The sequence below is a fragment of the Meriones unguiculatus genome, chromosome 2 (assembly GCF_030254825.1).
Source record: "Meriones unguiculatus strain TT.TT164.6M chromosome 2, Bangor_MerUng_6.1, whole genome shotgun sequence".
Classification (NCBI taxonomy): domain Eukaryota; kingdom Metazoa; phylum Chordata; class Mammalia; order Rodentia; family Muridae; genus Meriones; species Meriones unguiculatus.
The window spans coordinates 49,166,105-49,228,526 of NC_083350.1; the positions used below are offsets into that span (position 1 = coordinate 49,166,105).

General features: G+C 45.8%; 1 long non-coding RNA gene and 1 pseudogene across 1 annotated transcript; both read left to right on the forward strand.

The window, feature by feature from the left end:
- Positions 1 to 2,848: 2,848 nt before the first annotated feature.
- On the forward strand, positions 2,849 to 11,545 carry LOC132652323 (uncharacterized). The gene is made up of 3 exons (XR_009589829.1): positions 2,849 to 3,424; positions 3,731 to 4,011; positions 11,178 to 11,545. It is a non-coding gene; the product is annotated as an uncharacterized LOC132652323 (long non-coding RNA).
- A 25,380-nt stretch (positions 11,546 to 36,925) lies between these two features.
- LOC110559290 (small ribosomal subunit protein uS17-like) lies at positions 36,926 to 38,055 on the forward strand (annotated as a pseudogene).
- Positions 38,056 to 62,422: the final 24,367 nt, after the last annotated feature.

Consider the following 62,422-nt stretch of genomic DNA (forward strand, 5'->3'; position numbering starts at 1 on the left):
ATGAGCAGAAAGTGTGTACTGACCATGGCGGTCAAATAGTGCTCACCTTCTTCAAATCTCCTCAAAATGGAATAAAGCACAGATGCCACTGATTGCATGTAAACTGGCTGAAATTTTATGTAAAAACTCATGACTCGGGGGCTGGGTTTGTAGAGCAATGGTGGGTCACATGCCTGGCACACATGAGGCCCTGGGCTTGCTCTCCAGTACCACCAAAAAGGAAAAGCTTTGAAACCAAGCTTATGTAATGGGGCCTGATATTTAACAATGCCACAGTATTCAATGTAATTGGCCTGAAGAGGTCTGATCACTGAAGCAAAAAATTACTTCCAATACCAAGGACTCTCTGATATGGCTACAGAGGAGTCTTAAAGGTATGGACAGCATAAAATAATTAACTAAACCAGCAGAATTTTTCTATGTTCCAAGAACTACCAAGAAGGTACACTGCATCAAAAATCCAGTCTCTGAAACTGGGTAGAGGGGCCTGTCTTACAGCGTGAGGACCTGGGTTCAGATCTCTAGAACCTACATTTAAAAAAAAAAATTAGGTATAATGGTGTATGGTTGTAAGCCAAGCTGGGGTCAGGAGTTGCAGCTCGCTGAACGACAAGCCCAGCTGAAAAACTGGTAACCCCCAGGTTCAGCCACAACCTTGTCTTACTGGAGGCCAGGAAGACATCTGATATCAACATCTGGCCTCCACACACATGTACATGCACATCTGTACACATATATATACACCCATATAAAAGCGTGGGCACACACACATTCCACAAGTATGATGTTGTCTGATGGTTCCTAAAAAGCTAGACTTCGAGTCTCACAGGGGTTAAGAGTCCCTTTTCAAATCTAACATTTTCTTTTCTTTTTCTTGGCCAGGCTATCTCATTGGAAGCTTCTATAAGCTGAGTGAGGTTCTCAGATGACAGAGAGCAAGAAATGGTTATGGACTTTAGTCCTATAACCACTTGGGCCCAGATTCTGCCAGCAACCTGAACGGGACTGGGAGAGGTTCCTTCTCCTGAGTCTCAAAAAAAGGAGTCTTGGCCCACCTGGGGTGGGTCTGTGAAGACAGATCAGGCCAGCTGCCCATCCACTTTCAAACAAGAGGGCTTCGTACTTGCCAAAGTGGAAAAAAGAGATCCATCTTAGTCATTTAAAGATGTTGGCATTTTATTCACTCTGCAACCTCACTTGATAGAGATCTGTCATGTGGAAGGGCAGGAGAGCTTTGTTGTTAGACTTGCATGGAGCGTTTCTGTTTGCAAGCCAAGGGCTCCAAAGAGTTAGTGTTCTTCTTTGCCTGTTTGCCTCTTCCCAGACAGGACCTTAGACCGTGAACAGACAGCAGTATAAAGAACTCTGAAAAAATAAAAATGGAGCTGTGAACGAGTGTGGCCTCCCAGCAGACATTTACTCCAATATTCTTCAACCCAAGGGGAGACCAACGGGGAACCACGATTTTAGAAAGAAGCTGCCCATCCAAAGAGTAAAAAGGAGATATGTTTTCATATGTTTTCTTTGGAACATTTCTGTTGGCAGCTGTATTCATTTGGTTAATGGAATATTCTTGACTCATTAAACAGGCTCATTTAGGGGAAGGAACCACGGCAAGTGGGGAAGGAAGTAGAGCCAGCAGCTCCCCCTTGGCATAGACTCCAAAAGTGGTGCCTTCTCATCAGCCCTCACAGATAACATGTTGACAGGATGGATGGTTGAATCATGATGAAAGACACCAGAGAGAGCAGAATGAGGGGAAGGCTGCCAGCCTCCAGGGAAGGAAGTTGAAAGGTGGGGCCTCTGTTCAGTGCCTCCTTGGCACCTTGGGCTGAGGGGTGAGGGATACCGGTCAATGCCAAGCCCTACCCCCAGGCCGATCATGTTTGCACTAGGCCCTGGCATTAGCACTGTATCTCATCTGCCAAGTCTGCTGGTTCCAAGAACCAGCCCAGTCCATCTCCCAGGACACGTGTCTGCATGGCTTTACAAGAGAGCTCTCGATCTCCGACCTCCACCTCAGAAATGTGTGCTGGGCAATTTCTATTATTCCCCCAAATCACTCTAAGCATGAGTTCAAATCTTCGACACATGTGCATGGCAGTGGAAGCAACTGACATCCCAGTGTGCACTAGGGTCAGGCTACAGACCCCAAAGCCTGACCCTAGCAACCATTTCTTCCAGCAACCTCTCCAGACAGCGCCTCCAGCTGGAGAACAAGTGTTTAAATATATGCGCCTTCGGGGGATATTTTATCATACATCCAAACTGCTTCCTACCACCATGCACGAAAAGAAAAAGAAACAGCTTTGGAGTCTTCAGCATCCCTGATCCAAAGGTCTTCCCAAGAAGGTAATAAAATCGGTTTCTCAACTTGGAGTGGAAAGAATAAAGTTTACTGCAAAATGCTAAGGTGGAAGTTAGTTTTTCCAAAACTAAATCAACTTTCAGAAATACAAACACAAACAGTTCTGTTAAAGAAAGCTATCCTTTTTCCCTCCTCACACATGTGAATTTCACCCAACAAAATTATAAACAATGGAGAGACATCCCTGAGAAGGCAGGGAAGAGGCTAGAGGCTTTGCCATTTCCTTGTTTTGTTTATCCTACTCCAGAAAGCGGGGCATGAAGTCCCATAAACCCCTGCAATCTAGAGGCTAAACCGTATTTTATAAATTGCACTTTATGTTAAATAAACAAACTTTCCAAAGTACTGTGATTTGTCAAGGAAGAATGTGAGTCTGGATTTAATGAGCCTCAGATGTCCCTTGCTTTGAGGCGGTCTGAACTTGACCATGAATGGAAAAGTCTAAAGCCCTGGAAGGTATTCATATGTGTGGCTGTACATCTGTCTTACTGGAGACTTTCTTCTTCGTTTACAGATGGATTCTCTAGCCCGGCGATTGTAGGGCTACCCAACAGTGACCAAGAGGCTCATCCAAGTGAAGGTTCATGGGGAGAGCTTGCAATAGCCTCTAGACATAAGAAGCAAAAGTCACTTTGCCCGGGGATTACTCTGAACAAGTTTCCCCCAGGAACGCCCCTTCCCTGTTCATATTCCTGTTCTTTCCTCCACTGACAGATTTCATCTGCAAACAGGTTCATGTGAAAGGCTCTTCCTCCCTCAGAGGCGGAGGTGCCTCCCCCTCACAGTCTCAAGCTATCGCTTATGACATAAGCATGCAGCTGACACACATGCCACAGAGCTGCAGAGAAGGTTGAACATTAAGCTCTGGACTATGGGACCAGCACGAATTCTCTACATCCTGTGGGGATTCCAGAACTCACCAAGCTAAGCTCATGAAAACCAAGAGAAGACCGACCAGAGCGGAGCAGTCAGAGAGACCTGAAAGATAAGCTGGTTCCCTGGACTAGATTCTTGAACCTGCTTCTTAAGTTTCTTAGATCTGATGAATGTGCCATGGTAATAAAAGATGTTAAGGATAGAGTTTAGATGAACAGGATACAAAGTCCCTCTGTGAGGGATGGAGATGTGGTTCAGCTAGTACAGCCCATGCTTAGCATGTATGAACCCTAGATTACATCCCTAGTGCCACCTAAACTGGATGCATGCCTGCTATCCCTGCACTCAGAAGGCGGAAGCAAAAAGATCAGAAGTTCTAGATTACCCTCAGCTAAATAATGAGTTCAAGGCCAGGTGGGATAGGTGGAATCCTGTCTCAAAAGTGACAACCACGAAATCCCCATTAACTTTTTTTTTTTTTTGCAGCTTTTCTTTAATCCTAAAACTACACAAGTATGAAAAGCTTTAGAAACATGATTCTGAAAGGATTGGCATCCAGGGTGGCACCCAGAAGACGGAAACCCAGTGACAGCAGAAGACACAGAGCACCCTGGCATTTCTGACGTGCTATGCTCAGAGCCAAGCATTGGCCCTCCATGAGTACTGAAGTCTCACGACAAATGTGTGCCGTGACAACCAATTTCTGCAGCTTCTCTCGGAGAACGGAAGCGTAGAGGCGACACAACTGGCCCAAGGTCACACAGCTGGTAAGGGCAGAAGGATTCAGGCTTGAAAAGAATAACTCCAAACAGTACTTTTTCTTATCAGCTGTGCAGTAGCAGCTGGCCCCTTCCCCAGCCCCCTCTTTAAAACCATTTTTCCCCTTCGAAAGACGGGAAATGTTTCCTTGAAAGGTAGCCTAAGGGGCTAGGACAGCATCCGATGAAGGAGTGAAGCCATTATAGGGCTCTCATTTAGGAGGCTGAGGGATGGGTGTCGTTCCTGTATCCTTCCATGGTTTTAGATGAGAAAAGTAACCCCTGAACATGATGAAACAATAGAGAAAATCAAGCCCTGTCAGTACATCTGAGATATATGCTAGGTATACCTTGGTACCCGCTAGTTCACTTCGAGGGAAAAAATACAGTTTCACTCATCAGATCTTCTACGGTGGGAACTGTGGCTGCCTTTGGGACTTTGTGGAATGACTGAAAGTTGAAAGCCGAGCTCCACACAAGGGCAGCTTCCCCAGAGAAGGTTAAAGGGACTCGGGAGGATTGGAGATGGGGTCTGGACTCACGATCCTTAGCTGGCTGTAGAGGCTGGACAGGTTCTGGCAGCATCCCAGTGTCTTTGGATGTGTGGGTGTGTAGCTGTGGAGGCCAGAGGCGTGGGATCATCCCAGGGCAAGAACTACAGGCGCTGTGGGAAACCCCAGGTGGGTGCTGGGAACCAGAACAGGTCCTCTCTGGGAGTCGTCTATGCGCGTTAGTACTGTGCCTACCTCACCCAGACCGCCCTGAAATTCACAAGAGTCAGGCTGAGTTAGGAGCACACTAGCATGTCACTGTCCTAGCTTTCCTCTCCAGCACCACCTAAACCAGGCAGTGAGGCTCGTGCCCGCAACCCCAGCACTCAGGAGGTATAATCCATGCCTAACAAAAAAAAAATACTAACAGGAGGCAGACCAACCAGACTGTCTCTGAGCGTCAGTAGAGATCAGTGAAGAAATAACAAAGTCCGAGGGTGGCTAGGAAACTCTCAACTACAAGTAACAGCAGCAATAACAAGTCACTATAAACACTGTCCTAACCACTACGAAAAGTGGCGTCAAAAATATAAAGACATAAGCCGGCGACTGTGGCACACGCCTGTCATCCCAACACCCTGGGAAGCAAAAGCAGGTGATCTCTGTGAGTTCGAGGTGGTCTACAAAGTGAGTCCAGGGCAGCCAAGGCTACACCGAGAAACCCTGTCTTGAAAAACAAAACAAAACAAAGACATGCATTCCCAGCATTCCAGGTCTGTGTATACATGTGTGTGTTACAGGCTGTCCAACCCAAGTTCTCACACACGTGTGGCAAGTTACCCCCGAGCTACAGCCTCACCCCAAAACATGTACCTTTTAGAATCCTTTAAAATATATGTGTCTATGTGTGTGCACACACGCACGTATGTGTCCCATGGCATACGTGTATAACGTTAAACATGTATGGAAGTCAGACACATGGAGCCTCCTTTCACCACGTGGGTCCAGAGATTGAACTCAGGTCAACTTTATCATTAAGCCATCTTGCCAGTTCAAGATTACTTGTATTTATTTATTTGTTTGTTTGTTTGTTTGATGTGCATGAGTATTTTGCCTGCATGTAATGTCTATATACCGCATATGTGCCTGATATCCCAGGAGGCCAGAGGAGGGCATTGGATCTCCTGGAAGTGGAGTCACAGACAGCTGTAGACAGCCATGTGGGTACTTTGATTTGAACTCAGGTCCTCCAGAACAGCAGTCAGTGCTCTTAACTTCTGAGCTGTCTCTCCAGCCCCAACACAGTATTCTCTATAAGACATCTGAAATCAGAGAGTTTCAGGATTCATTCTACAACTCGTTGTTTTGTTTTATTTTTTGTTTTTGAAGGCTGTGGGTACATATTTGGCATAAAGCCTTCTTATACTGATAGACATTTACTTCAGATCACAAGATAACGAGGGCAGCCTGAGCACGGGCATTCCTGGAGGCCGAAATGCAGCCACAAAGACAAAAGCTCCTTCTTTATATGTCCCGCTGATCTGGAATGGATGTCCAGCTCAGGCCTCAGGGACTAAACTAGGCTGGGTCTCTGCTCTGGGCTAGTTTCCCCACAAACTGTTCAAGGCTCTAACTCTAAAGCGGGAGAGTATCTGACAATATTTGGTCATAAAGAGGTTCCTCTGAGGTTGTGAGGACGGACCTGTCCTAGCTGGTTTCTTTGTGATAAAACACTGATCAAAAACCAACCTGGGAAGGAATGGTTTATTTAATCTTCTGGGTTCCAGTCCATCCTCCAGGGAAGCTAAGGTAGAAGGAGCAGAAGCCATGGAGTGGGGCTGCTCTCTGGGTTGCTCAGCCTGCTTTCTTATACATTCCAGGACCACCCACCCATGCCTGGGCACAGCGAGCTCCACCCTCCCACACTGATCATTTTCATCTAGGAAATGCCCCCCAGACATTCCTACAGCTTACTGATGCTGAGAGTTCCTTGACAGAGGGTCCCTCTTCCCAGGTAACTCCAGTCTGTGTCATGTTGAAACTAACCAGGTCAGGCCCTAACCTGCTGCATCTGCTGTCTTTTTAAGGAGAAAAAGTCTAAAAGCACATGAACATAGAACAGGCTCTTGAAGAAGGCAAGAGGGTGGCTGTCTAGACAGCAGAGTGAGGTCTCATGAGAAACTGACAAAGATGTCTTAATCTTGGAGAAAATTCATTCCTGCCACATTCCCCACCAGCTCAGAGTCAGTTACCACCACCCCAACAATCTAACCAACACAGGCTCCTGGCTGCAAAGGACAGTGTGACAGGAGGACTTAAGGTGGGGCCAGGAGTGGTGTGGCCCTGGCTGGCCTGGCGTTTACCATGTGACCATGAACTCACAGACATATTTCACTATGAAAACCTAATCTTCCAGAGGGAAAAATTAGAGGTAGGTATTTCTGTGGCCCCAGAGGCTCCAACATGTGGGATTATGAGCTTGATGAATGATTGAATCAACCAATGAATGAATCAATCAATGAGGGAGTGGATGAAAAGCATGGTCTTTGGGCTCTTATGGATCCTTCGTTTTACAAATAGTCCAAAACCAGCAACCAAATAGCTCTTCCTAGATGGTGAAGTCTCAGCATCTTTAAGTCAGTTAAGGACTAAAATCTTTTCTAAAGGGCTTCACACAGTAGGATAGCTACATTTATGAACTTAAAAAAAAATTCTATTAAGATATCTTATTTCTAGAAGTGCTTAACATGACTGATAGTTAATGAATACTACACGGGCAAGTGAACAGAAACACACGGCATAAAGTTCCACTTCCAATGTGTCATTTATTTTTCCTTGAAAAAGTTTTATTTATTTCCAGGAGTGGTGGCGAATGCCTTTAATCTCAGCACTCAGGAAATGGAGGCAAGTAGATCTCTGTGAGTGCAAGGCTACTCTGGTCCACATAGCAGGTTCCAGCTAAGTCAGAACTACACAGAAACCTTGGCTCACCAAATAGTAATACTAACAGTAATTAAAATTAAATACTTATCTAGAACGTTTGAGAGATTGTCTCACTGTGCACTCTGGCCTGGAGCTCACTAGGCAGGACAGACTGGCTTCAAGCTCACAGTCCCCTTGCTTGTCCCTCCTTGAAGATGCTGAAATTACAGATGTGGGCCACCATGGCCAGACAGATTCAGGATTTAAATGTAAAAAAAAAAAAAAAAAAAAAAAAATTAACGAATGATTAAAAGAAAAACTCAGCTTATAGAAGAGAATGTAGGCAAACCCGAAAGTGTGGGCGCGAATGCATTGCAGGGTACATACAGCGCTTGACTAGCATTCCTGGGGCCCCGAGTTTGATCTTCCAAGCATCAGAAAAACGAATTAAATTACTCAAATACAAAAATTCACATTATTACACATTGTTAGGAAGGTGCACTACGACTAATGCTATATGCCTAGCCACAATTTTTAAATTATTAACAGGACAAGAAATTCATAAAAAACAATGATAATGGATTAAGTTTGGAAGTGAGGACAGTACCTATGACCCAAAGAGGTTATTTTTCTTAAAAGAAAATAAAATATACAAAGAGATTTTCAAATTAATAAAATGTAGACAAAATAGTAATTTGAAAACGACCAAACTTACACGTAAAGGATATTCTTAGCGAGAGAAAACCATCATTATTTAAGAAGGTTGGACCCAAAAGGCAGGTGGCACTCTAGTTACTGCCCAGCCTGCTGCCTCCTTGCCTCAACTCCCCCCAAAAAAGGAGGAAGAGAGAAAAGGTTGGAAGCCCACTTTAAGAGAAAATTCGTGTAGATATTAAAGCTGTGGTAAAGCCGGCAGGTTTAAAGGTTTGATGGTGCGTTCACTGTGCCAACAGCCAGGCACTCGTGGGCACCACTACTGCAGTCTGAAGTGGAATAGCCTCTATTTACTACCTCTCAAAACTGTCATCATCCGGGCGCTTTAACATTAGAAAGGAAACTACCATAAAAACACAGGCCTTGCCGGGTCGTGTCCCAGCACTCAGCATGCAGAGGCAGGTGGATCTCCGTGAGTTCGGGAACAGCTTGGTCTATATATGGCGTTCCAGGACAGCCAGGGCTACACAGAGAAACCCTGACTCGAACCAAAAACAAACAAACAAACCAACAAATAAACAAGACTTGAATATAAACTTCAGACTCTATGAGGATTGTTCGCAATAACGCAGAGTAAACATGAAATTTTTATTAATAGGGAGTTGATTAAATACACTGGTATACTCACAATAAAATACTAAAGACCAATTTTTATGTAAATCTAAATTTATCAAAATGGCAACCTCTCAGATGTGCTAAAGGAAAAACAGCAAGCTGTAGAGAAAGCTGCTTGGACTGATGTTCCGGTTTGTGTAAGTGGGCAGTGGTGGTTGCAGGCCTTCACACAGAACTCAGCAGGCAGAGGCAGGTGGAACTCTGAGGTAAAGATCAGCCTTGTCTACATACTGAGATTCAATCTTTAAAGAGGAGGAGGAGGAGGAGGAGGAAGCAGCAGCGGCAGCTACAGTGGTATGCTGGTCTCCTCACAGGAACTTCCTGGAATAATACACAAAATGCTGTTACTGTGGTTTCCATCTGGAAACGATCTTGTTTGAAATTTTTACTGTGATTGTGAATTTCTTTAGTAAGGAAGAAGTATAGTTAAAGTATAAAAAGCCACACGCTGCTTCCTCGGAAATTCCTCAAATGGGGAAAATTAAACTCAAAACGTTAGAATTTAGCACTTCCTCCCGAGAATCAGCTTTAGGAGGAGAGAGAGGGAGGGAGGGAGGGAGAGAGAAAAGGATCGACCCAACAAAATCAGAGTCTCTGGGAGGAAACTCTGAGAGCTGGGCTTGGATGTAGCAGAACCTCGAACCCGGGTCCCATTCTCTTCCTGACTTTAGGGGCAACGGCAGCAGGGGAGGGGAGAGGACAGCCTGGGAAGGGAGAGAGGCATCAAACAGATGCAGGGGCCTGGGGGTCAGGATGTTGGCAGCGGGAGCCCACCCGGGGCGCTGGAAGCCAATTGCGAGTGATTTAGGAAATCGCAGGCCTGGGGCCGCCGGCAGGAAAGCCGTGATTAAGGGCGAAGAGAAGGGAGGAGCACATTTGGGACGCAGGCCGGAAGGGGGCAGGAAGCTGCGCTCATAAAACAATCTGACAATTACGTGTCAGTGGAGGAGAAGGGCTCTGGAAATTAGGGGCTGCCTCGGGCAGCAGTGAGCCGAGAGAGGAAATTCTGCTTGGTGCCAGGTGTTTGTCCTTCCACGTTTTGGGTTCAGCCTGGGACTATGGATTTTAAACTCACGTAAAAGCGATTCTCTGGTGCCTTTGTACCCCCTGGGGTTGGTGGTGGTATGACCATGACCTCCCATCTCCCAGCCCCCGCTCCCCTCCCCCTGGCACTGCTGACCCAGCCAGGTGCTCACCCGCAAAAATCTGCAGTGTGCCCAGGCCCGGACAGGTGAGCAGCTAGCTAGAGGTGGCCAAGCAAGAGTTCCGCAAACAAGATGTACTGTTTCCAGAGCCTCACACTCCCAGCGCCCCTTCCGTTTGGGTCTGAAGGGAAAGGCATCCCAGACAGGCTGCTATCCCAAAGCAGGAGCTCCTCTCACTGGGTCTGTGAACCCTCCAAGAACCACCCCTGCCCCTGAAATCACTGTGGGATTATGATACAGATTTAACGTTCCAGATCCACCTGCAAGCCTCTGCTGAACCCTGACCTGACTCCTTGTGGGTTTGCCTCCGGCAGACACACTCCCTCAGACCTTCAGGACCAGGAGTGTCCCCAGCCTACACATTTGACACAGTACTAGTGAGATCCTACCCTTCCTCTCGGACCCCACCCTAGCCAGGGAGATCCTCTCTGAGGCAGGGGAATATATGTTCAGAGGCTCAAAAGAGAATCTGAGGTCCCGGAGGCACCCAGGAGACCATGGGGGTGCTCCATTGCCTTGATTCTATCAAGCAGTACCAGTGAGGCCTCGATAAATTACCTCACCATTCTAGCAACTCTGTATGGAGCAAATGACACTCCAGGGCCAGACTTCAGTCCCCTGCCTTAGATGGCACAAGCACTGAACGCTCAGTCCTTCTTTGTTCTCAGAAGGCATTCCTGCTTTCCAGGCCTCTTCCTTATTAGACTCTTCCCAAGTCACAGAGAACACAGGACTTCCCCCTCCTCTGTCTGTCATGCCTTGAGCTCACTTGACTCTCCTTTAAGGAACTACACCCGCTAATGATGCTCCCTGTTAGATTTTTATAGGGACAGGTGATCTCCTCAGTCACTCAATTACTCTACATTTACTGGCGACACATGACTAAGACAGGCCACATACACAAGACCAGCTGGGATTCCAGGCCCAGGTTCTAGCTTTGTAGTTTTGGGTGAGTAACTTCACACCTTCTAACCTTAACTTCCTCATCTAGAAAATTTAGGTTTTTGTTTTAACTGGTGCAGGTGTCTACCAGAATAATGTATAATAACTACGTGTCTAGTTTTGGGTGAAGTTAAGTGAGAGCTGCTATCATTGTTTAATGTCATCATTCTAAAATGTGGACAACCCAAACTGGACACAGTTATTCACTTACAACTGAACAAGCGGCCACAGTCATGAGAAACAGGCAGACAGTTAGGTAAAGAGGATGTTTATGTGCCTATTTCAGGAAACGTTTTGATGAAGCAGAAACTGGAGCGGTGAGGAAAACCGATGAAGAGTTATTAAAAGTCTTCCTCTTCGTGAATGTCATAGAGGAACAAATGCTTGGTAGGTGAAAAGAAGAACGCAGGAGACGGTCGCAGAGCAAGGGGAAATTCTGAAGGCTGAAGAGTTGTATAGTTTCTGTTAACCAGTAAGTTTCTTTAGAGACTTCTCGGTACACACTCAGCTCCTTTCCAATGTCTGGCACTACCTGAGAAGACTTCTACGTAATGGATACCATCTCTGCGACCCAGGCTCTTTGCCAAATATAGAGAGATTCCCATCGGCCCCTGCGTTGACAATAGTTGATTAAAACATCACTCTATATACAAATAGGTAATTCGTTCTTCCTGTTTCCTACTATACTGATCGTAAGACTGTATTAGTTTTTAACAATGTGTCACAGCCCTGCCCTGTGTCTTCAACACAGTAGTCACGTAAGTTCTTGGTTCCATACAGATCTTCCTTAGAGTCTCCCATGTTATATTCACCAACAGTTCAGCGAGGCATTCAAATAAAATATATAAGAGGCCAGGAGGGGGCAGTGATGGGGCAGGGCTTGCTGGAGAAAGACAAACTGCTTATCCTAGATGGCTTCAGGACACACAAAACATTTGGATTGAGCCCAGGAGAGGGTGCTACCCACTTCCAAGACAGATGATGCTCCAGGAAAGCCTGGCAGGGCCTGTCACCTGAGTGAGGCTGGGGCCAGGCCTCCCAGACAGCCCTCGCACCACCACCGCTGACAACATGCCACTTGCCAAAGCCTCCTTGGATACAAAGCACTCCTCTTCTATTCCAGATGGGCAGCAGGCAGGAGTCTAGGGAGCATGAGAATGGCAGCAGAGCAGATGCAAAGAGGACACAGAGACAGACTTCAGGTTCTTGTTTCCTTCCACAAAGGGACCCAGCAGCTGCTGGGCCTCAGCGGCGGTGTGGGAAACCCTCTATCACCTATGCTGCTCCCGGGGCATGCCCCGAAGCCACATGTTCAAGGAGGCAGAGCTAAGCAGGTAGAAAAGCATGGGGCCTGAGGAAGTCCTGACTTCTTTACTTTCTCCAAGTCTGGCGCTCTTCCTGAACTCTGAGGTGTGTCTGGAGGAATGGTCTGTGCCCTCTTTGTGACATATTGACGCTTCTTTGCCAAAGAGCCTCAGCCATGCCCCTCTTCTCACAAGAGTCTAGCCTTTCTGTCTGCGCCTTAGCTGGTCATTATCATGGCTGCCTTTACAACAAGAGGGTGGAAGTGATGCCCCATCTACACAAACAACAGAAAAGCTAAACACTAAAGCTGACGGACCACCTCCTCATTTGTCTTTTGAAAGGAGAAGTGTCCTGCTCTTTCTGAACAGAAACACGAATAACCAAAGAAATGTGGGCAAGAAACAAGGGTAATGTCCAGCTGTGGTCCCCGTGGGGCTCTGAGTTAAAAGCAGCCTTGGCTGTGCTGCCGGAGGAGTAAACCCGGAAGGCACTGTTTATGTACTTCGATGCTTTCACGCTATCAGATGCAGCTCTGTGGCTGCCTCCTACCTTTTCCCCCCGGCAGTTGCCTGGAGTGCGAGACGGATCTGTTGTAGCAATGTCTTTAACAACACAACTGCCAGCAAATGTCTACTGATGGGAAGGTGATTAAATACATTCTGGTACGTCTACTACGGAATGGAATACCATGCAGACAGCACACATACACCATTTTAGAAAAAAACAGTTACAATATAATCAGAATTGATGAGCAATAGAGCGTGTGGTGCACACCCATGATCCCAGAACTGGAGAGGTAAGACGGTGGCTGCTGGTTCTTCTTCCCCCACCCCCAACTTTCTGAAGATTAGCTCATCATCTCTCCCCCACCCCCCACCTCCCCCACCCCCACAGACAGCACAGGCCGGAAGATCATCCTGCTTTGTCACAGATGTCAAGGAGGCCGGGAGTTATTTAGAGACAAGTATTGCTGAAACACTGACATTGAAGACAGTGTGACATCCTGGAGTTCCCCCCCACCCCCATGCTCTTCCCACACTGACACCGGCTCTAGAATCTTGAACATAATAGGTAGGATATACTAACGATGGCGGGACAGGAACCATGCCATTCCCACAATGGCTCTGCAATAAACGTCAATGGGATACAGTAGAACTGGCCTGTGATGTCATTCACACACTATTTCCTGTGAATGAGACAATCTGCACTGGAATAGCGGGCTATTTATGCTATGGGAAAAGCCCGTGAGGCTTCAGGTTCAGAAGGCTCCTTGCGAAAGGAATTTGCCAACTGATTATAGTGGGTCCCTAGGGAGGACCACAGAAGAGGTAACAGTCAGGGAGGAACTGGGACTGCAGAACTCCCCAAGGTTAGGATGCCAGAGTCTCTGCTCCCAAGCAGGCTGTGGCTGGCTGTCCAGTTCCCGTCTGCAAGCAGCCTCTAGAGCCACCTCAGCAAAGAGGACCCGGCCCTCTCCTGCCCAGGCTATGCCTAGAATTTTCTGACAGACTTCCTACACATTGAGGGCTCTGCCCTAGGAATGCGGAGGAGGGGGGCTCTTTTATGTCATCTTGCCTTGCTGGACGGCCAGTCAGCAGCAAAAAGCCAAACGTTTGAACTCTGAAGTTAAAAAAAAAAAAAAGTTACTTTATGGTTCTTCGATCAATAAATTGCAGAGGGTACAGAAATAAAGAAAAAGAACATTAGCAGGAAGGCAACAGACTAAACAAGGCCCGGGCAGATGACTCAGAGTGGACTCTCCAAGCCGGCTGGCGGACTTCCCTGGGAACCTTGGAGCACAGGAGCTTCCGGCTGGAGGGTCCTTGGTCATTCAGGTTCGGCATCTGCATCACTTGACATTGACCCCCCTGGCCTTATCTTCTTGGGCCTTGGCTAGTGCTGTGGTCATCCTTACCAGTGAAGGTCACAAGTTGGCCCTTCATCCTCATCTATGCATTGGCCTAGGTGGACTCTCTCCTACAGCTTTGACAGTTCCAATACACCCCCAACACCCACTCTTCTTGCCTTTCTCCCAAGCCGCCTCCCACTGCACTCTCTACCTCTCTAAATGGCCATGGTGTCTGTGAAATGCTCACTCTGAAAGCCTTCTGCCCTCACATCCCACTTCAGCCCCCCCCAACACACACACATTCTATGGGCCCTGACTACATAGCATTTCTAAAATCTACCACTATCCCTGCCTAACTACATAAGCTTTTAAAACTGCCCTCAGCGACTGGAGAGATGGCTCAGCAGTTAAGAACACTGGCTTTTCTTCCAGAGGACCTGGGTTCAATTCCCAGCAGCCACATGGAAACTCACAACTCTCTGTAACTCCAGTTCCAGGGGATCTGACACTCTCCTAAGACACAAATGCAGGGAAAACATGGATGAACATAAAAAATAATAATAATAATAAATGAAATTATTAAAATGGCCCTTAGCAGGGGCTTTGGCTCTGAACACCTCAAGGGCTTCCTTTCACAAGGAGCAAAAGCTACAGCACAGGCGTCACTTGCCTCTTCTCTCTGACCAGTCCTACTATAACCTCCCCCTGCTCACTGGCTTCACCTCTACCTCCACGCCAGGGCCAAGTAGGCATCGTGCTTAGGGCTGTGCGCTGAGTTATTCCCCTGTCTGCAACCTTGTCCCCTTCACCCTGCTTTCCTTGTACTTTACTCTAGTTGACGGAAAATGCATTTCCTTTTTCCAGTCTGTCCCTCTCCACTGGAATGTGAGATCCACGGATACAGCATTTTTTCACTTGAGAACTGCGCCTGGTACAGAGCAGACAAATATTTTAAAAATGAATAATGCCGCATGTGGCCTAGTTAACATGAAGCTTAAATCCAAACAAACAGCAACGGTGATGGAAAACCTGATTACCTACAAGAACACGTGCTATGTCTTTTTTCAGAACCGACCTTCTGAAAAGCAGCTGTGGGGCTGGCAAGATGGCTCAGAGGGTAAAGGCACTTGCCACCAAGCCTGATGACCTGAGTTCAATCCCTGGGACCCACAGGGTGGAAGGAAAGAACAGACTGCCTCGTTGTTTTCCAGTCTCCACAGGTGAGCCATGGTAGGCATGCCAACCCTCCCCCCAAATAAATGAATGAACAAATAAATTTCTTTTTTAAAATACTTTTTTTTAAAGAAAGAAAAGGAGCTGTGGACAAAAGGGAGTAGGGTATGCACAGGAGGGTCAGGAGTTCGAGTCCAGTCTGGCCTACACAGTTGGCAAATACTAGCCTGAGCTACACTTGGAGACCTCTTCTCACAAACCTCAGAGCTGGGGCTACAGCTTAGTGGCACACTTGCCTGTTTTAAGCACAGTGACTCTGGAGTCTCTCGCCCATCCCCATCCCTTCTAAATCTTGCATTCTATACCAAAGACATGTATTTCCATTCTTACATACTAATACAAGCTCTGCTTTTTGTGTATACATGTATATGCAATGGTACATGTGTGCCTGTGTGTGTGGAGGCCAGAATTGATATCCAGTGTCTTCCCATATTGCTCTGCACCTTATTCTTTGAGACAGAGTCTCTCTACCTAAACCTGGAGTTCACAGACCCTGCTAGATTGGCTGGCCAGCAAGCCCCCAAGAACCCTTTGAGTCTGCCTTCCTTTCTAGCACTGGGATTATGGAAGTACAGTCATGCCCAGCCATACTGGGCCTTTTATGTGGGTGCTGGGGACTGAATGCAAGGTCCCATGCTTGTGTGGCAAGCATTTTACCAAACGAACCTCGTGTGCAGCCCTAAAGGATGAGCAGCTGGGGCTGAAGGTGAGGCTCAACTGTAGTGCCTCCCTGGATTCATGTCCCAGGACCAGGGTGTGGGGATACCAGGGTGGGGAAGGGACTGTGCCACACGCAGACTTAATGGTCGGTAACGTGCTCTGCTGAGTGGCCGGGACACACCTAGTCGACGCAGATGAATTCTCCCCGGTCTCCGAAATCAAATGTCTGTGATTCTTTCTAACCCGTCCTTGAATCTGTGGCTGTTTCAGCGCACCGCTGACAAGCAGCGTGTCTTCAGTTTATTGGAGTTGGGGAATGTTCCATGTGGATTCCTTGGTTGACAAAGCTGAATGAAAACACAGAGCTCCTTAAAATAAAAACAGACGAGCTTGGAAATCGCGGGGGATTCGGCTCTTGCTATCCCTCGTGGTGGGAACCCACACTGTCACTGCAGTTTCCTATATCCTTGGCAGGACTCCGTGTCCATTTGGAATAGTAATTCCCCAGCTTTCAGTTTGGGAAGGAAGGAAGGAGTCAAATGCATTCCACCGGAGTGGCTCGGCAGAATCTCAAAAAGCCAAAGCTTAAATGTCCATAATCTCCCAAAGGGAAGAAATGGTTCCTGATGACTCCCGCTGGTTAAGAATCTGCCAGGGCAGCTCTGCTGGATAAGATTCTGGTCCCTGCGTTAGGTGCTTTCCCTGCCCCCTTACACATCAATTTTTCAAAGTCCAGGCCTTTCAAGCCTGAGACTTCTAAGTGCACATCTGCTCTGTTCCTCCTCTGCTTCCACGTGCCTCCTGATTTAGAACCTGGAAACTGAGAGGCAGGCCACCAGCTTGCCCTCAGAGGTTCTAATCTGCTGTCACAGAAGGGTAGGACTCTGTTAGGGTGGAAACAATAGGTTAAGAGGCTTCCTCTTAAGGGTTGTGGAGCAGCCTGGCTGAGAGGCATGTCACCAGGGAATGACACAATCCTAGGGGTGCTGAAGGCTGACAAAGCCGTGACTCTGTGGATTCTGCTTCCCTCACCTCCACTTTTGGTTGGAACAAAGGGAGTTGCGTGCGCACAGTTACATTCCACAAGGAAGTCATTTCCTCTTCCTGTGGGAAGGGCCCCCCCGGGTGGGGGAGCAGAGGAAGAGTCTACACACCACAGAAATTCAGGACTGTGGTGAGACCACCATATCCCCCCTCCCTCCCAGGTCTCTCCGCTCTTCTCTACTTGATGCAAACATTTTACAAAGCTCTCGCATCCCTTGTAAAGATACTCTGCTTTCTCCAAAAAAATTATGGAAGGATTTTAATTGTAGTTGGAATGTGAGGTGCCTAAGAGGGGAACTGGCTTTTCACAAATTCTAGGAAATGGTCTGCCACTGAACTACACCCCAGCCTGGAAGAATTTTTAAATTTCCCCTCCAAATTTATTTGGCTCCGAGGAACTAATGTCTAAGAAATCCTTAGGAAATGAGAAAATCCAAGGTACAGATTGTTTTCAAATGCAATAAAGCTTTAATGAACAATAAATATAAGAACTACTTGAGTAGAAACAACGCTAGCCATTGTAAGGATCCAGACAGTCACTAATTTAAATGCTGCTGGGTTTATTTTCATACACTAGAAAATGTATTCATATTTCATAAATACATTATATTTACAAACACACTGAATGCAGTATTTCTCCCCCCTCCACACCCCCCTCCCCGGTGATAAACTATTTTCCATGCGTGCTTAAAACCAATTGGCTCTGAGCTCTGTGCCCACAGAGCCTTGCAGAAACAGCAGACTGGGAAGTAACTAGTTCTGTCTCTAAAGCAAGACTAGTAACCATAACATAGTCTAAAAAAAAAAAAAATTACTGCAAACCCCAAAGAGTGAACACAACCTGAGCAGAAAGTGGGTTCCATTAGGCCACTCTTACCAGCCAGAAGGCTCTAGGATTAGCTGGTTTGCCTACACTCTTGTCTCCCTTCTATAGGAAGCAGTAATCCCACCACAGTGGGTTATATTTTTCAGGCCCATTCTCAGTCCCTGGGGACTCCCCTCCAGGCTGTGTCCTTCCTAAACCACTTAAATCTCATTTCTTCTGCAGCTGATTTTTTCCCCCAAGATGTTAACAATTTCTGTGGAACCATCTGGATGTTATTAAGAAAGTGTCCCGAGTCCTCTGAGGCAGCTGGCTGTGGCCTCTTGCCTTGTTTCCTGTGTCCTGGATGTCTTAAGTTGACTTTCATAAGAAATTTGGAATATTAACTTAAAAAAAGAAACAGTCGGTATTTTTCAGCATTGAGCTCTTGCAGCTTCAATTCCCCAGTTGGGACTTCTCATACTGAGTTCCCATCTTTGGCCCCTCCTCTGGGAAGGAGAAGCTTGTCTATTTTAAAAACAGAAGGCGCCCGTGGTCAGGGGTGAACCAGAAATCCAACCGTCTCTGCTTTTTCTACTCAGCTTCACAAAACCCCATTATGTTCTTGCTGCTTTACCATCTTCAACACATGCAACCTCTGTTCCACACTGAGACCCCTGAATCCCTGTCTAAAAAGTAAACACCAGTTGGTTGAACCCTAGAAGATTTTCTCCTAGCATATGAGGGAAAATCAGGCAAAAAAAGAAAGAAAGAAGGAAAAAGAGGGAAGAAAGAGGAAGGAAGGAAGGAAGGAAGGAAGGAAGGAAGGAAGGAAGGAAGGAAGGAAGGAAGGGGCAATCAAGGCAGATGACAAGTTCCTAGAGTATAGACTAACATGAAAAGGTAGGATACATCACTTCTTTGCTACCTACTAACCAAGAGCACCTAGATCAGGATGTCCCATGGTTCCATTACTAATTAGAGTCTGAAATGGAGTTAGGGAATTGGCTTGCTTCATTCTTGGATATGTATTCATCTGTTAAGTCCTGGGTTTCAAACCTGGACCATTTGACTTCCTCCATCCCTATAAAACACATGTTCATCCATATCTCTCTATGCTGTCACCTGCAACCAACTCATCAGCCTTTGCATTCACTAAGACAGTCAGCATTAGCACTCTGTGTGGTTTCGTTGGTTGGTTGGTTGGTTGTCTGGTTGTTTGTTTGTTTGTTTGGTTGGTTGGTTGGTAAGGGTGCTGCAGACTGACCAAAGCTTTATGCATGCTAGGGTAGCATTCTACTGCTGGGATATTTGAAGTGTCACCCAGTCAATGTTATAGAGTTATGAGCTTGGAGCACTGACTTTACTTTGAAGCATAAGCACAGAATGGCATTCTCCAAAGACTGCCTGACTCCACCTCTCTGACACTGGGAGGAAACAAACAAGTCCTTCTCCATTTTGAGTCCCTCAGTAAGGGAAGCAACCTGGGCTTTGACTTTCAGACTTTCTTTGTGACAATGCTCAAGAATTTAGTGTCTCCTATATGCTTTGTAATAGGTACTTGATAGGTGGTCTTAAAATAGGAATACTAGGGTGTAAGACCACTTAAGAGTGGTATAAAGTATAAAAGGAACAAGAAGTAATATAATGAATCAGTTGTCAAAATATTGTCAAATTTGCCTTCTTCCTAAACATTTCTTTCTTACTCACTTGAAATTAATATAAATGTGGTGACACTTCCTTCCTAAATATTTCCTTAAATAATCTCTTAAATATTTTCATAGCATCATTATCAAATCCAAGGCATTTAATATTGAAAGAAATTATTTAATACACAATTCATTTAAATTTTCTTAACAGTCATCAAATGTATATGGTATCCACATTTGTGCCCATGTATGTGCAGCTGTGTTTCACCTATGAGTGCCCATATGCAGGCCAGAGGTCAGCTTCAAGTGTCTTCCTTGGTCACCGTCCACCTTGTAAATTTTACTTTTGATTTGTGCATGGATGTCACATGTGTACAAGGCGAGAGTGCTTCTATGTGCATGTGGAGGCCAGAGGCTGATGCGGTGCCATTCTTGGCCACACTCCTTATCTTTTCCCAAATGGGGTCTCTCGCTAAACAACACTCACTAGCTGGCTAGAATGGCTGACCGGTGAGCTCTGGGGAATCCATCCATCTCCATTTCCATTGCACTAGGGTTGTGGCTCTCTGCGGGTGCCGGGAACTAAACTCAGGTTCTCAGGCTTTCCAGGAAAGCACTTTTCTGACTGAAGTTTCCAGCTTCTACCTTATTGTTTGAGACAAGGTCTCTCGCTGAACCACCAGGCTTGCTAGAGAATGAGCCCCCAGGATCCTCCTGTTTCTGCCCTCCTAGTGCTGAGCTGCAGGTACATGCCGCCATGCCTGGCTTTTATGTGGGCGCTAGGGAGTCTGAAGTTGATGTTTACACAAGTAAGCACTGCACACCCGCCATCAACTACTCTCAATCTTTGTGGACTCGCCCGTTCTGGACATTGTATATGCATGAATCATACATTCGGGGTCCTTGGCACCTTGGCATGGTTTCAGGGCTTACCACATTTTAGGCAGTGTCTGTTATTCATCATTACTCTGGTTCTTTTTTTTTTTTTTTGGAGAGAGAGAGAGAGAGAGATGGGGGGAGATGAACTCAAGCTCTGAACTGCTAAGTAGCCAACTATTGCCTTGAACTCTGGTCCTTCTGCTTCTACTTCCTAAGTGTGGCACAGGTGTGAACCACTATGCCTGGCTTTATTTGGGGCAAAGATGGAACCTATGGCTTTGTACCTACTAAGCAAGCCCTCTACCAACTGCGCTAGACCCTCAGCCCTTTATTTCTACTTCTCACTAAACGGTATTTGATGGCCGTGCCACATTATCACCCGACAGACATTTGGATTCCTCTACCGCCTATGTCTGTCTGTTTTCTGAATCAGGATCTAATGAAGGGCTATATACTACATTTAGCTGTCATGGCACTGCTTTCCTTTAATCTAGACTCTACATCATTAATTCTGGAACATGAGTGCAGATCCTGCAACATCTTCCTGTTTTCCTCTTTAGCAGTGCAATGCTGGAAGCGCATAGGCTGGTTGCTTTGGAGAGTGTCCTCACAGACTTGTCTGCTTTCTGTTATGGTTCAAGTTATTGCCAACTTTGGCAATAACCCTACATGGCTAAGGCATGTATGTACGTTGTTGATACTGAACCATATCAGCACACATGTGGTATCCAGTCATTAATCCTGAGTTTAGTCGTTGTTGACATAGCTAGCCAGATCTCTCACTAGGACACAAAAGACCAAAGAAGATGCTGACTAACCCTCTAGCACTGCTTGCTTTTATCACCAATTGTAGAGATCATGAAGCTAACAGGGATGATGTTTGACCATCATCTGCTGCAAACAGCACCTCTGACAGCTGGCCATGACGGGAATGTTTGCCCAAGTAGTTTTTTCAGGAATTTGGTAACTCAAAGCAGCTAAAACCCCTCACTTGGGCATCTGAACATGTCCAATAGGTGACCTACTGATATCAAAGGACCAAAGTCTACCCTCAGCACACACTGATGCCACTAATTTCTGAACATGGGCCCTAGGAAAAGCCATAAAGGTTGACTGCATATGTGCAGTCCGTGAATGACTCCACTTTTTCTCATCTCCTGTCACCTGTCCTCACACCATAGATGACCAATCATTAACCCAAAGCCCTGTTCTTGGGAAGGTGGATTTGAGAACTGGGCTTCCCATCTCCTTGTACTTGGCTCCTTCATGAACAAACTCACTGTTGTAGTGACTGACATACTACGTGGGAGATGAAATGAGCTTGGTTACACAATACACACTTTTCTTTTGCATGATAATAAGCTCAGGGAAACTGTGTGGATACCATTTTCTTAATGGTTTTAATCATCATCATCATCATCATCATCACCATCCACCACCATTTCACAGTAGCTGGATGGTACTCAGAGCCTCACACATGCTAGATAAGTACTCTACCACTGAGCTAGATCTTCAGCCCTCCAGAAATGGTTTCAGCATGCAGTGATGAGCACTGTCTGAATTCATTATCACTACAGGGTTTTTTTTTTTTTAATAAAGATACATTCATTGTACCAACATCATGAAGCATACTTAGACAAATCAAGGCAAGTATGATTTCTCTAGGTATGCATCCCTCCCCCAGCCCCCATAAGATCTTGTGATATAACTCAGTCTGCCTGTGAACTCACCAACCTCATGCCTCAGCCTCCTGAGGTCTGGATTGTAGTTATACTTCTTGTGTCCAGTTTCTAGGCAAAATAATTAAGCAGAATCTCCCCTGTATATGTGGGCCTATTTTTAACAAAAGCATCTTATTCAGCCCATACTGTATTGTAAAGGCTCTAAAACCAGTAATTTGACTTTTCTGATTCTGTAATTTCTTCCATATATAGTCTCTGATACTCTGAAAGAAGGAGAAGAAAAAAAAAAGAAAGAAAGAAAGAAGGAAGACATTTCCCCTAATCCATCCTATCTTCTTAACCACTCTGAACTCAAAAGATTGGGTTGTTTTGTTTTGTTTTGTTTTGTTTGTTTTAGACTTTGTCTCACTCTATAAACCTTGCTGGGGACTCACTATGATGATTGGGCTGGCCTTGAACGCATAATAGATGTAGCCAACTCAAAAGATTCTCAGTACTCAAATGCAAGCCAGATGTGGTTGCCTGCCTGCTTGCCTGCTTGCCTGCCTGCCTGCCCACCCGCCTGCCTTTCCCTCCTCCCTTCCTTTTTTCTCCTCTCCCTCCCTCCCTCCCTTACTATCCTTCCCTCTCTAGTGCCATGGCTCAGCCTGGGGCCTCATCCAAGTTCAGTTCTACCACTTAGCTACACCCTGAGGCTTTTCTCTCTCCTCTTTTCACCTGTTCTTCTCTGTCTTGAGCTCCTACCCCAATCAAAGTCCCTTCGCCAGGTTTGCCTTCCCTAAGGCCATGAACAGAGCCAGCCCCTCCCATGACCTGTTCCCATCATATCCTGTGCTTCTCCACAGAACACAGTAACCTGACAATTATGCATCTTCACTTGGTAATTAGATGCTTCGTGTGATCCTCCCCTGGTGGAACAGAAGCACCCGGGGCAGTAACCAGGGCTTTTTGCCACATGCCTGGTGCCAACCCAGAGTCTGCACATAGTGGGCAATCAAGAAATGTCTGTTCCTCAAATGCACAAATGAAAGAATTAAAAGGAAAAGTTAACTTTATTACTGAACAAGACTGAACAGAACGCAAAATCCATACAGAAATGAATACAGAATCAAGTTCATTACTGACATGAATAATTGGAAACCCCATTTCCTGTTCTCATCATCTTTCCTGGGGTCCTTGAAAAGATAGTTTGCATAGAGGAAATTGCACTTTTAATGACAAATTTGGGGACAATCTGCTCAGAATAGGCAGGAATTCATAATGAAATTAGGCCTGCTCAGGCTGCTCTCCTCCTACTTCCTTCCCGCCCGGCTTCAGCTGGCATCTCTCTCTGCGGCAGCGGCAGCAGTTGGCGGCAGCATCCTCTCCATGCTGTCTCTTGCCAAGTTCATCAAACTGGCCCTGAGCAGGAGAGCACCCGGTTAGGAGAGAGAGTGCTTCCCTTGGGGCATCATTAAAGATGTGTACCCCCCTAAGTTAGGGGCATTTATTGTCATCTTAAATCGGTCCTTAAGCCTCCTTCACATCCTAACCTCGGGCCAAAGAAGCATCTAATTTCACAACCAGACCCTATGCACTTGTGTTTGTGGCAAGGTTGGAGGCGAGGCTGTTTTGTTTTCAACATTTCTTTTTCCAACTTGGCAGCAAAACTAGAAAAACTAAAAGAATAGCTGTGAAGGACTGAGAATAGCAAGGCCTCTACGAGCATTTCCAGGACCCCATATTGACCCTGAATTTGAGGTAGCATTCCAGAACTGAGTGGGCCCTGAGAATGTGATACACCCAATGATTCACCCCTTAATACTATTGCCTGCATATTAGGATAAAGAACAAACACATCAAGAAGTTTTAACTTTTCTATTTTAGCCAAACAAAAAGACATCCTGGCATCTAAAACATCTACACGTCTTCAAAATCAAGAGAAATATTCATAATAACTCTTAGAAATCTTTTTATCCATTTTATTTACTTATGAAACTATGGTTTTGGCATCACCCTAAACTCAGAACTTTTGACAGGTCAATGACAGTGCTAACCTGGCACCTAATTGGATTTTCAAGTCCCCTTTGTTAGGTGCGGAAGGATATTTGTGGCTCACTGGGTTCAAGTCTCTGCTCCATCACTTAGGAGCTGAGACATGGAGGATTCAACACTCTCCCTTCTATGCCTCAGTTTGCTTAATTGAAAGGACAGAGACAAGGAGGAGTTGCTAGGTGAAGTCTAGATGTCCATGAGCTTGAAAACCATGCTAAGAACAATGCAATATATCCACTGAGGATTCAAAACCCTCAGGGTCACACACAAAGAGAGAAGGCATGAAGGAGGGACAGAGAACCAACACAAGTATGATGCTTAGATTGATGGGACTCAAGGAAGGGAGACCACAGGAGGCTTCTAGAATTATCTAGACAAGAGGGAAGGGGGATCAGAATGGAAATATCATCAGAGAATGAAAAAAATAAATAAAACAAAAAACCAAAAATCTCTGCTCTGGAAAACACTTGAAAAGGCTAAAAGGTGAGGCAGTGAGGCAGGGTTGGTTTAGATACCCATTATCACATGGATCCATCCCCAAAGGCCTTTAAAAGTAGTCATCACAGCAGCTTAGAGAGTAGAAAGGAGGTTCTGAAAGATAACGGTATTCTCAAGGGCCAGGATAAGGTGGAAACAGCCAGAATTGGATGTGGAGCCTGTCTTACGGCAAAGGCTCTGTCCTGCTTTTCAGAGAGGAGGAGGACCAGGAGATGAGACAGGAAGCCCAAGGTTTCATGCTCAGGAGACCAGAGGCCATTAACTGAGATACATATGAGCAGATAGATAGGGAAAGGTGGGAAGCTCAGAACTTGACCTTCTTGAATAGGACAACCTGCTGGTATCCTTGAGTACATACTACAGATATGGAAGAAGCTGAGCTGGGAACATAGAATAATCTTTCTGGTCTAAGCCATGAGGAGAGATGAAATCAGAAAGAGTAAATGTGAAAAGAGCTGAAGCTAGAACCCCAGGGAACACTGACTGTTAGGGGCTCACTGAAGGACAGGAGGCAGAGATGGACCTCAGAAATGCTGGGGGAGAGGTCATGAAGAGCAAGTTTCAAGAGCAAATTGGTCAGCCAAGTCTAAGGCAGCACAGGAGACAGGAAAGAAACCCACGACGCTCCCTGAGGTTTACGTCTAGGATGTCACCAGTGGCCACGGTGAGAAATCAGTGAACTCTGCCCTCTAGGAGAGGCCACCTCTGCAAAGAACTGCAGACAGAGGAAATCAACGTCCCCGAGAGACTTCTGTTGGTTTGTTTAATATGTGGAGCACGAACATGTTTATAGGTGGAGGGGAAGAAGCCCACAGAGATGGAAGGATTTAATCAACAGGAAAGACCAGAGATTCCGGGGAGAGGATGGGAGGAAGGGGGGAGAGAGAAACTAAGATCAGCAACTAAAATGTATTTAATAGTTAAAATGAATTAAGTCATTTAGTCATTCCGAAGTTGCAATGAATAAAATCTGGGAGAGTCCGTGTGTGTGTGTGTGTGTGTGTGTGTGTGTGTGTGTGTGTCTGCAGGCATACATGTACACGTACCTATGTGTACCAAAGAACTCATTAAACAGAACAAGAATGGCTTATTAAACTGGTTAGCCATACCTGGAAAATCATCTAGGGGGAAACTTAGGTTCTTGTTTTCTTTAGTCCTTGAGATGGAGCCCGGGGCCTGGCACATACTGGGAAAGGGCTCTAAACTATGCCCCTCTCCCTAGATTCTTACAATATACCAAAACACATTGCAGCTGGGTCAAAGACTGAAATCTGTGATGTGAAACTCGGCATGAAAATACCGTTCAAATACATAAGAAAGCCATGTGCTTTTGGATGGGGACGATCCCTCTAAATATCTGGGTACGTGTGAAGGGAATCGGAACTAGAATTCTTCGAGTTTGGCTCAGTCTCGTGAGGGGGTGAGCTATCACGGCTGGGATGTGTGAAGGGGGAAGAGCAGAAGCATGCTGGGGAATCTGATTTGCCTGGAGGTAGAGAGGCCTTCAGAGAGCAGCTGCATCAATCGAAGTAAGATGGCAGGGAAGAATCAACAGAAAGACATGGATGGAAACAGACAAGGCAGCCACGAGGCATAAAACCTTCTGTTCCCCCAAATGATTTAAGGGCAGGAGATGAAGCAGTACCAACCGTGGCCGTCACACGATTGCCACTTCTTATTTATATATGTGGCTGGATCCACACATAATAATTCAGTTAACAAATGACTCGGAGGGAGGATTTTGGTGAGACGGTGGTAGCCGCCCAAACTTTGAACGTCCCCAGATTCCCACATAAGAAAATTTCCACTCTAAAATGGGAGGACAGGGGGATGGCAAAGAAATATTGGGCTAAACCAAGACTGCAATCCAACAATGGAGATATTAAATCCTGTGGGTCAGAGTGTAGCGTGGGGCAGATGTGTCACGGCATAAGCCTGGGCAGCCCTGCTGCTGTGCATTGTTCCTAAGCCTGCTTTGCTTGGTGCCTAGAGCTTGCTTCAGCAGATGACTCATGTCCCTGGCATCTCTCACTTCCTGGGGTCTCCGCTGCATCTTAGGGTTTGCCCTAAAAGCTTTCTTTATACACAGACCGTTCAGCAATTCCTACAATAGTTTGCTGCTGCTACCTTGTAATGGAAGTTTTGGTTTCTTTGTAAACTCGGTTATGTCATGTAAATATGTTTTGGCTTTCATCCCAAGTGTGGGATTTCGGTGTGGGATTTCAGTTTGTCCACAGCTGATAATTGTCTCATTTGGAATGTGGCTTTTGCCAGCTGGTAAAGACCTGCCTTGTGCAGCCAGGAGACAGGCATGGTCTGGGACTCTGAGGGATGTTGAGTATGGGAGCTGGGAGACAAAAGGCAAAGCATGCAGCGTTGGCAGTTTTCAAACAAGTGCTGCACTACCAATCCTTTCACCTCACAGGCTTTTCTCTAGAATCGAGGTGTAGGCTTTCATGACCACATCCCTTTTTCATTCTCATACCTGCAAAGCCAACGCCGGCTGGATGGCGTTGTGTTTGATACTTTTCTATTGCTGTGATACAACGCCATGACCAGGGCAACTTAACAGAAGAGAGTGTTTCATTCGGCCTACAGTTTTAGACTGTGAATGCTAGTGTGTATGTTTCTCAAAAAACTAACATGAAAGATCTCTGAAAATATCATATGGAAAACTACTGTTGTAGAAGCTTCTTAAAATATTCATGTATGCATATATAAAAGGAGTTAGCCTATAATAGGAGAACAATGCCTTTGACAGGCATCATTGCATGGGGAATGGATGGAGTCCTGAATGAATGTGTACTACTGAGGTGAGCATTGCCATGCCAAGAACCCTAATGCCTCAGCTCCACAGATCAGCTCTGAGGACCTGCAACGCCTTTCCCTGATCTGAGGGAGTTGATGACCATTGATCTCTAGCTAAAACCAGTGTGTGGAGAAAATATGAACCGGAGTTTTCTCCCTCCAGATGACTGCAACCTGAGCCAGCTCCCTACAGAGACCTCCCACCGAGATTAGTTTAACTCGCATCTCCACCAGAGCCCACAGGCCACTTGATCTCAGACTTTTCTGTATGTGTCATTTTCTGTATCTGTCATTTCTTCATTCCCCATTGTCCCAGTTAGGCTAGTCCCAAAGCCATGCAGGTTATGACACCACAGACCATCAAATAAAAATCTCAGTGCTGGGTCTGGGTTACTTCTCTTTGAGCTATTGGTCAGTGGGGCTTCCCCACACATTGCAGGCCATTGCCACTGCTCTTGGTTCCTCTCAGAACTTGATGAAAAGATCCAGTTTCTGAAGACATCACTTGTTACAGGACATGGAAAAATCAAGTTGGTCCCAACCTGGAAGCTTCATGCCTACTGGCTAGCTTTTACAGTATCAGAGGATTCTATGCATGCTAACAGGGAAAAGTCATCAACAGTCTTACCCTGCTGTGAAACCTGCCTAGCAAGATATGCCTACCTGTGCCATAGTGGCATGAACATTATTGAACCAACCATTTTACACTTAGATTTAAAGCCTGCTCCACAAGATAGAATTCACGGCTGGTACTATTAACTGGGCCAAAGACCCATGTTTGGCTAGGTCATTGGCGCCAGCTGAGAACCTAATACTTCTATTCTGCTACCTGAACATAGAGTTAAATTTCCCTCTAAGTTCCTATATTCACACCCATAAATTAGTACATTTCTTATCCCTTTTCCCCCTTTTTTTTCCAGGGCATGGCAATCAATTCAGGGATCCAGAACTAGTCAACACGAAGAGAACAAAAGACCAAAGCACTCAGGTCTAAACGGATCCCAAGGCTCAGGGATCACTACAGGAGAGAGGGCAGACAGTCTGTAAGATCCAGAGACAATGAATTACCACAAGGAAACAGTGTTTTCCAGACACAGGCAGTGGCACACATGAACTCAGAGTAGTTGTGAAAGCATGTACAAGATTTACGCAAGCTCAGGCTGGACCCCACCTCAGCATGGAGCGAAGAGGTGTAAGAGCCCACCCCTACTGAGGAACTGCTGAAAGGGTACAGTCCATTTTCTTTAGGAGTACAGTCCCTGGCACACTTACCATGCCACAGAAGAAGCCTGGACATCCAAGAATATGTGGGCAGCATAAATGGGACTTGATGAGTTTTCTTAAAAAAAAGACACAAAATTTGGTGGACAGGAAAAATGGGGTTGATCTTAGAGAAGGTAGGAAGGGGTTAAAAATAAACAAACACACTGGAGTTTTCAAAGAACTAATAAGAAAATAAGTATGAAAAAGGAAGTAATATATAAAGTATATATTATTTTTTTCTTAAAAAGAATTAACCAAACTAAATCAATTGTTTTCCATCAGATTAACTTCATCATCTCTTTGTGTGTGTGTATCTCTCTGTGTCTTTGTCTGTCTCTGTCTCTCTCTCTGGAACCATAGGTTATTGAGTATACGGCACAGTAGCAGGCTGGGCAGTAACCCCAGTCTTCCTTATGTTTACTTAGGTCCAGTCTTAAAAGAACATAGTCAGTGCGGGCTGGAAAGATGGCTCAGAGATTAAGAGCACTAGCCGTACTTCCAAAGGTCCTGAGTTCAAATCCCAGCAACCACAAGGTGGCTCATAACCATCTATGAAATCTGGTGCCCTCTTCTGGCATGCAGGCACACATGTGGGCAGAATACTTTATACATAATAAAGTGAAGAAGAAGGAGGAGGAGGAGGAGGAGGAGAACAACAACAACATAGGTCAGTGACTAGGAGCAATCCTAGATCCCCAGTCCCCATTCTCCATGGTCCAGCCATTAGGGTCACCCACAACCCTTTCCCCCTGACTCAGGCAGATCTCCCACTCATCACAAGACCACTAGGTCACTACTCTACTTCTACGTTATTGTCTTTCAGGAGGGAAACCAGGAAAAGCTGTGACCTTCCTGTGAGGCAGATACCTGCAGAGGGATATCTAGGCCTTTTCATTCAAATAGCATTCCAAACTCTTCAACCATCTCTAAAGGGTCAGATCTCTCTACTCTCATTTCTTCTCAACACAAGAAAACTTCTCTTCAGCATGTTTTGTGGCACTGAAAGCTGACCATGAATGCTCTTTACATTACTGACCTAAAAATGTCTGCCTCCAAGACCTTCCCCCTCTTTTCTATTTTTTATTTGCTTTTTCTGTATGTTTTTTTTTTTCTAATCCTGTATCCCAAACTCAGGGGCCTGGATGGCATGTTCTGCTGGTCACCTGCCCCTCAACCATACTCCCAGCCTTTTCTCTTCATTCTGGGAGGCATATGATTCTGGGGTGAAGGTGGTCATTTCTAAATGTCTGCGCGTGAAGTTACTGTTCCCTGTTTTCACATGTCTGGAGATGAGGAAGTTCACAGCCATTCTGACTGCTTTATCCTTTTCTTTTCTGCAGATGCTCCTCTACCAGGGTGCACTTTTCTTTCTACTTACTCTAGGTGGAGGTCGTTGGATTTCACAAATGATTAAATGTCTGGGTTTCACTGAATAAAAGCCATAACTCTTTCAGATGTTTTTTTCTGGTTCTTCCTCTGTGATTCTTCAGTCATGCCCTAGAGAAAGAGAATGAAGTGTTATTACAGAGCCTCAGACCCTGGTATTTCTCAATGTTGCATATGCTATTACCTTCTTATGTAAGATCTTGACTTGAAGGGCTTTAAATTCCTAGTTCTCTGTCCTCTGAGGAGGTAGCAGCTGATGGGTTTGTTGAGCTCTGCACACCTGACTCTGGCCTACATGGAGACTGTCTCATACATACACAACTCAGAGAGCTGCAACAATCTTGTAGAGCATTACAGAGACTTTTGAACACTTCCACTTTGATGTATCTAGTTTTGTAAACATATACTCCCTTCCAATCATGTCTGCCAACTCTTGTTGATATATCTCCGTTGACCCTGAGTCTGTAGCTGTTATCTGTGTGAGCTGATGTGAGCAGAATTCGTTTAATATTGCTGGAAATGAGTCATCCCTTTCTGTAGAGGGGAGATTGACAAGCGTTTACATAGTTCTTACAGAGATCATTTTGGCTGTGGGGCTAATAAATGTTATCAGCGGTCAATGGCTGTAGCAAAGAAATCAATCATGAAGCCATAATAACGTGCCAAAAAAGAGTTGGCTGCATGGCTGGTACAAAGGAGGGGGAGACAGAGAGAAGTAAACAGGGATTAGATGTGAGTGTGAAGGTCAAATTAACAGGATCTACTAAGGGACTAGATGTGATGAGTGAAAGAAAGGGGAGTTTAATAAATTCCTGGGGAGGGGGAAAGCACACATTTCCTCTCTCAATAAACTCCGAAAGATTCAGGCAGTTGGGGTGGGATACACTGAACAATACTAAGTTTGAGACGCTGGTTAGATGTTAAAGACAAACCATCAAGAACTCGGCCAAATCCACCTAAAGACTCTGCGTGGGCTCTTTACATACAGTGACAACAGAGAAGTTTTAGAAGTTTAGTTGATAAAATTAGGACTCAATGGTAGACACCAACCCTCATGCCCGAGGCCCTACATTTGGTTGCCGGTGTAGCAAATACTACTACTAATTATTATTGATATTATTATTGTTTTGTTGTTAGAGGAAAGGAAGAGAAAAGGAAAGGGCTCCACCCAGGAAAGTGGAGATGAAGAGAGGTGGCATCAGGAGCACAGTTTTAGATTTTGCAAAATCTTTTTTTTTCTTCACAATTTATTCAGTATATATCATGACTGAAGCCCCTCCCTCAATTTCCCCAGTCCCACCCTCCCTCGCTCTTCCCCTCATCCCCTTCCCCTAGTCCACTGAAAGTGGCAGTTCTCCACTATTGCCATTTGCCCATAGCTTGTTAAGCCTCATCAGGACTGCTTGGATCCTCTTCCTCCATGGCCTGGCAAGGCCACATCAACAACTTAGATGTCCCTCAACAGAGGAATGGATACAGAAATTGTGGTACATCTACACAATGGAATACTACTCAGCTATTAAAAACAAGAAAATCATGAAATTTGCAGGCAAATGGATGGAACTAGAAGAGATCATCCTGAGTGAAGTAACCCAGAAACAGAAAGACAAGCAGGAGATTTTGTAAAATCTTAGAGCCAAGAAGAGCTCAACAAAAGAAAAGGCAAAGAGGACCCATCGAACTAGGAAGGAAAACCCCAGCAGGAGGAGCAGTGCTGGGTGCTGGTGTGAGTTTAAGGACAGTAACACAAAGGACCGGCTATCAGTCTGCACCAGGCAGGCATACCTGTGAGGGATGGTCAGCATCTTGCCTTGGTGTGGAATGGTGTTAAAGGTCATGACAGCAGAAAGATAAGAGACCATTTTGAAGTTTTACTGTGACTGGGGAAGAATGTCCACAGCGGCTGAGGGGGCCAAGAGAGAGGAAGCACCTTTGGGATAATATCAGGGATACCAGGACATGTCTGTATACTAACAGGAGACCTTCTCCGTGCTGTGTGGGCACAGTTGGGTCTACACACAGCCGCCCACTCTCACCTCCTTTTTATCTTATTTCTTGTGTCCCTAAAATGGAGAAATGGATGCAACTCACTGTCTTTAACACTGAAAAAGGCTTGTGAGCTATGCCATGATCAGCAAGAACCAAAACTCACTGTTATCTGATGCTATACAGGCACCTTGTGAGTCTGCATTTAATAACTGTGTAAAAATTTAACCCTTTGTATATACAGCAGAAGCCCTACTTAATGAGGGCATTTCCTCTGGATGAGAGGAACGTTGATCCTTTCAATGATAAACTACAAAGGAACCTTCCTATCTCTTAAACTTATCACTCATACCTAAATTTAAGTAGTCTCTGCTTCCAATAACACTGAACACATTTTCAAGATAATAAACGCAGACCATAGCCAAAGGCACTTGCATCTTCCAGGCTTTGTTAAGATCACTAATGCCCCTGGCTTTCCATTTGTGTACTCAAGGACCACTCTGGATATCCCACTGTAGCTAATAGGACCACAACCACTTTAAGATCTTCCTCAGCACTGGGAAACCGTATGCACAAGTGACCCAAACTGGCCTCAGTATCTATGTTCCGGATGTGAAGAGAGTCCACACCTCCAGCAGCTTCCGGCTACCAGGGACAGCTGAATTGCCTAAGCAGGTGTCCGTGCAAAGTCCAAGAGGTTAATAATGAACAGCTCTCCTTTATCTGTGGCCAGGGAGGTGGACTCGGGTTTGTCAGCACCAGGCAAATACACAGGAAAGCGTTTCCCAAGAGATAAGTCGGAGGGAGGTGTGCCTGTTAGAAAGCTGGCCCTTTTCCTCAGGCTGCCAAATGCTTCCCCAGAAACTGGCCTTATCAGGCCACAATAGTCACACTTTGGCCCTCTGCCTTATTTAGGTGAACTAACAGTACTCTAAACAAAGGCAAAAATTAGACATTTAAATTTCTTTTGAAACCTAGTTAAAGAATGGGCCATCCTCCCAATCCACGGACCAGGCCTGAAACGTAAGTTAGAGTTACAACACTGGCTTAGCATTGCAAGGCCTTAGGTTCAAGCGTCGTCAAAAAAAAAAAAAAAAAAAAAAAAAAAAAAAAGATCCTAAAAAGATCCTATTTCCCATCTGAAAGCTTTGAGAGCTGAGACACTGGTTTCCAGACATGACATGAAGAATAACTTATTTAAAGGCCAGACTCCCCATTGTTCTCAGGTTAGGGTCTAGAATTTTCCCAGTGATAAAGCAACAATGAGAACAGTTACTTTCTTGTGTGTTGCATGATCTAGGGTACTGTTCCAGCAGGCAGAAGCATCACAATATTAACCCAATATGATACTTCAAAACATAAAGGAGAAAAGAGCACGTTTACTAGTTAAAAAAAAAAAAAAGAAAAGAAATAAACCAGGTCAGCATGTGCGCATTCATCAAGATTTCTACCCTGCCCTCAGGGAAGCAAAGTTTGTGCTCTCTTGTACAGAGTAGTGTTCCTTTTCTGGTTTTTTGGTCCCTTCGTGCTTGAGTGCCTGCATCTGTGCGTGCTTGTTGGGGGAGGCTTGGTGTTGAGTGCTTTCCTCAACTGCTCTCAATCTTATTTTTTGAGATGGGATCTTGCTGGCCCTGGAGCGCATCGACTGGACTGCACTGGCTGCTGGCAAGCCCTATGGATCTATCTGTCTCCACTTCCCCAGAGCTGGCCTTACTGTGCATACCACTGTGCCTGGCCATTTTTGTTTTTGTTTTTGCTGGGTTGTTTGTTTGTTTGTTTGTTTAGGTTTTGGACAGAGTCTCATTCTGTAGTTCCGGCTGTCCTGGAACTCACTATATACCAGGCTGGCCTTGAACTCATAGCCTGTTGAGTGTTGTTGGGATTAAAGGTGTGCACTACCACAGCCATCAGGTACATGGCGTTTTCCATGGATGCTGGGGCTGTCTTAATGTTTGTTCAGGTGGCTCCTTATTAACTAAGCCACCTCTCCAGGCTCTTCTCTGGCATCTTAACCATTTGAAATGGCAGCTCCTCCACTCTGGCCTTTCCATGTGCAAACATAGCAAGTCCGAGAAAACCACACTTCCAGCCTCTAAAACCTGAAAGGATGCCTAGGCCAAAGTGTAGAGAAGTCAGGGTACAGGAGTCTAAGAAGGGGCCTGATGCACAGGCTCTCTAGACCTCCCTGGGAAAGCACTGGCAAAGAACAAGCAGAGAGAGGTGGCACAGAACAGAAACAAGATCTGAGCCAGAGCTAGGCCTTTATTTTCCATGTAAGAAAAACAAAAAACAAACAAACAAAAAAAAAACCTTAACTCTACTATATCCTACACAAAAAATGCTTTTCATTCTCCATTACTGAAAATTTTACCTATGAAAACTCAACCATCCATTTCCTCTGGAAGAAAGGGAGTTTTTTGTTTGTTTTTCAAGACAGGGTTTCTTTGTTCTAGACTCCCTTTGCAGACCAGGCTGGCCTTAAACTCACAGAGACCTACCTGCCTCTGCCTCCTGAACTCTGGGATTAAAGGCATGAGCCACTAACCCCAGCCTGAAAGGGAACTATTAATAAGGTTCTAGGAAAGAGCCTTTTAAACTAACGACAAGAAATACAGTGTAAATCAGGCCTAGTTGTATGGATCCTCCAATTCCAGCTCCTCAGGAGGCTGAGATACAGTCAAAAGTTCAAAGCTTGCTTGAACTCAAGGCCAGTTTAGACAGCTTAATGAGATCTTGACTCAATTTTTAATTAAAAAAAAATGTCTAAGAAAGGGGTATGGAGGGGTCTAACTCCACAGAAGACTGCTTACCTAGTGTCCCCAGCACCAGGAAACAAAATGAAAGCACCAGGTATGGTGGTATACACCTTTAATCCCTGTACTCAGTAGAGGGAGGTCCTACCTAGTGAGTTCCAAGTCACCCAGAACCACAAGTCTCAAAAACAAAACAAACAAAACTAAAAACAAATAAAAAAACATAAAAAGGAAAATGTATAAAGGAACAGTGTATTAATTTGGCAACATGAAATTTTTTTTGTTTGTTTTATTTTCGTTTTCTTGAAACAGGGTTTCTCTATATAGCCGTGGCTGTCCTGGATTTGCATGTAGACCAGGCTGGCCTCGAACTCAAAGAGATCTGCCTGCCTATGCCTATGCTGGGATTACAGGCTTGCGCCACCCACTTAGCTCAACATGAAAATCTCTTTGTGAAATATCTTGAAATAAAGAAGACAAGCCACCAGGTGAGGTACAGGAAGACTGTTATGCTTCTATCCCTGGCTCCTTTAGAACTACAGTCAGCAGGAAATATACAACCAAACACCGACACGAGGAAACTGCATCTAGCAGTAACTTATTGAAAACGCCAGTGCAAATGAAAAGGAGCTTAATTTTACTAATAATCTAGCAAATGCAAGCATTTTAAAAATGAGATATATTTATCAGTTATATCTAAAAAATATTTTAAGCTTTATAACATTACGTTCTCAGAATTATGGGGAGAAAAGAAAACAGTTCTGTATTGTTTCTGTTGTTCTTACTGGTACTATTTGTACACTGAATTGGTTTAAAGAACAGCGTCTTAATCTGCAGAGCTAAATCTGCAGAGCATGAAGTCAAAGCATGCTTCAGAAGTGTAAGCAGAGCTTGAGTGCAGCTCACCACACAGAGTGCTTGGCCAGCCTGCAGGATGTCCTGGGCTTGACCCCCACTACTGCATGAAGGGGTCATGGTAGGCTACGCCTCTAATCCAACACTCAGGAAGTGGAAACAGGAAGATCAGGCGTTCAAGATCATCTTCTGATACACAGCGAGTTCAAGGGTTAGCTGGCTAGAGACCCTGTTTAGGGAGGGAGAGAGAAAGAGAGTGGGAGGGAGAGAGAGAGGGAGGGAAGGTAAAATAGAGAGAGGAAAGGATGGAAGGAAGGCGCATGTACACACTAATGCCATCTACTAAGCTGTTAAAGTAAAAGGAGCATCTTATACTCTACGGATTAATAGCGTGTACAGAACTGCATGCGCACAGATGTTACCCAGTCGCAGATTTCTTTTGGGGAAGAAGGGAAGGGCTTTAACTATGATGCTTCACGTCTAAGGCTCAGAAGTGACCATGACAAGACTTTCAACCAAACAGTGAGAATAAGAGGTATTTTGGTGTCGGTAGGAACATTTTACAACTGGAAAATATCAAGCACAAACTGTTCCTGGGTCTGGTGAGCCTGATACGACCTCTTCGCAGTGTGCAGGACAGTGCTCTAGGTAAACTTGGACTGACCACTCTGTCTCGTCTGCAGTTCTCACAGTAGCTGTAGGCACTGCTGGGAATGTACCATCCTGTGATAAGGAGCTGGCTGGTACAGCCTGGGCCTTGTTCCAGCCTAGAAACAGGATGTGCTCTAATGCTCTATGCCAGTGACTCATACAGCCCTCGGGTATAAAATCCACGCCAAGCTGCTCTCTGGGTCTCTTGCCACTAAGTAAAAGGGACACATGCAGGTGAGCCTCCATCACCCAAGACAGCTTTTCTGAGCCTTAATGGACCAGTTTGGAATAAAGTTTATGGACTCCTGTGGTCCCTCCACACTTACCCTGGTTGCTACATGCCCAGCGGGCACCGGGGCTCTGCCTCACTCAAGCTGGAATCTGGTGTCTGTGCACATGCTCCACACCGAGACATGCAGGAAGAAGTGGGGAAGTTAGTCTTTTCAAAAAAATCTGAAGCAGAAGAGAAATAAGACTTTGGCAAGGGCTAAGTCCTGAAGGATTTGGCTAAAGCAGAACAGGAGAAAGAATATTTAGTTGTGTTCAGCAAACTGAGGGGCTGTCAACTTCACAGAAAATGGGCTATTTGAAATTGTTTTTAGTAGATAGGAGATATGATTACATTTTTTTTTTTTCCTATCTAAATGTGTCAAGAGCAGGTGGTGGCAGCCCACACCTTTAATTCCAGCGCTCAGAAGGCAGAGGCAGATGGAGCTCTGTGGGGGCCAGCCTGGTCAAAAGAGCAAGTTCCAGGATAGCCAAGAATACATAGAGAAACCCAGTCTCTAAAAACCATGATAATAATAATAACAATAATAATAATATAAAAAATAAATGTGTCAAGAAAACAGCACCAAAAAGCCCAAAGAGCTTTTTTTTGCAGGCTGCCGGGAAGATGGCGGACATTCAGACTGAGCGTGCTTACCAAAAGCAGCCTACAATCTTTCAAAACAAGAAGCGTGTTTTGGTGGGAGAAACCGGCAAGGAAAAACTCCCTCGCTACTACAAGAACATCAGTCTAGGCTTCAAGATGCCCAAGGAGGTCATCGGGGGCACCTACATAGGCAAGAAATGCCCCTTCACTGGTAATGTCTCCATCCGAGGCTGAATCCTGTCTGGTGTGGTGATCAAGATGAAGATGCAGAGGACCACTGTCATCTGCTGGGACTATCTCCACTACACCTGGAAGTACAATCGCTTTGAGAAGCACCACAAGAACATGTCTGTGCATCTGTCCCCCTGCTTCAGGGATGTGCAAATCGGCGACATTGTCACCGTGGGAGAGTGTAGGCCTTTGAGCAAGACGATGAGATTCAACGTCCTCAAGGTCACCAAGGCTGCTGGCACCAAGAAGCAGTTTCAGAAGTTCTGAGGAGACTCTGGCCTACTCCTTAGAACAAATAAAGTTATTTTCTATCTTAAAAAAATAAAATAAAATAAAATAAAAACCCAAAGAGATTCAGACAATAATTAACATGAAACACTATGAGATACTTTGTAATACCTTAGAACAGCCCATTTGGCTGGATGGTGGTGGCACATGCCTTTGATCCCAGCACTTGGGAGTCTCCACGGCAACTAAGGCCACACCTTAACTAATGGCCTCTCCGGGCCATTCACAGTGCCAAGACTTAGCTGCTCTTCAATTCTACAGTTTTCGTGCAGCCAAACCAGTATTGTGTGGGAGACTCTTCCACATCTCAAGTCCACAGCTGAGCCTGGTGAAGCCTGGAGAGGTCCAGCCCCAGTTGTAGTGGGAACTCCAGGACACTGGAGACGCCAGGTCTGTAAGATGGCTGCCAAGGACAACAGCAGCTGTGAGTAGAGAATACTGGACACGCTGTGTGTTCTGTGAATGACAGAGCCAGAGAAGTGGGACTGCCCAAGCCCTTTGGAACCCAGAAGGTCATGAATCCCAGATTTTGGACACTGGGATTTTTACACAGTTGGATTTTGGTTTTGCTTTGATCTGATTGTAATTGTGCCCTGGGGCTCTTGGAAGTACAAAGTATGTAACTTATTCTGGATTTTTCCAGGAGCCCACAGTTGAAAGACTTCGGATATTTTAAAGAGACTGAGCTTTTAAAGTGTTTGGATTTTTAAACAGTATGGGACTTTTACATGATGGAACATGTGATATTGAAACTAACATAAGATCTTGGAATTGAACAAAAAAGGAAAGGTTATGATTTAATAGTTATGCGTTTGTGGGTCAAGTTGACAAAGGGTCCCTTTCCTTGAAGTTATAGGCCAAAAGCAGTTTGGTCAACATGAGCCTCTCTTCTTCTGGAAAACTTAGGTATACCTCATCTCAGCACAGTGATCACCAGATTCTATCAAGTGAGCCACTAGCCAAGCCTGCTCTGTGAAGAATATCAGTCAGGTTCAGTAGGTTAAGGGGACGTTACTCTTTAGAGATTTTCAGTCTCTCTTTCCCTGGGCAACTTTTAGAAAGCCCACTCTCTTGGTAAGTAGTCATTCGCAAATGAACAAGAATGACAGGCGCAGCCCAGGCACAGTGTACATGCCTGCAATCCCAATATTTGAGAAGTAGAGGCCAGAAGGTCAGAGTTGGCGATCACCCTTGGATACAGAGTGAATTTGAGGCTAGCATGGGATGCATAAGATGCTGCCTAAAATAACAGAAGCAGGGCTGGGGACATGGCTAATTTGGTGGAGAGCTTACTTAGTCTTCAGGAAGCCCTGGGTTCCCCTAGCACCATATGAACTGGGAATAAGGGTGCATATCGACAGGTCAAGCACTCTAGAAGCAGAGGCATGGAGACCAAGAGTTCAAGGACAGCTTCAGCTACATGCTGACTTTGAGGCCAACATGGACTATATGAGGCTCTGCCTTCAAATTAATTAACTCATTGATTTAAATAAATAAGAAGAAAAAAAAGACAGACCTAGAACTCCAGGGAAAGGTTCATTGAACAGATTAATGAATCTGATGACTTCCAACAGTGACAAGTGATTCAAAGCAATGAAGCAGAGGGCCTGCCCAGTGGTGACCAGTGGGATAGGCCATTTTGGACATCATGGTGGCATAGGTTTATCCCATGAATGCAAATCAGAGAACTAGTCAGCATATGAGACTGGAGGTAGAGTTTCTAAGGCAAAGAAAAGGACCCTGCACAGAGACTTAGGGTAGAATGAGGGGAAACCTGATGAGAAAGTGCGTACAGATGGCTAGAACAGAAAAAGATGGGTATTGGTGGATGAGGACAGAGAAGTCAGCAAAAACCTGGTGTGGTAAGATGCTGACTGCAGCAGTGTCTGGGTATCATTCTAGATGCAAAGGAAAGCAACGTTTTTCAGCAACGTACCACAAGCCTTGGTCCGAGTCTGGAGTCAGCCTCTAATTAGATTAAAAGATACCGCCTATCTCTATTGCGGAAGGGCAGAGGCCTAAGCAGAGAATCGGAGTCCTTCAAGACATGAGTGGAGAGGACGAAAGGAAGGAAGCAGCCTCCAGTCCCATACTGACTGTTTGGTACTGTCTCCATGCAGGCCCTGTGGAGCCTGGCTCAACTCCATAAGGAACACGTGGAATCTGACATATTAAATAGTGCGGAAAAAAAAAAAACCACACATACAAAAATCCCACTTCTTTGAGTTCATTGCCTTGTTCGAGGCCCCACAGCACGCAGCAAAACTTTCTTTTCAAAAAGAAAGAAAGAAAGTAGGTCAGAGCTCTTCTGTCTGGTAGCTGGGGGCGCACTGGGCAGCCTCCAAAAGCAACTGCCCCACTTGGAGGTCTTTATTGAGCAATTTGAGTGATGTCAGCACTGAGGGCCCCAGGAGCAGCAAAATTTCTGAACCTGCCCTCACCCATGGTTTTCCTGGTAACTTTTTCAAACCATTCCTTCCTGTCCTTTGCTTTATTTATTTATCGCATGTGTTTACTTTCTATACAGTCTCTTCCCAAACTGAGCTCTGAGTTTCCAGGTCACTGTGTCCCATCTGGACATACTCCACAGATGTGCACGGCACTAGAAGATAAGACAGGCCTTCGATGCTATGGCTGAACACAGGCTGCCGCCTAAGACAGGGTTTCTCATTCAGCTTCCAGCCAGGAAAAGTCCCCAATCTGCAGGATCCAGTCTTTCTTCTCTGAAGGTCATGCCACAGGCAGGGCAGTTCCTGCCAACCGATGTCCCTTGCCAACATGTACAAGCTAATAGTGGGGTCAAAACAATGTCCACAGACCCCAGAGAGACGTGCTTCAGTTCCTTGTCTTTCTTCTGAGGACCCCAGCAATTTCCTTCCATTCTCTTCATTCTCAGGGTCTCTCAGGACAGTCTGCTGCCGCCATGGTAACGGGGATCAGCAGTGCCACTCTCTGAGGTTACTGCTCACTATGGCCCACTGCCCACAGGGTTCTGGGCCCCAGCCCCAGTAGCTCTGCCTGATCTGGGCCAGCAGCCTGGACACAACCAAAAACACAAGAACTGACTGAAGTTTCAGACAAGATTGATGTCCCTCATTCCTCTACCAGATCCCAACAAATTAGAAAAGCAAAAAGGCTCCCTAGAAAACCAAACCACAAACCTTTGAACTTGGCTTTGCTAAAACTAAAATTGATCTTTTATGCTTCTGAAACCACAAGCAAGAAACTTAGTCTTAGCCTTGGTCTGATTTCTGTAGCCTCTTCCACAGGGGAGCTTATTCTTCAGTGTCATGTTGGGGCACCCTAGTACTACAAGGGTGGCATCCACAGGGTTGGCTGCAGTGCTGATGCTGAGAACAGTTAGTAAAATGCCAGGGCGTAGGCACAGTCAAGGGAAAGCCTTTTCTCTGTGTGCTCTTTCTCTCTCACATTTCATTTTTTAGTATGGATTATTTATTATGCTGCATCCCCTGCACTTAGACCAAGCACCCGGCACACAGTAGGCCCTCCACACTGGTTTGCTAAGTTGACCAGCAAGTGAACTTCCTGAGCTCTTACTTTGTGTGCATCAGACACCATTCTATTTATACACTTCTATCTCCAATTTTATAATAGGGTTTCTGCAATGTACAGGAAAACACTTAGTTCCCTCTTACTAACTGTTATCGCAAACATTTGACTCAAGTAATTCTCAGGTACTACAACAGGACCTAAGAAGATACGGGTGCAGCTTAATTCCCGGGACCTATTTAGAAAAGAGGTCTTTGCAGCTATAATTAGGTTAAGGGTCTTGAACTGACATTATCTTAATGAATCATGTCTTAAATCCAGTGACACGTGTTTTACAGGCTAGAAGAGGGGCTATGTAAAGATCAAGACAGAGAACGGAAGGAAGCTTCCACAGGCTGATGGCTGCCTGGAGCCGCCACCCTATAGAGATGAGGAGACTTCTCCCTAGAGCCTCCAGCATGGCTATGACTCTCAGCACCCTGACTTTAAAGAATCAGTTGCTGTGATGACAGCAACCGTGCCAGCCTAGGAAACTGATGCAAATCTTACCTGCTTTCTCCCTAGAAACTGGCCACTAAAAGAGAAGTGACTGGCCTGGGCACACGTAGGCAGATGGGGGTTTGAACCCAGTACAAAGTCCTTGCTCTTGGCTACGGCATTCATTCCTGGGATGTGTTTACTGAACACCTCAGATGTTGGGATGTGGCTATGAACAAGAGCTGAAGCTTCATATGAAGCCTGCGAGGGAGCTGGTGTTCCAAAGGGGTGAAGAATTTGTCTAAGGTTTGACGGAGCTAGGATCTGAACTCAGATACCTGCTTTCAGAGACTGCCTGAACTCACTCAAGCCAAGTGGAATCTGCAGCCCTTGTAAATCCTAAAACTAGAAAAACAAATGCAAAAAACAAAAACAAAAAAAAAAATAAATAAAAACAAGAAATAAGAAAGAGAAGTGGACACCAGCTATGGCCTCCTGTTAGGGGGCACCACCTTGGGATGGGATAAGGAGCAGTAAGTACGTGAGAGAGGTCACCAGTTGACCTACCAAGAGGTAGAGGCAGAGCCCCTCCTCTACCCATGCTGTCAGGATGGCCCAGCATCTGGAAACAGCACCAAAGAATGGGTGGACACTGATACCACCCTTTTAGATGGACTGCAGGCTCAGACGTTTGACCTAACCGTGCCAGCAGCAGGCGCAGGCCTGCTCCTAAGTTTGTCCAAGAATAATCTGTATTCCACCTGGAAAACAAAATGACTTATTAAGTGAAAACAGACGTCACTTTCCAGCTCCAAGCGCTGAGTTTTTGAGTGGTGTATCTGTATTTTCAATGAAGCAGAGATGTTGGGTCCTGGGACTTCCGACACCTAAAGACAAACACATTTGAGAGGAGGAAGGTGCCAGAATGAACCAGAAATGTGTGGTTTTAATTTATTTTGCTTCCTTGGAGAGAAAAAAAAAATAGTTACATGAAAAAAAGGGGGAAAAAAGAGAGAAAAGGGTAGCTTAACCTGAACAAATGTATAATTTCCTTTTTCGAATTGACTCTTAACTAGGTCAGTTGCAAAAGCATAGGGGACAGAATGGGAACGGGTAAAAAAAAGAGGGAGGTGAAAAAAATAGGCAGAGAAAAAGGAGAAAGAAAAATAAGTAGTGAGTTTGAGGGACTATGACTCGAGACAGGGAAATGTCAGTGAGAAGCTAAAAGCCTCCACAAGCCAGTAGAGGAATCACCAAAGGGCAGAGAGTGTTTTTCTGTGTGCATTTTCCAAATGACCCTTCACCTGGGTTCTGGCACCCCGCCCTGTGGCCTCTGCTCAGGGGACCGGCAATGTCAGTCTACTGAAGGGGCAGGAGGCTATCAGTTTACAAGAGAGGAAGCAGAGGAAGGGGAAAGAAAGCAGACAAATTACTAAATGAGGAAGCCAATTACCCGGGGCACTATACTTCAAGCTGTCAGCAGGCCACCTTCGGACAGAGCGGATCAGAGACTTCGAGACTCTGTTGCCATCTGGACTGCCCAACGAGACAAGCTAGCAGATACCGGCTGGCACGTTCATATCAGCTTGTTTCCACATCTCTCCACACAAGAGGCCAGCACCACTGCACCACCAGGTTCCAGCAGCACAGGAGCCCTCCAAAAAACGACTGCCCAGGAGCCACTTGGACTTCCAACTTGAACAGCTACGGGCCAATCTGGAGCCATCCCTGACTCCTCTAATAGCACAACATGTCAAAGGCCAAGAACAACAGATGTCTGGGCCAGTCCCAGGCTGAGGAGGGCACAGGCTCTATAAAGGGTTTTTTTCAGACTGTTGTGGACTGGTACATGGAAGAACTCACACAGAATCTTTTATTTTATATATCACATTTCATTTTTACTTTATCTTTAATAATGTAATTACTTAATTACGTCTACATGTAGATACCATAGGAAGTCAGAGGAGGACACTGGATCCCCTGGAACTGGAGTTACAGGTAGTTCTGAAACACCATGTAGGTACTGACTAAACCTGGGTCAAAAAAAAAAAAAACAGAGTCTTCAGCAAGAGCAGTAAGTGTCCTAAGCCACCTCCCCAGCTGAAGCATTTTGTATCTTATAAACAGAAAGTTCTTTGCTTCCAGTAAGACTCTGACAGGCAGGCAGGCTCGGTCACCCATGCCTGGGAGGCCAAGGCAGGCAGATCTTTGTGAGTTTGAGGCCAGCCTCGTCTACAAAACAAGTCCAGGACAGCCAGGGCTACAGGGAGGCCTGTTTTTAAAAAGAGAGACTCTGACAGTCACTGTCACCTAATCCAGCCACACTGTACAACAGCAGCTTGGCATGGCAGGAAGGGATGAGGGAAGCCAAGGGCAGACAGGAGGAAGGTCAGGCAAAGATTCCTGCTAGGCAATGGCAGGCCCCACTTTGACAGAAGCATCAATTAGAGCAAAGAGTCAGGAAGAAGGCACCAGACAGTGATAATCTTGAATAAGCAGCCAAACCAGTGGCAGCAAAAGAGACCCCAAGACGTTGTACACTCAGGACACACTGAGTTTCCCTGTCCTCTGAGAGAAGTCACTCACCGTACTTGGCAAGGACCTTAAGAAAAGAAAACTCATATTTGCAGGGACAATATTGCCCACGGATAAAAGATGGAGGCAGTCAATGGGTACCACAAGCCCCTCTGAGGATGGGAAGGGTCTGTCCCCGCTGCTCCTAACTAGCATTCTGCCCTGATCTAAAACTGACCCTCCGGCTGCGTTAGAAGGCTTACATAGAAACAAGCATCCCCTCCTTGCTATGCAAAGTAGCTGCTGAGACAGGCAGCAACTAACCTCACTTCTCAAGGTGACACCTGGGCCATCTGCATCAGTCACCAGCAGGAGGGCAGTGTGTGGGGGGGGGGGGTTGGGGGAGGGTGGAGGGGGGGTCAACTGCCCAACAGAGGTTCTTCGGGAGTGGGTCTTAGCAATCAACTTTCGAGAAGCAGTTTTTTGTTTGCTTGTTTGCTTGCTTTGTTGTTGTTGTTGTTGGGGTTTTTGTTTTTGAGACACGGGGTTTCTCTGTGTAACCTGGACTTGCTTTATAGACTAGGCTGGCCTCAAACCCACAGAGATCCGGCTGCCTCTGCCCCCGAGTGCTGGGATTAAAGGCATGGACCACCACACCCAGCTTCTAAAAGCAGTTTTGGTTGGTGGGGCCTCTCACACCCTACAAAGTTTGGGAACAACTCTCTTCCACAGAAACCCCCTCCTTGCCTTCCCAGCTCCATCTGCCAAGATCTTCGGCGGCGGCACTGCGTTCAACAGCAAAGGTGCAGCTCCCACTGTACCTTCATTCTGGGATGTTTTATTTCTTTGAAGTGGACTCTTGGGTTCTCACTGTGATGCCAGACTGGCCTGGCCTGCCTCATCCTCCGAAGTAGCTGGGACTAGAGGCATGCACCATGGTGCCTCACTTCTTTAAAGAGAATTCTTTACTTCATGCTCCTACAAGAAGTTCACAGCTCTCCAGAGGCAGAGGCAGGCACTCTGTTACAAAGAAACCCTGTCTCGAAAACAAAACAAAAAAAAGTTCACACTTGATAAAGCATAGAAAAGTGGGTTCGAACCCTTGCTGAAGGAGGGCCTGAGTTAAAACTCCTAGCATTTATGTAGTAAGTTCAGTATGGTCATACACATGCTAACGCAGCACTATGAGATTGAGGGTAGCAGGGACAAGGTCAGAAAAGCTTGTGGCTGCCAGTCCAGCTCTGAGTTCAGTGAGAAACAGGAGGAATAAAGCGGAAAGTGATCAATCGGGACATCTGACACCCTCTGGCCTCTTCACACACATGCACACTCACCCTCAACAACGTGCATATGCGCTACAAACACATACACACAGACACAGATACTGCGCACGTACACACAGAGCTCACACATGAGATTAGAGAAGTGGCTTAGTCTAATACAACGTTTCCCGTGAAAAGCTTAAGAACCTGAGATCAGATCCGCAGTACCTTCGCCTGGACAAGCACTCCTGGGACTTCCTGTGGTGAAATACAGATTGACCATCACAAGCAAGACTCAGTCTCTCTCCTAGGCCATCTGGGGGAGGAACTGTGTGAGCATGACACACTTATTACGTTCACCCATAATTCTTTGCTTCGTATCTCACCCTTACTGAGTGTGGTGGTCTGAACGGGAATGGCTCCATAAGCTCATAGAGTTGAATGCCTGGACCCTAGCTGGTGGAGCTTTCGGAATGATTAGGAGAGATGTCAGTGGGGTAGCTTTGAGGCTGCAGAAGCCTACACCATTTTCTCTCTCTCTCTCTCTCTCTCACTCTTTCTCTCTCTCTCTCGCCCTACCTCCTACTTGCAGATTAAATATGAGCTCTCAGCTACTGTGTCGGCACCATGCCTGCCTGCTTGATGCTTGCTTCCACCGCGATGGTCCCAGACTCCAACCCCCTGCAACTGTAAGCAAGCCCCCAGTAGGCTCGTTCTATTTGGTCATGGAGTCCCTGCACAGCCACAGAAGAGGAACTGGGGCGCTGAGTTACGAGATTGAGGACCACCTTCACTCAGTGTGAGTAACTAGTCCGTTTGAACCTGTGCCAAGGGTCTGAGCACCTGATTGTTGACAGTTCACTGCTGGCAAGACAGGCCCTCCATGCGGGCTAGCGGCTTCTCATACCTGGGCAGTGGTTCCCCCTGAGCCTGCCATGATTCACTCAGAAAGAACAGGATGACTGGGGTATGGGACAGCTTTGTTCATTATCTTTTTACATTATACCAACACGGCCCATCAGGAGAACATACAGTAGTTCTGGACCTACCAACCCATACTTTAGGCAACGCAGACTCCAAGAGCTATCGTGCTGTGCGTAGAACTCACGGGCTGAGAGGCAATTTCCCTCTCTTACTGCAAATGTGTCCTAGTTGATCCCCACTTTCCCGTGGCACCCCAGGAAGCCTCTAGCCATCTTCCACCTGCTCTCCTTCAGCTCTTCATGACTTCTAGACCCCCTCACTGTTTCCTCCCAATACCCTGTGTTCTGTCACATAGCAGTGCCCTGGACCTCCATCACCCTCCTCCCCAGAGCTTGTCAACGATCCAACGCTTCTCAAAAGAGGATGACACAAACCCCCTGTTCAGGCTTTGCACGTAGTTCAGCTCTGGAGCTGAATGTGCGGAATAACTGGAATCAAACCACCGTGATCCTAGAACACTCTCCTGAGGAACTCCAGTTTCTCCCCAGACAACAACAAGTCGAACACAATGGCACAAGTACAATGCAGTTCCTGCTCTGTGGACCCAACTTTACTAAGAATGGAATGACCCGAGGAAATCCTGTCTGGCAGCTACTCACAAACTCAGCTCAGCTGTGTGTTAAGGAACAACTGACTTTCTAGAAGGCAGAAGGCTGTGTGCAGCAACAGCTGTCATGCTGGGTGGCAGGCCAGCAGTGGAGGAGAACACACCGGGCCTACAGAGAGATGCTGTCATATGGTTCATCATGTGAACAAGCTGCCTGTCACACTGGCTTCCCTCCCGCCGTGCTGGTTTTCAACTGTGCTCCACAGTCATCCGCAACATGTGTCTGTCCTAATAATTCCTCCAGACCCTTCCTATGTAGTTTGAGGTTTCAGATCATGAAAAATAACTATCACTCTGTGTGGTTCGTAGCACACATCTATCCAGCACTTGGGAGGCTGGGGCATTAGGAATTGACATGAGCTTGAAGACAGCTTGGACTACAGAATGAGACTGTGCCTCAGAAAAAGAGAACTTTCCTCTCTGGCTGGGGAAATGGTTCAGTTAGCAAAATCCTTGCCATGCAAGCCTAAGGGGCTGAGTTTGGATTCCAGACACCCACAAATCTGAACAAGGTGGCACATGCCTGTAATCCTAGGACTCTGAAGGCTGAGACAGGATGATGCAGACATCAAGATCAGCCTGGACTCACATACAGGCTCTCTTTATGTTTTCTTTACAGATAAAAACCTCGCTAAACTGCTCAGGCTAGCCTTGAACTCACAATCCTCCTACTTCAGTCTCACAAAATACCTGGAATAAACAGGCCTGAGCCACACAGCCCTCTTTCGCACCCTACTTTGACCCTTTCTTTTAAGTGAAGGGAAAAGAGAGCCAGTGAGATGAGACGGTTCAGTGGGTGAAGTTTTGACATGCTGGGAGAGAACAACTCCTCAGAGCTGTTCTCTGACCTCCACACGTGAGCTGTGCTCTGTGTGCCTGCTACACACACACACGACACATAAATATGAATGTATAAATAAATGAGTTTTATAAGGAAATGAAACAGAAATAAAAGGAGGGGAAAAAAAAGGAGAAAGGAACAAACAACAACAGAAGCTACCGAAACTTTCAAAATCACTATGCTAGCCGTCATAGTTTTCTGGGTTTTCAAATACTTAGACCACGGCAGAACTGGAAAAGGAAAGAGAGAGAGGAAATCACTCAGCCAGGACGCGGCTCACTGTGGACCACAGCAAGCTGGCTTGCAAACCTCCTGACAGCTAATGTGGGCTCTGGGAGTCACCAGTCCTGGGGCCCGGGTAGGGTGGGCTGGAGAAATGCCTTTGCGGGGAGACATTCTCAATCCCTCTCTGTTCTCTTGATTTACAGAATGTAATTTCTTAGAATAGCTGATACCAGCAGGAAGAAAACCCTTCCAAAGCCCGAGACCGTTGTCAGCCACTCGGACTAAACCAGAGACTTCGAAGGTCTTAAGCCCTATGGCTATTTTTAACCACCTTAGCTGGTTATCTCTGTCACTTGTCATGTCCAACAGGCTCTCTCACTTCAGCGAGAGACTAAGGAATAGGTGGACTCTCCAGTCTCTTCCACTGAAAACAGAAGACCCCGGAGCTCCCCCACAAATACAATATGCAGCTTCTCAGCATAAACAAGGGGTGAGGCAGGGAGGGGCTCTGCTTAGAGAAGAGATGGGGCCAGGTTAATTCTGGAGCCTAAACACAGAGCCTGAACACTGAATCAGCCTCAGCCTTATTGATCAACGGTGGCTTGAAGGAAGAAACACGCAGGAAGATGTGAAGATCGGACCTCCGCAGAAAACTGAGGCAAGCCAAACCTAACGGTATGGAGGTGTCCAAAAAGACCAAATAAAAAAACGGAGCAGGTGCTACAAATACGGTGTGGATATGGTCTAAGTGTGTCTTGTGGGTGCACATTCTCTGAAAGCTTGGTCTCCACCACGAAACCCTCGGTGCTAGAACCTTGACGGGGAGCATCATGCTGGGGCTGTAGAATGCTTGCCTATCATGAGCACACCCCTGAGCTCCGTTCCCAGCACTGTGTACACCAGGCAAGGTGTCAAATACCTGTCATCTCAGCGTTGGGGAAGTCGTGCTGAGCAAAAGGATCAGGAGTTCAAAGTCATCCTGGGCTACATCGTAAAGTTAAAACCAGACCGGGCTATATAAAACTATGTTTCAGAGAACTATAACAAATAGATAGATAGATGATAATTAATTAATTAAAAGTGGTCAGGGCTACTGGAGTGAGAGTGGATCAGAAGGGTACCACCTTCATTCAGAAGGGATGGATAGATATTTCTCCTTGCCTTGTCACAGTAAGCTGCCTTAGAGGAGAAGACTGTTAGAAAGAGAGGCAATTTCACATGGCCCTTTCTACACAGAGCTGTCTTCTGAAATTGATCTCAATAATGTATTGATACAACCAGGGGAGCCTCACCAGAATGCCAGCTCTATGTTCTTGAACTGTCACAACAATAAGCTAAATAAGCCCCTTAAAAACAAAAAAATCAGCTAGCCAACCCCAGGTGTTTTGACAGCAACAGCAGCAAAGGTACTGACAGGCTCCTCAGAAACTTAAAGGTTTGTTACTGTAAACTTAGCTGTCTAAGAGAAGTCTACCAAAGACTACTGACGATGGGGAAAGTAGTAACAGCACGTCCTCTGAGGCCATGCTTGAGACTGTAAACAAAGGCGAGGCGGTGGTGGCACATCCCTTTAACCCCAGCACAATGGAGGCAGAAGCAGGAGGATCTCTGTGAGTCTAAGGCCAGCCCGGTAGACGAAGTGAGTTCCAGGACTACAGAAAGACCCTGTGATGGGAAGAGAGAGAGAGAGACTGAGAGACTGACTGGCTGACTATACAGGACTATTCAGGAAACAGCATGCTTTCGGTTGACCAGATATCAGCAAACAGACTTTGTAGGTCTAAAAGCAGAACCACAGTCTTCATTCAGTGGAGTGAGAGTGAGCTGGATCTCACTGACAACAGCTCCTGCTGGGATGGCAAACCAAACCCACACCATGCAAGGAGCAGAATGCTTCCAAAGACATTTCCTGGAACACACAGAGCGACCACAGACAAGCAGACTCAGGATTCCAGGGTAAGATACCATCTTATTCTGTTTGTGTTGCTGCGACAAAATACCACAGGTGGGTTCGTTACAAACAACAGAAATTTGCTTCTCACAGTTCTGGGGGCAGGAAGTCCACAATAAAGGTGCCGGCAGGTTTGGCGCCTGGCAAGAGCTGCTCTGTTTCCAAGGTGATGTCCTGTTGCTAAAGGGAAGGGCAGGCTACATCCTCATTGGGCAGAGGAATGAAGTGGGTGAAGATATTAATTTAAGCCCTCTCAGCTCCCAAAGGCCCTCAAACACTGCTCTCCTGAGGAGTCAATTTCAACATCTGAATTCAAGGGAACATTTTTAGGCCACAGACCAGAAACACACACACACACACACACACACACACACACACACACACACACCCTGTCCCCTGCCATACAAAGACACACATAAGCACACACCAGGCCCAGCTATGTCACATATGTCTGTCAGAGACCAGCTTCAAGGCAACATGGGACTAGAAGGAAGCCAACCGGAATGGAAACAGGGATGAGAATACGGCCTGCTAATGCAGACAGCCTTCTGTGGCCTGCTCACAGCAAACAGTTCTTCCAACCCCTCCAATGTATGAGAGACGCATGCTGTCCCAGCTCTATGCCATCAGTGGACACCACCAGGGCTAAGTCATCTTCCTCCAAAGACCTGCGCCTTGAAGTAGCGACTCTTTTTCTTATAAATTATCTATTTTGTGCCTTCCTTGTACTATTGCCAAAGTATAAAACTATTGTACTAGGGAGGGCCAAGCATCTCAGGATGCCAGCCTGGCTCCAGATGGGCAATTAATGAAATGAAATTCACATGCTTCCCAGGGAGGCACACAGAGGGGTACTCTTTACGGCACTGGGAACAGCCTAACTGGCCATCCTACAGAAGTGGTTCGCACACAGCGTACCAGTAAACCCGAAAAGTACTGTGCAGCAGTTAGAGAGAATAAGGTACATTTGGACAGAATAACATAGTGAGGTCCCCAGGTCACTTTGCTGAGTGACAAAAACAAGTGGCAGAATAAAGCCATACCATTTACATATCATCATTCCTCTTTTTATGTGTCTAAATGTTCATGCACATCAAATCTTGACAGGTGACACATCAGACAGGAAAAAAAAAAGCTAAGATCTGAGTTTGAAAGAAGGGTCCTGGGATTCAGGCTAGTCATAAAATAGTTCAGAAGTAGGGCTGGTGGGTTATCCTGGCAATGGGTTGCTTCTCCCCAGCATACACAAAAGGCACAACAGCGACAAAATGCCATTGGCCTCAGAAGGTTTCAACTTCTCTACTAATACAAGTTCTCTGTCCATCACATTCATTCATTCAATAAATATCTCCCTAGGGCCCACATGTCCCAGGCCTGTTCTACAAACTCTGGACTGAACTACCCGGTAGTATCTTTGTCCTCTGAGCCTCCTCACAGTCCACCTCTTAACCCCAGGTTCTCTTTTACCAGAGGCCCCACACTTGGGGAGCCCCAGCCCTCTCGGTGTCATCCTTCCAGACACGGCTCCTCTTCAACTACCACAGCGTTGAGCCTCTCAACCACTTCCCAATGGTTCCCTTGTGTCACCCCTGGTCTGATGGGAGCACCTCAGGGCCACAAGGGCTAGAAATGGGGAGGAGCATCCCCCACAACCATCATCAGCGTTCCACTGTAGGAAAATACACAGTAAAATGGAAAACTGTGGTGTGAAAAATGGCCCCATGCCTCTCGGGCACAGAAATGGGGTTAATGCTGAGGTCAGAGCTGCCAACTGCCCCACACAACTCCCACCCTTGAATTCTGCTCTGGCTACAGGTAGGGAGGTTGTAAGAGCTGGATCTTGTCTCAGGCTCAGATTCACACTGAGTTTTCAAAAAGGTTTATGAATCTTGTACTAAATGCTCAGTTTCCTTCTTTCTTTCTTTTCTTTCCTCCCCCCCCCCTTAAAAAAAGGCCTCATATAGCCTAAGCTGGCCTTGAAATCACTATGTAGCTTCGGATGATCTTGAACTTTTTTTTTTCTCCTAAGTGCTAAGATGACAGGCATGAGCCACTGGGATTGCTTTATGCTTATGTGGTACTGAGGATTGAAGCCAGGGCCTCAGGAATGCTGGATAAGCACTATACCAACTAGCCTGCACCCCCAGTTTCTGAAAGCTCAGTTTCTATAAACTTCTTTCTCCAGTTGTTTCCCAAACTAAAAAATATTGAAAAGTAAAAGCAAAGCCCCAAACTGCCGGGGGGGAGGGGGGGCTCAAGCTGCTACTTCCTCCCAGGGAAAGGTAGATTAGCAGGACAAAGGGTTAAATATTAACACACTTCCCTAGAAGGTCTTTGCTAGCTTGTTAATGGAGCCCAAGCCAAACCTTGGCAGGGATCAAACATTAGCTCATGACAGGTGTAGGCTTCACGCTGGCTGCCGCTGCATTTCCAGAAAAAAAAAAAAAAAAAAAAAAAAAAAGTCGGGGACACGGGGACCACTCTATGACACAGCAGGCTGGAATGGATTGCTTTGCAGAGAGCTCTTCCGGCTGAAATAATTCTCTGTAACAACTTCCTTGACGTGCTGTCAGATGGCCTGTTTCCAAGGTGACGGCCGATGCCTGGAGACATAACAGACATCATCTGTGGTCTTCCGGAGATGCGGTCCCCAGATCGACCCTGCTGCATTCTTCTTGCACTCATCAAGTTGGCAATCTCTATGAAACTGGGGCCCTGTGACTGGCTCCCAGCAGGCTCTACTTGTATTCTCACCAGAATACTGTTCACTTTGCCTGCAGCATTGGATTTCAAACTCAAACGTCTTTGGGGGCCAGCCAGACGAAGTAAATGACTGAAGTACTCAAGTGACAACTGCAGCACACCTGCCTGTCCAGGGAGAGGCCGTTCGTGCCTGTGATTCACTGTTTCAACCTCAGGGTGTTCTAGAACACAGCTGCTTTGCAGATCTCTCCTGGTTGAAATGATTCCATAAACAGTGCCCTGAGGAGCTGTCAGGACGGGGTATGTGCTGGGTTCAGCTCTATTCCCCAGGAACCTTACTGGGGGCAAAGAGTCATTACAGATGTAATGAGTTAAATCAAGATGAGGTCATCCTGGTCTGGGGATGGGCCGTAACCCAGTGACTAGGGGCCAAGCAGGAACTCACAGAGAGGAAGCAGCCCCGTGAAGACAGAGGCGGCAACTGGAGTTTTACCATCCATAAGCCAAGGAATGCGTAGGACTGTCGGCGACTGTCGGAAGCTGTGAGGAGCAAAACCTTTCACAAATAAGAATGAAAGTAAACAAGCTTGGGAGCTTTGTATAGCAAGATAGTTCATCGGTATAGTCAAAAGCAACCTGAATCCAGGCTGGATCCTTTCAAATCACTGTAGCCAGAGGGATATTTTGATAATTTAAATCCAATAATGACATTACTCAATGCCCTAAACTCCCTTACAGATGACCCACTACTCTTTTAATAAAGGTCGCCAGAGTACGCCGGGCCCTCCAGACTCTGGCTCTTGGTTCTAGGTCTTACTCTTACTGGATTCCTCTGGAGCTTCCTTGTTCTCTTCACCCTCAGGACCTTTATATATACTGGTCTCTAGTCCTCAAATGTTTGCACTTCTTTCCCCACGTCACACATGCACACGCACACACGAACCTACACACATTTCCTCAAAGAACACTTGTCCTGGTTCCTCATGCAAAGTCAGCCAATTCCCTTTTCGATACTTTGCAAATGAGCAGCTATATAGCCTACCAAAAATGTGTGATCATTTGATTCACTGCCATCTACTGTAGTTGCCTTCCCCTCACGCTCTGCGCAATGCCTATCATACAATCAGGCCCCACAGAAGGCAGGTGGCGGTGTGGTATTGTCCTTCCATGCAAGCCTGCAGTATTCTCAACAGCACTGGCACTAAGCCTTTGGTCTGTACTTTTCTCATGATGCCATTTCACTTCTTGCACTGTATCTCTGATGTCCACATCTGTTAGGTCTCTAACTCTTGGCCACAAGATAGGCAATAACCATAGAGCTCACCTCTGTATTATCCAATGGATTGTTTGCGGCCTCTTCATTCTTGATAAGCATCTCTTGGGGCCTTAAAGACATACTAAGCTTTTCTTTTTAAAAATGACAGAGACTGAGCATGGCACATCAGAGAAAGAGCCTGGAACCATGGTTGAGTCCAGCTTGTGCCAGGCAGGAGTCAGGAGTGGGCAGCTTTGGACAAGTGGGCTACCTTTCTGCAATGACAGTCCTTTAGTGTCATAACCCTTTGCTACAGACACCATATTCCCATCACATGGATTCCCATCTCTGGCTAAAAACCTTGCTCAGATGAGTCTAAACACAAAATCCTATCAAGTTCTCAAGACAGGCACAATTCCCCCAGCTCACCCTCCCAAGATATTTGACAGTGTTTGGGGAAAGTTTTTAATACTTGCACCTGAGATTTGGTGATGGGTATGGACTGCTATTGACCTCTAATAACTGGCCCAAGGATGCTGAAGAATGTCCTAGACGGCGCTGATGACACGGACACCTCTTCCCCCGGCAATCAATTATCCAACTCAGAGAAGTGGCACCGCTAGGAAGCAGTATACCACTGCCATTCATCATGCTGAGTGCCTACCCGCCCACCCACAAGTGCCATGCCATGGGCTTTGGTCAATTCTCTCTCCAGGGCATTCCAGTCTGCTCTTCTTTCCAAAGAAGAGCTTTAACCATAATTAGTGTGCTTTTCAACTTACTAGACCGCAAAACAGTTTGCTCTGATCCCAATGATCTCCCCTGTCTAGGCCCTAAAGTTCTCTGTCCTGACCATTGTCCTTAGGAACGAGCTGCATGGCCTCAAGGAACTTCCAGCAACCCAAAGAACGCAGGAAACGTGTGGTTAATCACTTCAACCTGCTTCCACAGCGACTCTGAGGCCTGTTTATTGTTCCACCGTTTGGCTGCCCCGGAGTTATCCAAGACCAAAGTCTTACATTTATTTGTAGAGTAGAAGAAGGTATATTTTTACTCTCACGTCCCTTCCAAGTCCCTGAATTAAATTAGTGTGAACTTTCCAGAATAAATTCACCTTTGAGCAGAAACGAAGCATGGAAAGTTCCAGCCCAAAGGACACCTTAGTGAAAAGTCAAGAGGATGGCTGCCTCTCCTAACTTCAGCACTTGCAGTCGAAAGCATAGAGCATTTATTAATACAAAAGAGCTTCTTAGAAGGGTGAATGTTGGCCATGCAGGACTGGCTTCCAGATCCTTCTTCTGCAGACTGTATACACACACACACACACACACACACACACACACACACACACACACGGAAAGGAAGAGAATGGAAAAAGCAATACATGTGGATCCAATCTGCATCATGTCACGGCCTAAGACACAAAGGAAGAATGTTTATCAGGATGGGTATGAGGAACAGCTAGTAACACAAGGAAGGCCTCAGAGTCTTCTCCTCCATTGCCTTCTTGATGGGCCATGACTGTGGTCTACTGGCATGTGTCACCAGTTCAATCTTCACACGTTTTGTGGATGGCCTCCTGAGGTTTTCCTCCAGAGAGCTACTCAGCACTGGCTTGGCGATTTGTAGTGTGAGAAGGGAGGGCACCTGGAGTGTGTTTCCTCCCTTAATACTCAACATGGAAAAATGTTTTCCAATCACTTCCAACCCCTGTGAGGTTCCAAAGCTGGGCAATTTTGAGACATGTGCCGTTTCACAGAAACCCATCCATTTGTGTAACTGTGCTTTGCCTACGTAAGCCTTAAAGACTGTTGACTAAGGCAGTGTTAAAACTAATGTGGGCTGTGTGTACCTGTGATGGCCTGGCCTTGCTCAAGCATATGCCACAGCCTGGGTTCTAGTGCGTCCAGGTAAAACAGAAACAGTTTGTAAAAACTATTGCAGCACAAACACACCAAAAAAAAAAAAGTGTATAGAATACTTTGTCATTAAGTAACAAACATCTCTACCCAAATCACATGTCATAGGTCACATTGTTATCCCAATACTTGAGAGAATTGGGCAGGACGCTATTGCGTAAGAGCTATCCTGGGCTATATGGTGAAGGCCTTTCTGAAAACAACACAAAATAGAGGGACCTGGTAGTGCACACCTCTAATCTCAGCACTTGGAATGCAGAGATGAGAGGATTCCCACACATCTGAGGCAAGCCTGGTCTACACAGCAGGTTCTAAGCCAGGGTTACATGGTGAGATCCTGTCTCAAACAACTGGACACCCTGCTAGAACATGAGCTTTCCTCTAAGTTCCTAATTTTCAAAGGATTTAGCAGCAGAAGGCCGCTCTTCTCCTGACACACATGTAGTCTTGGGCAGGATATGAATATGAAAAGGTAGAGTCAGAAACTGCTCCAGGATTGTCTGGGTCCCAGAAACCAGCTTATTCTCTTCCATTCTGCCCCTTCCCAACACTCTTCTATGTCTCCCATGAGCACATGGGAAACCTGGTTTCAGAATGAATCCCTTCATGTCTCAGTGGGCATGGGATCTTCATGAATATGTCATCGAGTCCAACCATGTACATTAACCGGGATGACTCACAAAATAATAATGGCCAGGGTCAAATGCAGGGGTTGACTTTCACTTTGACTTCATTCTGCGTTATTTGCTCTCTAAAGCCACCTTCCTTTTTGTTCATTTGTATGTGATTAGTTAACACTGCACGCGTGTGGCGCTCTTCTGACTACTACATACTACAGCGCTATGCACAGCCGCATGCATCACCTACTGTTCTCACTGACGTCCTCTCAAGACTGGAAGAAGCTGCCCCGTGCTGACTGCCACCCACTGAGGGTCCAGGCTCAGCACTTGCTGAGAATGGCTAGGCAGAGAGCCTACCTATCTCTCAGCATGTCCCTAGACATGGAGCTACCACCTACCATCAAAGAAACCCACAGGAAGTGCTGCTGGGGGCTAACAAAATCCTAACATCATAACCTAAAGGCTATGAGTACACCAGGTAACTTACACTTGTTAATAAAGCATTCAGTTGCCTTCACAGAGTCTTTCATTTAACTTATACTTGTGATGGGAAGGGATTTTTTTTCATCAGGGAATGGTCCCTTGAACCATGTGATCGCCAAAGCAATGACCACCACCAACTGTTACCCTGCCAATGACGTGACGGTAGTCATTTGATAGCAAGGCTTCTGGAAGCTTCTATTCCCCAAAATACCCTTAGCATTCTCCTTTAAAAAGCACAGGGGCAACTGAAGCAACTGAAAATGTGGCTTTTTCCTGACCAGCACTGAAAAATAATATTCCAGAGGCCAAGCAGCTTATCTCCCAGTTCACATTTCCAACAGGCCAAATGTAGAAAGCACATTTGGATTGGCACATGGGTTGAACTATTTTACTTTAGAGAAAGAAAAATTGAGCAATCTTGGAAGAACTCCATATTCTTCTTTGAAAAAAAAATTTTTTTTTCTAAGTTCCTCTTGAAAACTAGTTAGGACGTAGAGCAGGAAGGAAAGGTTTGGAACAGATGTCCCCAAGTGAGTTGGGAGAATGTTAATCACTGTCCCTTTGCTCCTTTACTTAGAGAAAAGCTTACATCCCAGGCCCCAGCAAAAGGAAACTGCACACACGTGACTTTGAGACAGTAGTAACCAACCAGGCAGCTCTGAAACACAATGCAGTCCAGAAACTTAACTCATTGACATCAAGAACCCAGAGGGTCAACAATGGGCTCAACAGACATTTGAGAAAGTCATTTAGTTTTTGACTAAGGCTCCCTAAGAAAAGAACAGCTTAACAAAACAGAGCAAAATGAAATTTCCATATACACAGACATCTGCAACTTCAGCCAAGCATAGTCTTTGGCAAAGTGGAGAAACACATACTGTGCTGGGTTAAACATAAATGAAATACAGTGACTTCGGAATGTTGTCAAGTAAGAGGAGCAAGACATGAAAAAAAGACAATCTGGAGATCTAGTTTAATGATCCTCTGTGATGGCTCTTCTTGGTTGTCAACTTGACTATATCTGGAATTAGCTAAAACACCAGTGTCTGGACACACCTGTGAGGGATTTTTTCCCCCTTAATTTAATGATTTGAAGTGAGAAGACCCATTTTCAGTCTTGATCTTTTGTGGTGGGAAGATCTACCTTTAATCTGGGCAACACCTTCTGCTCACAGCCTTCATAAAGGACATGGAAGAAAGCTCTTTGCCTGATTGAGTGCTCTCTCTCTCGCTCTCTCTCTCTCTCTCTCTCTCTCTCTCTCTCTCTCTCTCTCTGGCAAATCCATTTCTTCACTGGCATTAGAGCCTACTTCTTCAGGACCCTATCATATATGTGAAGGCCAGCTGAGACATACCGCCTTGTAGACTGGACAACTACTGAATTCTTGAACCTTCTGTCGGTAGACAGCCACTGTTGGGACTTGCTGGATCATAGCCTCTAAGCCATTCTAATAAATCTCCTTCCTAAGTACATATAGATTCATTGTATCAGTTCTGTTCCCCTAGAAAACCCCGTCCAACACAGATTTTGGTATCAGAAGTGGTTCTATAGCAACAGAAGTATAAGGTGAATTTTTTAAGTACCTGGAATGGGCTTTCCAATTTGCAACACCTAGAGTTACTGAAGTCTCTCCTAGAATCTTGGAGAGTATGGAAAACCCACGATGTGAACAGACTTAAGGAGATAAATGCATCTGATTACCCTGATTCACCAATTGTGAGAGACAATGGATTTGGTGACTCTGGCTATAAAACATTTGACAATTTGTGGAAAAATAGGAATAACTGCTGCTGGTCAGCTGCTCCTAGGATAAATTGACAAAGAAAAAGAGTAAGTTCCATGATAAAATTAACCAACTTCTGTCATATCACAGTATGGTGAAGGACAACAAGGAAGCCAGTGGCTTTTACCCTCCTTTATGCTGTGACCTCATGTTATGGTGACTGCCAACCATAAAATTATTTTTGTTGATGTTTCATAACTGTAATCTTGCTACTGTTATGAAATGTAATATAAATATCCATTTTTTTTTCTGATGGTCTTAGGCGACCTCTTTGAAAGGGTGATTAGATCCTCAAATGGGTGGTGACCCACAGATTGAGAATTGCTGGTCTAAAGGTTTCTAAGTGTGCCTTGAAGTAGACTCTTCTCTCCAGTAACCACAAAGCTCAAGGTGTGGAAAATCAGACCAAAGCCCTCATTATAACGTTGACTGAATTACCTTGAAATTTCAAGTCCCAGATTCGGAGGGTGTTGGCAGTTAGAGTAAGGTCATTCATTGGTAAAGAATGAGATCCTGTGACTTAGGAAGGAGATGTGTGGGAGAAACCTACGGAAGCTGAGAGCTCTGCGTCCTCAGAGTCTCCAGGCTTTATCACCTGAGGAAGTAGTCTCTCCACCCTCAGCAGAAGATGTATCCCACCCTCTTCCCCGGAAACATTGCCTCTTCCTCTTTTGGCTGAGGAAATGAATCCTTTGCTGTCTACAGCTGTAAAATGATGGCCTACTGAAAAGGAGTTGGAGATGCCTAAAAGCCCTTGGCTTAGCATTGATAAAGGGATTTTTAAGGTTCAGAGAAACTGCAATACTAGAGTGGGTACACTGTGTGAAAATGAATCCTCCACAATGGGAAGGCCCAGAAGACACGCCCTTCACTAATCCTGTAAGATGAAAAATGGTGAGAGGGGCACCAGCATACCTGAAGAGCTTTGTTGCTGGCCTTCTTGTGCCAGACCTTAGGGTTGGAGATGCTGCTGCTCACTTGGATGAACTAAATGCAATGGGTTTAATCGGGCACAGAGGTAGCAGGGACCAGGAGTTAGAACTGTCTCTCCAAAGGCAAGTGACTATAGTTATCCTAATGGGCAGCATTGACAAAGCAACATCCATAATGGCCTGACCCATAATGGCCAGCTCAGGCAAAGTGATTTTGATGGTGGTATGACTCATGACTTCTATAGACCTTTGGTACTGGGTAATCAATCATGGTGTTTCCAGGCATGGAATAGATAAGCCTACTGAATTTTTATTTGATCTGTATAAGCCAACAAAACAAAACAAAACAACAAAACAAAACAAAAAAGAAAACTTTAAAACAAATGAAAGAAAGGCTGCATTGGATTGTGGCAGAAGGAAATCTCAGCCCATGAATCAATTTCCAGACTTGAGCCAGTGTATGAACCCAAAACTTCTTGAATGAAGGGATGGCCAGGTTCCCCTGAGGAAGGACTTTGATAAAATACCTAACAGTTTTCCTGCTATCCTTTCTCCAGTTCTTCCCCAGAGGAACCTATGGCCCTTAACAAGGCTAACTGTAAACTGGGGGAAAGGAAACAATCAGACTTTCCAGGGGGTCTAGGGCTTACGGAGGTCAGGAGATTAATGGAGTTTGGGCTGAAGTCCAACTCACAGTAGGTCCAGTGGGTCCACAAACTCATCCTGTGGTTATTTCCCAAGTCCCAGGAACTACAGAAATTAGCGTCATTTAAGACTTGAAAGATGCAGGCAAAGTGGTCCTTTAACTCTCCTGTCTGAGCAGCACAGAAGACAGATGCGTTGTGGAGAATGAAAGCTGACTATCTAAAACTCACTCAGGTAGTTGCAGCTGCTGTACCAGATGTGACAGCCTTACACAAGCAGATAAACATACCCCCTGGTGTATGGTGTGCAGATACTGATCTAGCAGATGCCCTTTTCTCAATACACGTCTGTAAGGACCACCAAAGCAATCTGCTTTCAGTTGGTAAGGCCAGCAGTATACACGCAGTTTTACTCCAAGGCTATATTAACTCTCCAGCCCTATGACATAACTTAGTTCAAAGGGATCTTGATCTTCTGTCGCTTCTACAAAGTATCACATTGGTCAACTGTATCGATGATGACATCGTACTTATTGTACCAAGGGAGCAGGCGGTAGCAATCATGTTGGACCTGTTGGTGACACATGTGCATCACGGAATGGGAAATAAATCCAACCAAAACTCAAGGGCCTTCTACCTCAGTGAAACTCTCAAAAGTCCAGTCATGTGGGGCAGACAGAGATATTCCTTCTATGGTGAAGGATAAGTTATCGCCCCTCGCCCCTCTTACTATCAAGAAAGAAGCAGTATGGACCTGTTTAGATTCTGAAGATGGATCATTCCTCACTTGGGTATGTTACTCCAGCCCTTGTAAAGCTGCTAGCTTTATGTGGGCCCTGGAACAGGAGAAGGCTCTCCAACTGGTCCAGGCTGCTGTGCAGGCTGCTCACCTGGACCACCTGGACCATATGATCCAGCAGACCCTATGGCACTTGAGGTAGCAGAGAGGGGTGCTGTTTGGAGACTTTAGAAGGCCCATCTACAATCACAGAGGAGGTGAATCACAGAAAAGGCCTTGGAGATTTTAGAGCAAGGCTCTACCATCATCTTCAGACAACTATTCTCCATTTGAAAGACAGCTCTTCGCCTACTATTGGGCCTTACTGGAAACATCTGACAATGGACCATCAAGTGGCCATGTGTGCTGAGCTGGGCGTTATCTGGCCCACCAAGTCATAAAGTAGTATGTACACAGCAGCAATCCATTATCAAATGGAAGTGGTGCATATGCCGTTGGGCCTGAACAGGTCCTGAGGGCACAAGCAAGGTGCAGGAAGAAGTTGCCCAAATGCCTATGGTCTCTATTCCCTTTACAATGCTGTCTGCCACCAAGCATGCAGCTGTAGCCTCATGAGGTGTGCCCTATGACCAGTTGACTGAGGAAGAGAAGCCCAGGGCCTGGTTTACTGATGGTTCTGTAGGCGCCATCCAGAAGTGGACACCTGCATCATTTTAACTCCTTTCTGAACAACCCTGAAAGACACTGGTGAAGGAGAATGTTCACAATGGGCAGAACTTCAGGCAGTACACATGGTCATTCATTGTGTTCTGAAGAAATGGCCAACTGTGCCGTTTTTCTCTGATTTATGGACTGTAGCTCATCTATTGGCCGGATGACTGGGGACATGGAAAGAGAATGATTGGAATGTTGGTGAGAGAGACATCTGGGAAGATGTGGACAGATCTCTCCAAATGGACAAAAGGTGTGAAGAAACTTGTGTCCCATGTAAATGCTCATCATTCAGCAGAGGAGGAGACCAGCAGTCAAGTAGATAGAATGCTCGTTTCTGTGGACAGTCAGCCTCTTTCCCCAGCCATCCCTGTCCTTACCTGATAAACCCATAAACAAAGTGGCCATGGTGGCAGAGATGGAGGTTATGCAAGGGCTCTACAACATGGAGAGCCTAATAAATCTCGTGTGTGTGTGTGTGTGTGTGTGTGTGTGTGTGTGTGTGTGTGTGTGTGTGCATTCTGTCAGTTTTATTTCTCTAAAGAACCCTGACTAAAACACTCCCCAATCCAAGATTAATTTCTCTATATTATTCTTTGGGCATGGTGCAAGGTGTAGAAGAATATATAATGAATTGCTG